The 72,089-nt window shown below is 38.6% G+C and overlaps 3 protein-coding genes across 3 annotated transcripts; 2 read left to right on the top strand and 1 right to left on the bottom strand.

Moving 5' to 3' along the window:
• Positions 1-18,840: 18,840 nt before the first annotated feature.
• LOC148081133 (calpain-5) lies at positions 18,841-31,306 on the bottom strand. The gene is made up of 14 exons (XM_087790279.1): positions 31,206-31,306; positions 27,418-27,609; positions 25,200-25,331; positions 24,915-25,126; positions 23,339-23,531; positions 23,089-23,282; positions 21,889-21,966; positions 21,656-21,814; positions 21,361-21,568; positions 21,176-21,298; positions 20,015-20,211; positions 19,835-19,953; positions 19,399-19,535; positions 18,841-19,069 (listed from the first exon to the last, which is right to left on the bottom strand). The coding sequence occupies exons 2-14, from the start codon at positions 27,580-27,582 to the stop codon at positions 18,893-18,895; spliced, it is 2,094 nt and encodes a 697-aa protein (XP_087646405.1). The 5' UTR covers positions 27,583-27,609; positions 31,206-31,306; the 3' UTR covers positions 18,841-18,892.
• A 2,862-nt stretch (positions 31,307-34,168) lies between these two features.
• On the top strand, positions 34,169-37,214 carry cnpy4 (canopy FGF signaling regulator 4). Its single transcript, XM_087790277.1, has 6 exons — positions 34,169-34,319; positions 34,402-34,528; positions 34,733-34,829; positions 36,576-36,698; positions 36,766-36,883; positions 36,941-37,214. The coding sequence occupies exons 1-6, from the start codon at positions 34,238-34,240 to the stop codon at positions 37,039-37,041; spliced, it is 648 nt and encodes a 215-aa protein (XP_087646403.1). The 5' UTR covers positions 34,169-34,237; the 3' UTR covers positions 37,042-37,214.
• A 6,909-nt stretch (positions 37,215-44,123) lies between these two features.
• Positions 44,124-68,595, top strand: ntn5 (netrin 5). Its single transcript, XM_087790276.1, has 7 exons — positions 44,124-44,146; positions 51,346-52,772; positions 53,669-53,857; positions 56,693-56,842; positions 65,387-65,437; positions 67,811-67,891; positions 67,953-68,595. The coding sequence occupies exons 2-7, from the start codon at positions 51,356-51,358 to the stop codon at positions 68,492-68,494; spliced, it is 2,430 nt and encodes an 809-aa protein (XP_087646402.1). The 5' UTR covers positions 44,124-44,146; positions 51,346-51,355; the 3' UTR covers positions 68,495-68,595.
• The last annotated feature ends 3,494 nt before the right edge of the window (positions 68,596-72,089 follow it).

Genomic DNA, 72,089 nt, shown 5'->3' with positions numbered 1-72,089 from the left:
CTTTTTTTTTTAAACGTGTTCATCTGTAAATCTTCTGCTTGAATTGTGAATTTCCGAAAATTAATAAATAAAATTATCTATCTAATGTGTGTTTTGTCCTAAAATGTACACCGTACCCAAGGCTTTTGTTACCGGTCCGCACTGAAAGTGTGACTGATTTAAGAACTAGGTGACCCCGAAGCGGATGGTAACAAAATACCCACAAGCCAAGCTAGAATAAAATACAAACATAGTATAATAAATGCAATCATTAAACCAAAAACGTCCACTAGAGGGAGATATATAACTATATAAAAGGAGTCCATTTTCTGAAGAACGAATGAACAAAGCATGAGGAGGCAGGAGATTACCAGGGTGAAGGGATGCAACGTGCTTGATTGGCCAAAGAAGGGAACAGGAAGTGACAAAAACAAAGGTCTCAGGAAGGGGACCATGACAGAAAGAACTATTTAATTTTGTTGAAATTTCTGAAAGGTGTTTTAAAAGTACTCTTGACATATTCAAATACATATGGTGAAGTATCCAACAAATTAGGCTGGAAACTAGCAAAAATAAGGAAGTCTATCAGTGAACTCTATATATTACGGTTAGATTATTTTTCTTATGCACTTAACCCCCATAATAACACGGGTTAACCCCATAATAATTCAAATAAAACATTGTCAATCAGCCTTAAATGTTTCACCTTCATAGTCATTAAAAGGTTGACATGATTATGATTATTACGAGAAGCCATGTGACCCTGGACTACTGTGGTTTACAGTAATAGGAGAGGCTGTAAACCTTCTCAGCAGAGTTTGACACTGTGGACCACACCTGGAACGTCTCTGTGAGACTGACTGACCACACACTGATATGGTTGAAGTCCCATCTCACTGATAGGACCGAACATTTATCACTTGGAGTCAAGGAGTCAGCTACCCGTCACCTATGGGTGACTTACATCTTCCTCAAGGGTCAGTCCTCGGCCCCATCCTTTTTACCTTATACATGCTTCCTCTTGGTCACGTCATCAGGAAACACAGACTTTCGTTTCATTTCTACGCAGATGATACACAACTCTTCATCAAAACAGCCACAAAAACCCCTCCACAGCCCTGGCTTCCGACACGTCCTGCCTCGATGAAAACAGGGCATGGATGAACACCAACTCTCTCAAGCTGAACAGAGGAACGAAACAGAAGCACTCCTCATTGGTACCCTTCATCAGGTCCATTCTTCACCCATATCCAAAATCATCTTTGACAAACTGATCATTCCTTTCACCCCCTCTCAGCAACAAACCTTGGAGTTTGGTTCGACTCCCACCTCACCTTCAACGACCACATAAAGCATGTGCAAGACCTCATTTTACCACCTTCGCAATATATCAAGACCCCGTCCCACCCTGTCCCTGCCAGCAGCTGAACAACTGGTCCATGCATTTATATCATCCAGGCTGGATTATGAGCAATAGGCTCTTCATCGGGATACCTGGCCAGACCATCCAGAAGCTGTAGTACATCCAAAACAGCGCAGCCAGAGCCTAGATGACTCTGTAAACCTGAGCACTTTATGATTCTTTCTTTGAAGGTAATAACTGTCTTGTATTCTTTTTTTCTAGCAGGTCTGGGTGTCAAGTGAAAACGTGTATGAGTTTGTGTGTGTAGTAGTTTTATATTATTTAAAAGGTTTATTTTCAGAACATCTAAGTTCTGGTAGATTTAACTTTAAAATTGCCTCTAGGTAATAAAGCGGTTAAAACTGGAGTCCGTTTCCATCGATCGGTCCTCCCCCTATCGCCCTATTGGTTCCTTCAAACTCCCTGTGTCACGATGTCCTGTGGAGATTCCTTCCTAATTTGTTTCCTTTTCTAATTATTCAAATGTCCTTGGGTGGGAGTTCCTGTCTCCTAGCCCCCCCCCCCCACCACAGATGTAAGTAAGTAAGTAATTCTTATTTGTATAGCGCTTTTCTAGACCAGGGTGTCCCTGCTTCGTTCTTTTGATCCACGACCCAAGGTGTGAAAGGGCAGACAAACACATTTAAATAACCGTTGTCATGACTCTACGTCTGATCCAAGCTTGCCTTGAAAACAGTTTGTCAGTCTGAGTGAAATGTTGATTGTGAATGTGTATTCAAACGTTTAAGCTCTTAGATGAAGCTAGTAATTTATACTTTATATTTTGACAATTTTTTAGCATTAATTTAAGTATGACGTATACGTATAGTGTATAATAATTTTAAATCCAACAACACTGAGAACATAAGGAGGTGTGACAGTCCAGGTAAGAGTAGGATTAGATCAGCGATCTGAGCCTTAGGTCATGTGTCGGAGGCTCGTTGGTCCTCATTGATAAACGCTTAAGACTGCTTTTCTTTTAACATATATATAAATAAACAAATAAAATCCAACTTAATAAACTGTTATACGTAAAAGAAAACTGTCACCACCAGCGCCTCCAGGCGTTCTACCCGGTCTTTCTGGGTGCTCCCGGTAAAAGTCTCGGAGGAGGGTGAGGTCCAGGATGAGTGAGCGGGAGATCCAGGAGCGCTCCTCTGGACCGTAGCCCTCCCAGTCCACTAGGTACTGGAAGCCCCGACCTCTGCGGCGAACCTCCAGGATCTTGTGGACCCTGTACGCGGGGTGATTGTCAATGATGAGAGGAGGAGGTGGAGGCTCGGCTGGCGCACTGAGAGGACTGGTGGTGACAGGCTTCAGGAGAGAGACGTGGAAGGTGGGGTGGACCTTGAGCGACGGAGGGAGCTTGAGGCGCATGGCCGTGGGATTTATGATCCTCTCGATCTCGAACGGACCTACGAACCTGGGGGCCAGTTTACGGGATTCCACTGGAAGGGGGACGTCCCGGGTGGAGAGCCAGACCTTCTGGCCAGGTGAGTAAACGGGGGCTGGCACACGGTGCCTGTCATCGAGGCGTTGATTCCGGACGGCGGTGCGGGACAAAGCAGCCCTGGTATGGTGCCAGACAGAACGACAACGTCGTAGGTGGGCCCGGACAGAGGGAACCGCAGCTTCCCTCCTGAGAGGGAAAGAGAGGTGGCTGATATCCGTAGGCAGCCTGGAAGGGCGACATCCCAGTGGCTGAAGAAGTCAGGGAGTTGTGGGCATACTCCACCCAGGGGATCTGTTGACACCAGGAGGCGGGGTGACGCGCCGACACGCAGCGTAGTGCTGCTTCCAGGTCCTGGTTAGCCTGTTCCGTCTGTCCGTTGCTCTGCGGATGGTAGCCTGACGAAAGACTGGCCCTAGCCCCCAGGGACTTGCAGAATGCTCTCCAGACTTGCGAGGAGAACTGGGGTCCACGACCTGAGACGATGTCCACCGGGATGCCATGGAGTCTAAAAACATGTAGGACCAGCAGGTCCGCTGTCTCCAAGGCGGACGGTAGCTTGATCAGGGGGATGAAGTGAACCATCTTGGAGAAGCGGTCCACAACCGTAAGAATTACTGTCCTACCCATGGATGGAGGAAGACCGGTGACGAAGTCCACGGAGATGTGCGACCAGGGGCGACTCGGCACAGGTAAGGGTTGAAGGAGTCCAGCTGGGGGGCGACGAGAGGACTTTCCGCGAGCACAAGTGGCACAGGCAGCTACAAACTCCTTGACGTCGCGTGCCATCTCCGGCCACCAGAATCTCTGTCTGAGAAAAGAGAGTGTCCTCGAAACGCCAGGGTGACACGCTACCCTGTGGTTGTGCCCCCACTGAAGCACTTGGGCACGAGCTGGCTGCGGAACAAAGAGTCTATCAGGCGGTCCAGAACTGGGTCCCGGGTGACTCTCTTGAGCCTCCAGGACTACCCGCTCTATATCCCAGCTAGCCGCCCTGATAAAGCACCGCTTAGGGAGGATGGTCTCATCCGCAAGACCCTCCTGGGAAGGAGCAAACTGTCGGGATAAGGCGTCAGGCTTAATGTTCTTACCTCCTGGGCGGTAAGTCAGGGAAAAGTCAAATCGGCCCAGAAACAGGGCCCAACGAGCCTGGCGGGAGTTCAGACGCCTGGCCTCCTGTAAATAGAGTAAGTTCCTATGATCCGTTAAAACCAGAAAGGGTACCTCTGAGCCCTCCAGCCAATGAGGTGTTCATCCGGAGAACTGGAAAAGATCAAGATGTCGTCAAGATAAACATACACAAAATCATTCAAGAAGTCCCCTAAGACCTCATTAATAAGTCTCTGGAAAACCGCTGGCGCATTGGTCAGGCCAAACGGCATGACCAGATACTCGAAGTGTCCTAGGGGGGTCTTAAAAGCCGTCTTCCACTCATCGCCCTCTCTAACACGAACCAAGACATACGCACTTCTAAGGTCCAGTTTAGTGAAAATCATGGCTTTGTTCAGAGGATCAAAAGACGGGTCTATGAGTGGGAGGGGATAACGATTCTTGACGGTTATGCTGTTTAACCCCCGGTAGTCTATACAAGGTCTCAGGGACTCGTCCTTCTTACTAATAAAAAAGAACCCTGCACCAAGAGGCGAAGAAGAGGGGCGAATTAAACCGGCGGTCAGTGACTCCCCAATATACGTGTCGAGGGCCTGACGCTCCGGACGAGAAACCTTGTATAGTCGACTACAGGGAAGTGGAGAACCAGGAGGTGGTCGATGGCGCAGTCATAGGGACGGTGCGGTGGTAGGGATAGCGCCCTCTCTTTGCTAAAAACCTCACACAAACTGTGATACTCCGGAGGAACGGAGGAAAGATCAGGAGGGGGAGAAATGGGAAGTGGAGGACGAGAGGGCTCCAACCAAGTACCGTGGAGTTCACCCAATCAAAGTGAGGATTATGGATACGAAGCCAGGGGAGACCGAGAACTATAGGAGAAGAGGGAGATGAAATGAGAAGAAAACAAATTACCTCAGAGTGGTTACCCGAAATTGTGAGGGAAAGGGGAGTGGTCTGGTGAGTCACGTCAAGGAGCGGTCGGCCATCTATGGCGCAGACCGGGCGGGGAACGTCTAGTCCAACCAGGGGAATGTTAAGGGACAGGGCGAAGTCTCGGTCAATGAAGTTGTCGTCAGCGCCAGAGTCGATCAGAACAGCTTCAGCAGTCGAAGTCATGTCAACAGTCAAAAGTCCAGGTAGAATGATCCGGTGAGTGGGGTCATGAGAGCGGGTGTGCCCCACCCGAGCACTAACCTTAGGGCGACTAGGGCAGTCACGTAGTAGATGACCAGGCTCGCCACAGTACAAGCACAGTCCCCTCGTGAGCCTGTGGGAGCGCTGTTCGGGAGACAAACGTGTACGACCCAGCTGCATCGGCTCGTCGGGTGGCGGCGTCGGAGTCTCAGGAGTCAACTGGGGAGCTGGTCGGTCAACAAGGGAAAAAGAAGAAGAAAAAACGTCCTTGCCACGTTCCCTGCGGCGTTCCCTCAACCTATTATCGATCCTGATGGCTAGGCTGATAAGAGCCTCTAACCCCTCTGGTTCCTCCCGGGTGGCGAGTTGATCCCTAACGGAGCTACTTAACCCCTGGGTAAACGCGGTTATAAGTGCGGGCTCATTCCAACCACTCTCGGCGGCTAAAATACGGAAATCTACAGAGTAATGCCCCACAGACTCCTCTCCCTGTCTTAACCTAAGTAGCTTGCGAGAGGACACAGCGGGAGAGCGATGTGGTAGGTCAAAAACCCGGCGCATCTCGTCAGTAAAACCGTCATAATTCACTAGAGCCGGAGAGTTAGACTCCCACAGAGAAGTAGCCCAGTCCGCTGCTCTACCCTAGAGGAGATTTATCAGATACGCGATCTGGGAGCGACCCGTGGAAAACGAGGAGGGCTGCTAGCTAAACACTAACTGGATCTGGAGTAAAAAACGTGCACAACCACCCACTTCTCCACTATAATGTCCCGGCGTGGGTATCGTGGGTTCGCGTAGAGCCGGCAGTCTCTCAGGTTGAGCAGGAGCGGAGACAGAGGCTGCAGCAGCTGCAACAGGTGCGGGAGGGGCCAAACGAAGAGTGAGCTCACCCACAGCAGCTGACAACTGGACGAGCGCTGCGTGGCTGTCCCGCGTCACTTCCTCGAGAGAGCAAAGTCTTGTTCCTTGAGAACCGAGGGCTCGGCGGAGCTCCTTAACTTCCGCTGGGTCCATCTGGTGGCCAGAGTATTCTGTCTCGGGTGGAACACGGCAGGAGACCCCGATGCGGAAGTGAATAATCCTCGGAGGAAATGTTCAGAACAAAGTCTTTTAATTATCCACCCGGTCGGAAAGGACCGAAACAAAAAACATAACAGGCGCTCGGGACGGAGGCAGGACGCGGCTGGAGATCGGGGTCTCGAACAGCAACTAAAAACAAAAGAGGGAAAAAGACTCACGTGAGAAACTAAATCGCTGACAACGTCAGGGGTCTTCAAAAGACTGTTCATTTAGAACACGAGCATGGAGAGATCTGAGATGCCAACCTGATCAGGAAACTGAATACTCTGGCGAGTTCTTCCGGTTAGAGATGCTCCTTATCTGTGGGAAGAACCCGCCATTCAATTATCACCAGCCGCGCACCTGCCAGCGTCTGTCAAAACAACACAGAGGAACACGTACAAAAAACGGAAACACACCTTCAAAATAAAACACGAATGACAGAAACATGACAAAAACAATGGTAAACATAGGTAAATAAAACATTTTTTTTCAGTAATGTTTAGTTCTTCTATTTTTACTACTTTAATCTCGTAATAAATGAATTTTATACGCCTTTAATCTGATAATAAAATACAACAATTTTGAGTTGCCCCAATACTCCGTCGTGTTTTTAACATATTTACAAGCAAATAAATAAATAAAATATAACACAATAAACCAATACATAGAGAGGAAAAATGTAAGTAAATCAAATGATTTACATGATTGAGAAACATGTGAGAACCAGACTGAGGAGCAGAAAGAAGGAAAGCAGGAAGAAAAAAGAACAATATGTGACATAAACTCATCGACTTCATCTCTTCACAAAGAAAACTGGAGTCTTTTATTGGAGGTCAAAGGTTAACTTTATTGACACTGAAGAGGAAACAAGAGTCACAATGATTACAGTCAAAGAAAGATTCATCCAAACACTCGTGGATCATGTTGACGCCTCAGAGAGTCTCTGGCTGAACATCTGCTGGAGACACTTCCAACATCTCCACTTCCTCCACAGGTGCTGGGAGCTGCTCTCTACTCCTGCTCCTCTGGACCACAACAACAACAACAACACACATCATGAAGATCACGACATTGAGCATCACAGACCGCACTAGATGGTGATCAACCTCTGGCTCTCCGAACACTACAAGGGTCTTAGATGTGAACACACAACGCCTGTCTTTCATAATCACACACCAGAACTCTCCGCTGTGTTCCAGAGAGATGTTATTGATCACCAGGCTCATGCCGGAGAGATAGATTCTGTCTTCTTGTCCTTCATATACACGTGATGTTCTTCCTTCAGTTCTCTTTGTCTTCATGAACCAGAAGATCTCATCAGGCTGTTTCCAGTCACATCGTAGAGTCACGTTCTCTCCTCCAGTGAAGAACACATCAGCGGGCGGGTCAGACTCAGGACACACATACAGGTAGTAATTATCATACTGACCACTGTGATGACAGGTGTAGCTACCTGTGTGGTTCAAGGTCAGTGATGGAAACATCAGAGTGTAGTTGTGACTCTCTTCATGTTTCATCACTAAATTTAAGATCTTCCACACATGAGGTTTGTTTCCAGTGACGTCAGCGCTGTTCAGCTCCAGACTCTCTCCCACCCACATGTGAATGTAATTAAATTGTATATAAACATCAAGCTGTTCCAGTACTTCACAGCTCTGATGGTTCTTCTTCAGACAGTGATAACTGATCGAACCAGAACTTACACCAAACGTTACCAGAAGAGATGTTTTGTTCTTCACTTGCTGTATTTTGTACACTGAAGATGTTTCATCATCGATTAAAGTGAATTCATAATTTCTTGTTCTGCTGTTATATTGATGTAAAGCCCACTGAACACTCTGGTTTGGTCCCACACCGTCACAGTTCAGCTCCAGTGTCTGTCCAACATAAGGGCTCAAGTACTGAAGTCTCATCTTTCTTCTGCCACAAACCAGGAGAGTGAAGTTCTTCTCGTGCGTCACATTGTTCTGGGTCCAGCACTGTTCTTGGTACTGACCCGAGTCAGAAACCTTCAGAGAGTCTATTGTATAAGAAGCTTTTTTCTGCAGACTGGAGTCCACACTCATGGTGACCTGGAGAACGTTCAACAGGTCAGTTCGGACACGATCGAAGTCACTTGACTTGTACTCACATGCTGTGAAGAGTTCCACAGAAGTTCCTTCTCCTCACCGATCCATCTTGAGATCAAGCAGACGTCATCAGGTGGTTTTTTCAGGATGAAGTGATGATGGTCTACTTCTCTCTTGAGGACCTCAGCGAGGATGTTGTTGGAGAAGAACGTCACCAGCAGCAGGATCAGTGCAGCCATGTCTGCGTCTGTGAGTGAGAGTCGACTCTGCAGCGACTTCATGATGTCAATCTCTTCACCATCAGCAGCTTCTCGCCTACGATTGGTGGAACCAGACGATAACATCAGGAGGATGTTCTATGTCTACTTCCTGTTCGCTTTATCAGATCTGAAGCAACAACTGTGGTGAACTCACATGATTGACACTATTTTAATGCAATAAAAACATAATTATTGCTTCATTCAATTCACTTTTTCACTTTATCAGTTAATTTTCTCAAAACCTGACACTTTTAAATACATTAACATCACATTAACATAGTTTAAGTCATGTATTAGCATAAAAGTCCTGTTTTTTAACTTATTTTAAAAATGACAAGTCGTCTCGAAACAAACCAAAGTGAATCAAGACGAGTGAGAAAAAAAGAAAAGTTAAAAGGTCAATTTGACAAAAGTGACCTCATTATAAGCTGGTGTTTAGCTTAGCAATCTATTTGCTCCGAGCTAAAGTGGAGTCTCGTGGAAACTACATAAAGTTTTCATTATATGTCAGTTTTCACGGCATCACTTTTGCTTCCTCGTCCTCCATCAACGCTTGATGTCGGCGACACTCAGATGGTGAGCTCCACAGCTTCACTCCGATGGTGAGCTCCACAGCTTCACTCCGATGGTGAGCTCCACAGCTCCACTCTGATGGTGAGCTCCACAGCTTCACTCCGATGGTGAGCTCCACAGCTTCACTCCGATGGTGAGCTCCACAGCTTCACTCTGATGGTGAGCTCCACAGCTTCACTCTGAAGGTGAGCTCCACAGCTTCACTCTGATGGTGAGCTCCACAGCTTCTCTGAATTGATTCAATGTTTAGTCAAAGCACAAGTCAATAACCGGACAAAAGACAATTAACCTTGTGACTGTAAACACTGACGTTTCCTCCAACACTACCAATGTGTTCAGGCCCCCCCGACCCTGATGATTAATGGAGACTGTGGAAACAGTTTCAGATTTCTTGGCTCACACATCTCAGAGGATTTCTCCTGAACGACATACATCACTACAATAGTCAAGAAGGTCCAGCAGCGAACTGACTTTCTGAGGATCCTCAGGAACAACAACATGGAGGAGAAGCTGCTGCTGTCCTTCTACTGCTGCTCCGTGTGTTGTCCTACTGTAGAACCATATGTTGCCACGGCGACAGGACAGGACTACGGAGGGTCATCAACACTGACCTCTGCCCACCCTGAGTGACATCTTGACCTCTCGCTGCCTCCAACATCCTGAACCCTTGCTAACCTGTTCCTCACCTGTTCACCTGCCGTGAACCCTCTGACGCTTCAGGTCCCTCGAACACAAACAGACTCAGGATCAGTTTATACTCTCAGCTATACGTGAAGTAAATAAACACAAATAAGGATCAATGAAGACATTTGTTAACATCTCAGAGCATCTTGAAAAAAACATTTAAATAACGAGACAATATTATAAAACCTCTAACCTCTGCTGCTTCTCTATCTTTGTTTCTTCTTTTTTATTCATCTTTTTAACTTAACACACACACACACACTTTATATACCTAAAGATTGATTCATACATGTTCAAATTCAAATTCGGCTTTAACTTGGCAGATCGAGGTTTAACAACTGCATCAGAATAAGAATCCCAGTTACAAACAGTTTTTACATCAGTTAAAAAATATACTTAATCAGTGGAAAGATGTTCAACTATATTAAGTTTTAAGATCCTCTTGAACAACAGTTGACGACAATGATTCCAGTCAATGGTGTGAAAACAACTTGAGGCAACAAAACTATTGGTGTCTGACACTAAAATATGTTTGTGTTGATAAAAACCACAAGTATAAAAAAGATTCATATGTCTGATCAACACAAGGAGGAAACAGTCAAATGCACGTATAAAAACACACACCAGCATGTTTTCGGGTGCGAAGAAGTTGATGAAGAATCACTTTGTCTCTGTTGAGCCGCTGGAAACATATCTGAGGTTGAGCTCATCTAATCTCTCACTGATCTCTCAAAGAAGTAGAAACACACACTCGCGTGTCAACGCATCAGTGATGTGGTCGATGATAAACATCGCGGCAGGAAAAAACTTTTTATCTTTCTTTGAAATGTTCCGCAAACATGTTTTAATATAAACCTGATATTGGTATCAGACAGAACTTCTTATATTGGATTAGTTTGTCATCGTGAAGACTTGTGGAGGAAAAGTTAGTAAGTAATTTATATTCATAGAGCTTTTATAGACCAGGGTCACGAAGAACTTAAACAATCAAAAATAAATACTTAAAGGATCAAGATAACACAGAGACAAACAAAAGAGTCTCAGAGAATCAAGGAAAAGCTCGAATAAAAGTGTCTTGAGATGTTTCTTGAAGGAGTCAGTAGATCATCAAACACAGATGTTTCTTGAAGGAGTCAGTAGATCATTAAACACAGATGTTTCTTGAAGGAGTCAGTAGATCATCAAACACAGATGTTTCTTGAAGGAGTCAGTAGATCATCAAACACAGATGTTTCTTGAAGGAGTCAGTAGATCATCAAACACAGATGTTTCTTGAAGGAGTCAGTAGATCATCAAACACGGATGTTTCTTGAAGGAGTCAGTAGATCATCAAACACAGATGTTTCTTGAAGGAGTCAGTAGATCATCAAACACAGAGATGGTTCCAAAGCTTAGGAGCAACAATATGGAAGGATTTCTCTCCTCTGGTCCTGAAGTTCAGGAACCATCAGTAGATTTTGATCCACAGACCTCAGAGCCCGAGCAGATGTTACACTCGAATGTGCTGTCCTGGTTCACGGCATTGGCGCTGGAGCTGCTGGAGCTGGGGTTGTTATCGGCCGTAGCGCTGGCGGCTGGACGGGGTATGGGGGGCTGGGGGTGGGCGGCGGTGGCCATCTCAACACACGGTCCAGAACCAGAGCTGCCGAGACTCGCTTGACATGAACGTAACACTCAACACTCTCGTGACGTCTGTGGGGATTTTGTGTTCCGGTGAACCGACCCCTCCTCAGTCTCGTACGTGGTGGTGGGAAATGAAGGACAGACACATGGATGAGTTTAATAAAAATGCTCGTTTAGAGAATTATGCAAAAGTCAGAGACAAACTTACGTGAACACAGGCGCTAGCAACAGAGAGATCTATCAACCGAGAGATCTATCAACAGAGAGATCTATCAACCGAGAGATCTATCAACAGAGAGATCTATCAACAGAGAGATCCATCAACAGAGATCTGTCGCAGACGTCTTCGAGCCAGAACGCAAAGATCTCACAAAATGGTGGATCTTTTATAGTATGAATATTCAGGTTAACGCCTCTAGTCAATTGTAAATGTAGGATTGGTCAGTAACTGTAAACACTTGATTCTAAGATGGCCGCCGCACGTGGTCGTCGTGGAAATTTATCAAAGGTTGTTGTCTTCTAGAGAGAATCTGTTCCCAGTGACTCGTGGCCTGTTGTGTCTTTCAGTGGGAGTTCTCAAACAGGTGTCCAGAGACTTGCTGGGAATCTGGGATTGTTTAATCTTTCTGTGTGTGTGAGGCTTTGTGACCTGGGCCTGTGTTACAGTGAGTGAATGCAAAGACAATGATTATTTCATATGAATTAAATTAAAAGATTATTAGTTAATCAAGTGACTATTTGAAATGTCTGTTGAATCTAGATAATTGATTACAGTAAAGTTGTCATTTCCTTACACGTAACAAACAAACTTGTTATGTCTGAGCTGAACGACGCCTTCGAGTTTAAATCACCAGCCGCTGGTAAAGATGTTCTCGAGATCACGCTTCAACATTTCGAGAGTGAGATTGAAATAGAAACGGAGATTTTCGAGTCTTAAAAAAAAAAAGAAGGAATTAAAACAGCAGGAACTGCTCCAGACTCAGGCAGGAAGTTCTACATGTACATAGTAGGGACACGCACATGCGCACTAGCGCAACCGGAAGAAGATATGCCAGGATATTGCGTTGTTTTGTTATCCCTCAGTTTGGCCTGTCAGGTTTGTCGTGGTCAACGATTAAGACACACTAAAGTGAAGTTTAAAGTGTTTGCTAATTCATTAGTTATGATAAAAAAAGAGGAAACATTTAGTTCAACACACTAAAACGGTTGGAACTGGAGTCCGTTTCTCCGATAGCTCCGGGAAAGACGGTCCCGAACGATAGAAATATCGCTATATTTAAGGCAAATTGCCGGGCAGAGAGGTCCTCCCCCTATCGCCCAATTGGTTCCTTCAAACTCCCTGAGTCACGATGTCCTGTGGAGAGTTCTTCCTACTTTGTTTCCTTTTCTAATTATTCAAATATACTTGGGTGGGAGTTCCTGTCTCCTAGCCCCCCCCCCCACAGATGTGTCCCTGCTTCGTTCTTTTGATCCACGACCCAAGGTGTGAAAAGGGCAGACAAACAGACGTCTAAATAACCGTTGTCATGACTCTACGTCTGTTCCAAGCTTTCCTTGAGACAGTGTGTCAGTCTGAGTGAAATGTTGATTGTGAATGTGTATTCAAACATTTAAGCTCTTAGATGAAGCTAGTAATTTATACTTTATATTTTGATTATCTTTTAGCATTAATTTAAGTATGGTGTATACGTATAGTTTATAATAATTTTTAATCTAACAGTAAGATTTTACCTGAAGAAAGGGGGCACCACCCTTGTTTTGTAGTGCAAGGAAAACTATTACATTTACGTGAATAATAATTAATTAATTAACCTCTGAAACACTTGTTTTAATCAAAAGTTTACTACTTTTTGTCGTGATTATCTGTTCTTTACTCAGTAAGAGGCTGTTAAATTAAATCGTTAATTACACCAGAATAGAGATGCGAACAACGACGTGACGTTTTATAAATTTAGTTAAAAAGGAATGAATAATGAATGACAAAATGAGTTTGTTATGGTAAGTTTCGGAACCGAGAATAAAAACGAAAAAGGGAAAAGAATCGTGTACGAAATCTTACTGGACTACCCGCATATTAAACAACCCAGAGACAAATCAATTTGTTCAAGATGAAGTGATCAGCTTCTTACTTGACGGTAGATGGTGAATGAAGGTTTAGGCAGCAGCTGGAGACCAGATGAAGGTGGCAAGCGGGTGGATGTCAACGGAGTTGGAGGTGAGGGTGAGGATGAAGGAGATGACGATGAGGATGAGACCGTCAGGAACGAGGGGATCAAAGTTCTTTCGACGAGGGGACCAAGCGATTTCGTTCGGTCCACCGAACGTTCCAATGAATCACAGTTTTGGATTCCTGGTTGTAGACACCTCACGTGAACAGCACTGAACGCCTGGAATGTTCACTTCGCTGAAGGAAAGTCTTTAAGGTCAGGAACACTTGCTTCTTACGGGAGGTAAGGATGATTCACGGGTTGCTTGCTTCTTGATGGAGATTCGCAGTCTGGGAGACGTGCTGCGAATATTGGAATAATCGGACCGGTCTGGTCAAGATTAAAAATAAACTCACGAAAACGGAGTCTGGAAGGATGCTGGAAGCGGGTCCTTCAGCGCGGTCCTCAGTTTGGGCTTGCAGGAGCTGAAGTCAGGAGGCCGGAGTTTCTTCTTGAAGGCAAAGTTGGTGATGACCCAGTTTATCACACGGGAGGTGATAAACTCTGATGTTACGAGGTACACCCTGATGTTAAGAGGTACGCTCTTTCTTTTGGAGGAAACAACACGATTTTCTCCAAGTTGAACACAGTTCTTATGCTAAACTCAGCGATCGTAAAAAGGGGTAAACCCTTATGATTGGTTGACGTTTCTTCGGCGGGGAAAGGATCCTTCAGACTGACACCCCCTCCTCACCTTCTCACCTCTCCAGTTATCTTTTCTTCTCGTCACACAAGAAAAATCAAATGTACATTAAAAATGCTTTAAATTGATTTGTTCTTTCTAGATTCTTTTCCCACGGAGTGCGGACATTAAAATAACACAAAACATGACAAATTTAGGATAAGGATTGACAAAATGAAGGTTTTGATAATGATTAATTCTATTCATATATTTCATATGTGTTTTCTTTCTTTATTTTGATAACTTCAAACACCTTGCACGTAGCTCCATTCACTTACAAGTATATTTCTTTAACAGGTAATAAACATTTCAATGAATATTATCCAAGACACACACGCACACACATTTTGCCTGTGAAGACATCTGGTAATGGTTTAAGGTAAGGTAAGGTAAGGTAAAACTTTATTGATGAAATTGTTTTTTTTTCCAGTAGCCAGCAATTTTTCATTTCAGTGGTGAATAGCATTTTCACAGACTGGAGGAAGCCAGAAAGTTCTTATCTGATTCTTGTTGGTCAGAATCTCGCATGAAGTGTTGAAATCCTCGGTCACTGAAGGTTTAGCTTGACTGTTCATCAAACTTCTAATCCTCCTTGCTTTGGAAACTCGGGCTAATGGAAGTTATTGCCTTGAATTATTACCCTTCCTACTGTGCTTCCTCAGTCAAAGTTTATGAAATGCCAATCTCAACTGATCTGGTGTTGTCTTAACCAGGAGGAATGTTGACAAAGATCCTGGGGACTGGCTTAGCTCTCAAAGACGGTTTTACACTGAATATAGTTCGTTACATGTGCATGTGTGTGAGTGTGTGTACACCTTTCTGAAAACAAAGACAAGTGTGTCAGATGAGAACACAAACCTTTTTTCAATCAGGTGGTAATTAAACGATCAGCTGGTAGGAAGGGAAACAAATAATCTAGGCTGGAACTACTTACATATCGAAATCATTTCCTCCATCTTCGTCAATTTCAGGTAATACTGGCCTACAAAGGCAAAGGAAGCCACAGAAACAGAACAACAAAACCAGGCCGATCCCCAACACAGCGTACGCCGCTGTCACGGTCCCGAGGGCGAAGCGATAAAGAGCCTTGTGGCAGTACATGGTTCCAGGAACACTGGCGTCGTAGTTTGGCTCGTAGATGGAAAAGATCCAATTACTCCCTGGAAATTGAATGCAAATAATGTGGGTCAAATATTTGCCGGATGAATTCATGTTGAAAATAAAAACTTTAAACGGACAATTCTCAAGGATTATCAATCGACCGCCATCTAAACTAATCCCCATTACTTCCTGCAATCTGTTTCATGGAGTGATTATTAAAAAGTTAATGTCATTATTGAACAATCCGCTGGTTCTGATTCAGGATGAAATGTTGATGATTCTTCTTACCAGTTAATAACCAGATGAAGACGAAGCTGCTCAGCATGTAATAACAGAAACTTAAAATCACACCAGACTTCGTGGTTCGATTAAGTGGAAACCAGGGCAGGTTCCAGAGGATAACGGTGAACGTTCTAAAGAGGCCCATGATGATCAGGTAGATGGGGATGTTGGGGCTAACAGGACATTCATCCTGGTACAGCGCTCCTGATCCAGGAAGAGAATTAATGAGTATGTTGGTGAATATGGAACAAGGCCGACTCACGCACCGAGAGCGATGGAGACCATATCCACGACACAGCTACCGATTGATACCACCGCTACAATCAAAACATAAACACTCAAATGAACATGAACAGAATTTTTTTTTTTTTTTATAATATATTAAACACGTGATCTTACCATTTGATATTTTAACATGTAGGCCATAGTGCTTGGTCATGTACTTTAAGTTTTGCGTCATCTGAAAAAAAAAAAACGAATGAAGAAATGAAAATATAGAGGACACACTTGCATGTGTCGTGTTTATTATGTGGGTTTTATTTTGGCTGTCCAGAATCATAGGATTATAACAAAGTGGTCATAAGAGCAGGGATTCTGGCAGCTTTACTTTTCAAGTCACAACGTTGTTCACACTCTTTTGCTCTTCTTTTATTATTTTTGTTTGAACTGAATATTGTGTACTTTAAGTCTATTTATTGTAAAAAACAAATTTCTTAGTTGTGTCACTGATGGTAAAGTTCTGAGCTTAAGTATTTGTATCAAATTTACATAAACCCCATTTAATATTATTATAATTGTAACACTGTTGGGTTGTTCATCACTGAATGTGTGACAAAGTAATGCAAGGATTCGAGATGTTATCGTTTCAGAAACCGGTCTCTGAGGAAGAAAATGCCTCGTCCAGCCTTGAGGAGAAATCCAAGCTTGTTTTTGGTGGAAAGTTTTAGAATAAGATAATTCAAGGCTTGTGATACTGCAACAGACAAACAAGAGCAAACTAAAAGCATTGACCTTATTAATAATAAATTAATTAAGAATAAATAATTCAGACAGACATGTAAACTCTGTGTTTTTCTCCATTTGACTTGTACACAAGTAGAACACGACTCTAAACCATATCCTATTTCTATTCTTTGTTTAAGTTAAAGTGATGAGTAAAAATCAAACATAGTTAAATCAATCAATTGTGTTTATAAACCATCAATATTTCAAAGACAGTATAAATATTTATCATATTCATAATTTTTTTCAATGGTAAAAAATGTAGAATAAAATAAGGGCTTTGATTTAACCTGAAACATGAGGGTTTTAAATGGATACATTTTAAGAAGACAAAGCAAACAATTGTAAATGAAAAGTCGACACTAACCTTGACTGTGAGTCTGTGTCAAAAGTCTCCAGTGCTGGTTAAAGACTCACTATGTTCAAGTCTGAGTCGCTCACAATAAACATGAGTGCGAGCGAAGTAACGGGAAAAGGGAGGAGATTGATTAGTTTTATCAGGATCTTGAATTAGTTTACAAGTGAAAGATAAGGATCTGAGGGTTGGGAGGGACACTTGTCCATTTGATTAAGTCTAGCTTGTTAATAAAGTGTTGGTGGGGGGGGGGGGTCTCAAATATAATGTAAATAATAAATTTAACATTTTTTAACCATTTGCTGTGAACATACAACAGGCAAAGACCATGATCTTTGGATTGAAAAACAAAAACACTAGTTAGTGTCAAGTCAACATGGCTGTGTCCACACATAACCACAGGAAGTGGACACGTTTTTCAAAGAAAAAAAACTTGAGATCTTCAGTTAGAAGTGTTTAAAACCTTCAAAACTTAAGTCGACTCAATGCAAAAACATCCAACTGAGGCCGTTTTAACAACTGTTAAAAAGATTTTCAATGGCAATATGCAACACTTGAAACGTGTTTCCAACCCTTTAACAAATGATACTTGGTTGGATGGATACAAGTAAGGAAAAGTTTATTTGTTTACTTGGAAGCTTTTTCTGTGTTTTACGAAGTTGGTTTCCAGCCATAGACTAATGGTGTTTGAGGGGCCCTGGAATGAGGACGATTAAAAACCCCTGGTTAAAATGACAGATACAACAAAGCTAACATTTTAATTCAGAAATAGATGGATAAATTATTTTGATATCAATTGAAACAATATGTGTCATAAAAAAAAAAGTCCTGATCAAAGACCGTAAATGTCCGTTGTCTGGGAAGACTGATAATGATATGATAGCGTAGATATACACACTGAACTTCCTTATATCGGAGTATTATTACATACAATTGATATTGCAACTGCTGATACTTAATCACAACCTACAAAGCTTTACGACTCAGTGTGACCCTGTGGTTACCGTAATGCTCCGTCTGACTTCTATAGTCACCTGGTTTCTCTCGGTGTTTTATTACGCCAAGAACCAACATGAACTCTTGTAGCAATGGATTCATGATCTTATAGGCATCTGACAACATTTAAAAAAGCAGTGATTCAAAACCACTGTTCCATAAGTCGTCAGGTGTTCCGAGGAAAATATTTCTTTTAATTTATGCCTTTTTTGTGTTTTGTTGTTCGGTTTTAGTGTTGATGGTCTCGCGGGAATGTTGTTCTCTTGCTATTGTTATATTTTCCTGTTGTTTAATAAAAATAAAAATGTATTTTTGATTGATTCTAGGAGAGCCTATTTAGATGACTGCTGTTCCTAGTGTATTCAATATACTTCCACTGCCAACGGATGTTAGGGCGATAAGAGCGGACAATGTTTATTAACAGTTTGACATTTAATAAAAACAAATGTAAGATGATTTTTTTTGCTGGTTCATTTTTGTGATTACTTGGAAAATATATATCAGTGTCAGTGTGTTTCTTGTATGTCAATTAAAAGTATATTTTCTTTTCATATGTACTTTATGTTTTTTTATATTTTGTGTGGTGGCGTGCTGTGTAATGTTCTAGTTTCAGAAGAACTTTAAAGTAATTGCCTTGTTTTTCAGAAGTCGAATACGTCTGGTACAATAAATAACTTTACAAAGTTGAATTTAAATAACTTTATTCAAATATACGACTTAAATCAAATTATGCCTCTGGGCTCATAGCATGTATATACATTTGATAATAATCAACTTTAACAGTTCATGACAACAAGACTGAACCTGTTCAATCGATCAATCATTTTCCAGGAAGTATTTTATCTGATTTCTGCCTAAAAGGACTTTGTCTGACCAGCAGACCCATCACAGTCAATTGTCCTAGTTGCCATGGTAACCAGGCTAGAGGTCAGTCAGACAGTAGCTGGTCGAAGTCTCAACAAACACACAGCCTCTCAACCCGGAGCGAGATCGTCCTCCTCGTAGATCCATGACGCGACTGCGACTCTTCTCCGGCTCCAGGGTCTTGAGTTGAGCTCTGCCCAGCATGGAGTCCCACAGGAGACCCCGCCTCCAGATCTACACCATGATTGACAGCTGATTTAGTTGGTCTTCTCTCTCACATGGTCAGTGTTTCTCAGTTGAATCAGCTTCTAGGTCCAAATATAGTCTTCAAATCTAGTGATGTGTCAATGAGGCTTCATGAAACAGCTGATTAGGTCTCACCATACAGTGTCTTCATTATGAAAGACCACTAGATGGCACTGATCTTATGATTAAATGAAGCCTGCAATAGTTTTCAAACTGGACTTCCAAAATGAAGACCCTGTATCGTGATACCTCTTCAGTTGTTTCATGAAGCCTCATCGACACATCATCGTCAAAACGTTTCATCAAATGAGTCAAACCTCGACAGAGATGTGTATGTCGGGGTATCTCCTGTAGAAGATGGTCCTGAGATTGAACTCTGGGTTTCCTTCGGCCTTGAAGACCCTGGTCCTGATGGTGTCGCTCTCGCAGCGTATGACGGCGTAAACATCCGCAGCTGTTGAGAGAAGATATTTACCCAAACAAAAGTCTGTACTGACGGGTCGCTGGAGCTTCATGAAGCAGTTTTCATAATTGTCAAGGGTCCGTAGGTGGCGCTCTTGTTGAAAATCACACGAGTTTCCTCAGGACAGTAAAAGGTTGTAGAGCAGAGAGCGCCATCTGGTGGGGTCAGAATATGAGGACAACGCTTCATGAAGCTTCATCAACACATCCTTAGTAATGTTGGTTAAATTCTCCAATAGATGATTGATGGCTGTGTTGCTTCATATCAAGGTCAGGAGTGGGCAAGAGAACCTTTTTGCTTGGGTAGACTGAACCCTGAGGCCCTGCGTAGATGGACCGTGGTCACCAGGGTGGGATGAGGTAGCAAACACTGGAATAACGAAGGCGGCGGCAACTCTTCTCTCAGCTCCCTTCACGTAGAAGAAAATATGAGAACGTATGAACCACCGTCGTCGAGATACCTGAGCACACCTGAGCTGGATGTTGGCGTGAGAGAAGAGACGCAGAAGAAAGCGACCGGTGGGTCCGGGCAGGAAGGTGGTGGGCAGCACGACGTAGCGACCGGTGGCGAAGGTTTCCCTCAGCGTGACGCTGCGGGAGTCGATGTAGATGGAGCTCGCCGCCTGCTTTACCACACACTGAACCCTGCTGCTGCGGTTCACCTCCACCTGGAGACAACACATGTCCAAAGTCTTCTTCTCCAAGATGCAGTAGGTCCCTCATCATGAACATGAACATGTAAAGTTGCTCTGAAATCTGGGCAAACGAGAGGTTACGAGAGTCTATTATGACATAATAATGGCTTCACTCCTCCTCCAGCCAGCTGTAATCACGCCCCGCTTTGTTTATACAACGAGTCCCTGGATTGATGACACAATGTGACAAACCTTATTCTGCCTAACATTATTATCTTTTGTTTCCACTCTTATTTCCACAGTAATCTCACGTTGTTTTAAATGTATTTATTTATATTTTGTAGTAAAACCAGAGGTATAAGTAGTAAAACAGTAGTAGAAAGAGTAGTAGAATAAGTAGTAGTAGAAGTAGTAGTGAGAGTAGAAGAAGAAGTAGAGGAACTAGTAGTAAAAGTATAAGTAGAATTAGTAGTAGAAGAATAATTCTTGGTAAAATTAGAAATAGAAGTAGTAGTAGAAGTAGAAGTAGTAGTATTATTATTAGTAAAGTAGTAGAATTAGTAGTAGTAAGTAGACAAAGTGTTTTTTATGAAGTTTCCAGGTATGAGTACATGAAAGTACATGAAGGTCAAAGTGGAAGGAGTTGAAACATGAGTTGAAGAGTTTTATCATTCAAGTGAATATGAAAAAAAGGGTAGAAACAGAGGAATAGAAAAAAGAGTTGAAGAGATAACAGAAAGATAGAACATAGTCAGCATTTCGGGAAAGAGTTGATTTGATACAAGTTTGAACGGTTCAAATCAGATAAAATTTGTAGGAAGAGAATCGGTACAAAATTTAGGTCAGAAGAGCAAAAGTTCCTTCAGAATTCACACAATAAAGATAGATTTGACTCCATATGAATGTTTTAGAAAAACTGTAGTTATTAAGTCATGTGTATTTTTAAAAAAGCCTCCACGGTAACATATCCGTTTTTTTAATTACAATTAAAACTCACCTTTAGAACCTCGAAACCGATGGCCAGGTTCTCTCCTCCTCCATCCTTCCGTCGCATCCTTCTATCTTCCTGCTGGAGACACATGAGCACCTCCTCCTCCTGACCTTTCACCTCGAACATGTACTGAAGGGAAACAAGGGTGAGATGGAAGAATCTTCACGTATCTCTACAGATCTTCTCTGTACCTGAGGGTTGTGCAGGAACGTCTCCCTGTGGTTGATGCAACCTCCACAGCGACTCCTCCTGTCGGCCTGTGCCGGCCAGCTCTCGACGACCTCCTCCTTCTTACCCTCGTCCTCCTTCTTCTCATCCCTCCGACACCTTCCCTCTCTTCCTGTCTGACTCTCCCCGAGCTGCGCCTCCTCTCGGTGGTCTCTGAGTTGAGTGGCGTCGCTCCTCGCCGAGGGGAGGGAGGTGCTGGGCAGCGAGAGTTGTGGCCCCGGAGAAGACGGCGCCGGAGAAGACGGCGCCGGAGAAGACGGCGCCGGAGAAGACGGCCCCGGAGAAGACGGCGCCGGAGCCCACTCGCCGTAACCACGAGCCTCTCGCCAGTGACGTCGGCGCCAGAACAGCTTCTTTTCCAGGAGGCGACAAACTACCACGTCTGAGAAGTGGACGCAGAAGTCTTGGAAGTCCATCCTGAGGACGAGAGGATACACCAAAGTCACGTTGAGCATTGGGTTCATGTGACTCAGAAGAAAGAAAAAACTGACCAGAATTCTCCGACATCGCGAACAACAAGTCCCATCTTTTCTCTTTCAGCACGACTTCTGCTTTGCCATTGCTTTGACCTGCAGGGGGCGCGTGAGAGCAGTAACGTCAGGAGAAAGAAACCTGACAAAGTCAGAAGATGTTTTAAACTGTGTTGGTTTTTCCATTTATTAATTTACATAAAGACACATTCTGATACGTATTTGTTTTTTATAGTTTCTGCCATAGTTGTTTTTATTGTTATATTTTATTATTTTATTCTTATTTCAGTTCACTTTTATTATTGTATTGTTTTTGGTCTTTTATTTTGACAGAATCCTCTTATTGTTTCTCTTTTGGATATATTTATTTTATTTTGACAGTAGAAAGCAGTTAGAAAGACAGGTGAGTGTTTTTTCTATTTATTTATTTTGATAAAGACACATTATAATGCATTGTATTCGTTTCTACCTTTATTTTAGTTTTTTTTTGCATTATGTTTAGTTGTAAATTTTATTTTAAACTGTTTTATTTTTTTATTCTGGTTGTATCTGGTATCATCACAATGTACTGTTATTATTTTTGTTTTTTTTGTTTTCGCACTTTTATTTTGACAGTTCAAAATAAATTATATTTTGTTTCCTGATATTTTAATTTTTTTTTATTCTGGTAGTATATCACATATTTTATTGTGTTTATTGTTTTTTTTTGTTTGTTTTTCGCTCTTTTATTTTGACAGCAACCTCACATTGTTGCTTTTAAATATATATTTCTTTAATTTGAAAGTATTTCAGGATTAATGTCTTTCATCCTGGCAGTTACTTCACAGGAATTTTGTTTCCTCTTTAGTAATTTAATAATGTTTTTTTTATTATTATTATTTTCCTGAACAAGTCCCATATTTTCTGCACTAACTTGGCCTCGTTTTGCCATTACTTTGACGACCTGCAGGGGGCGTGCGAGAACAGGAGGGTCAGAGGCGAAGCATAGAGCAAGACACCTGACAAAATGATAATAACAATAAGAAGTTTAAACTGACGTATTTCTTCCATTCCTTCAGTTTAATAATATTAAAAACAGATGCTGCCTCAACGTCCGACGTCAAGATCTGGTCAAAGTCTCACTAGAACTTCTATAAAACATCATGAACACGGGGAGCCATCAAGGAATTTCCTAGAGCTGTAAAAACTCAATGTATTTAGCAGTGTCCCAGCCGTCCTCACCCTTGACTCCACGCACCCGTCCAGTCATTGGTCCCCCACGGGTTCCTCATGCGCACCATCAGGAGTCTGGACGTGGCATTGGACGTTAGGATCTTTTCCCCCAACCATAGCTTTTTCACCGCTGTGATCCCATAAGCGTGTCCGCGCACTAGACCACATTCCAGAACCGACTCCACCGTCTCTCCCTCGGCCGGCTGAACCAAATCAAGACGATCATTTCAAAACCTTCATGGTCGAACAAAATCCCTACCCGTATGGAACATGTGATCAAGGAGTTCTGCTCATGGGCCTTGACCAGAGTTTGGAAAAGCGTCCTTCTCTGCTCGCTGTGCAGGCTCAGAGCTCGGCGGTCCAGACTAAGAGGCTCAGAGACGCCTCCTGTGAAGTCCACGAGGGCCTCGGGGGTGTTCCCGCCTTCCAAGGCCTCATAGCAGCCGTTGAGTCTGGATGCACGATGGATGGTTAACAATGGTCACAATCACAATCATAACCATAACCATAACCATAGCCATAGCCATAACATAATCATAATCATAATCATAATCATAATCATAATCATAATCATAATCATAATCACAATCATAATCATAACCATAACCATAGCCATAGCCATAGCCATAACATAATCATAATCATAATCATAATCATAATCATAATCATAATCATAATCATAATCACAATCATAATCATAACCATAACCATAACCATAGCCATAGCCATAACATAATCATAATCATAATCATAATCATAATCATAATCATAATCATAATCATAATCACAATCATAATCATAACCATAACCATAGCCATAGCCATAGCCATAGCCATAACATAACCATAACCATAGGCATAACCATAACCATAACCATAACCATAATCATAATCATAATCATAATCATAATCATAATCATAATCATAATCATAATCATAACCATAACCATAATCATAATCATAACCATAACCATAGCCATAGCCATAGCCATAGCCATAGCCATAACATAACCATAATCATAATCATAATCATAATCATAATCATAATCATAATCATAATCGTAATCATAATCATAATCATAATCATAACCATAACCATAACCATAATCATAATCATAATCATAATCGTAATCGTAACCATAACCATAACCATAACCATATGCATAACCATAATCATAATCATAATCATAATCATAATCATAATCATAATCATAACCATAGCCATAGCCATAGCCATAACATAACCATAACCATAGGCATAACCATAACCATAACCATAACCATAACCATAACCATAACCATAATCATAATCATAATCATAATCATAATCGTAACCATAACCATAACCATAACCATATGCATAACCATAATCATAATCATAATCATAATCATAATCATAATCATAATCATAATCATAATCATAATCACAATCACAATCATAATCATAACCATAACCATAGTCATAGCCATAACATAACCATAACCATAGCTATAGTTACAGCTACAGCTACAGCTACAGCTACAGCTACAGCTACAGCTATACCTATACCTATAGCCATAACCCTTACCCTTACCCTTACCCTTTACCTAATCCTAATCCTAATCCTAATCCTAATCCTAATCCTAATCCTAATCCTAATTCTAATCCTAATCCTAATCCTAATCCTAATCCTAATCCAACCCATACCCTAATCATAACAGTATCCCTAACCATAGCTCTTAGCCTTATTCTAATCCTGCTCCATGATTTTGCTCATGCTCTGTATCGTCCTATATGTTCTATCAAATCATGATCATTTGAAAAACATTTCATCTTTAAATCCAATCGTCGCTCACTTGGCGTAAGCCTTTTCCAATAAAGCGCTCCAAAACTCTCTTGGAGTAGCAGAGCGACAGAATAGCAGCCTTCCATCCTTATTGACCGGCAGCCGGTCGTCCACGACGACATCCACCCAGCGTCCGAAACGCCAGAATCGAAAATGGAAGATTCCCGCGTACAGATCAGGGCGCTTGGGATTCCACTCCTGGTCCGTGTGGTCGGGGATGACCTGGGAAGATCTTTGACTTGAAAAAAGTGTGGCAAAGATTGACGACGCAACAAAAAAGCAGGAGGACGGATACCTTTTTCCAAAGAGACGGCTCTGAAGCTAAACAGGAAATAGCTGCAACCATCCAACAGTTCCCAAGACTACCTTGGTGAAGGTCCCGCGTGCTGATGCCGTCGACGAAGAGACGAGGGTCCTTACAAATCTCCTTAAGGAAAGAAGTGAATAAAAGAGAAAATGGTAAATAAATGGGCAACTATCGTTACAAAGACATAAAACATGACCACAACCAACTCAGTAGTTTTTATCCTCGTCATTTTCGGATTATTTATGTGTTTTGAGAGTCGATCCAGCAAGAAGGTTCTCGAGCGGTTGATCTGCTCTTGTCAGGTAACACTATAAGTTCCTCTGGATACACATGCCGGGGTCATGACCTCTTCAGGTGTAATTCAAGACCAGATATGAGTGCAAGAGAGACCAGATCTAGTCAGTGTATCTTCCACCAACACTCAGGCCAGGGAACAAAATACATCCCCATATAAAACCTTTTAAATTCAAGACTCATTTCAAGATTTGTTTTTTCCAAAGTATTATAGATGTACATTGTTTATTACTATAATAAAAACTATAATAATATATCTTTTTGCAGTGTATACATGTTCTATCGTAGAATTTTGTAATATTTTCAACTGTAATCCAACAATTACCAACAATAATAAAAATACATTATAATCAAACAATTACCAACAATAATAAAAAGAAATCATAGTCAAACCATTTTCAACTATAATCAAACAATTTTCAACTATAATCAAACAATTTAAAACTATAATCAAACAATTTTCAACTATAATCAAACAATTTTCAACTATAATCAAACAATTTTCAACTATAATCAAACAATTTAAAACTATAATCAAACAATTTTCAACTATAATCAAACAATTTAAAACTATAATCAAACAATTTTCAACTATAATCAAACAATTTTCAACTATAATCAAACAATTTTCAACTATAATCAAACAATTTAAAACTATAATCAAACAATTTTCAACTATAATCAAACAATTTAAAACTATAATCAAACAATTTAAAACTATAATCAAACAATTTTCCACTATAATCAAACTATTTTTAGTTTATGTAAATATGTAGATGTATCTTTGATTTATAAAAAATATTTATTTATCTCTATCTATTATTATATTATATCTATTATGTCAGACGTTTAAAAAAAAGTTATTTCTACATGTGTTTATTTTTCACTTTCAAATGGTTAAACTCTTGGTAAAAACTTCATGTTAACCGAGAAGAAGATTCTAAGATTAAACTTGGGACACATTATCCTGATGTTGTCCTAGACTATTGTCTCTTGTCCTCTCATGACTTTTCTATTTCAGGAATAGCCGCAGTTCTACTTCATGATGCGAGGCCCCCCAGCCGGGCCTCACGTTCATTCGTAGAACCGTGGTTACGTTAGGTAACCTGGGTTTCTATTCCCAGACAATTATTTCAAGAGTTCCTCTCCATGTCTTTGGAAGACTAACAAGAAAAAGAAATATACGTTAGACGTATATTGGTACGTTTTTTTGGCCTGCACATGTAGAATACGAACAAAAGCTTCAGTTTATATAAAATCAAATGATCGATGAAATTAAAATACATTTAAAAATAATTTTGAATTCAATTATATGTAAAAACCAACCTACCTTACACAAGCAACTCTCACCAGATCTTTATTTTAAATATATTTAATTCATTGAGATTAAAAATAGATTCTGACTAAAACAATAATGTTAATATAAAATATATATTTAAAAGAAATGTACCTCACATAAGCATCTTTCCGTTGATCTTCAATTTAAAATAACATTTAATTATTTCCAATAAAAAAGTTAAAAATAGATAATAAATATATTGAATAATAATCATTTTAGAAGTATATATAACATTTCTACCTTACACTAGCGACTTTCAGGTGATTTTTATTTTAAATCATATTTATTTATTGAAATAAAAAAAAAATCTTTTAAAATAGATTCTAAATAAACAATCAAACGCTTGTTTGCATCACAACCGTGGACTAAAAACAACCTCGAGTCAACCAGCATCTATTAACGGAGGGATACTGTGTCATACATACATCCCATAATAGAAGCAGTTTTAATAAACATGGGATTGAAACATGACGTGCCGATTCAGCAATTCCGTCGACAGGTGAAGACGTTTATTATAGAAGTGAAGATATGATAGAAATGTTATTCTCCACGTATTAATATACAAACGCTGACCCTCGGCCTCTTCCAGGTCAGTCCCGCAGGGGGCGCACTTTTGTAGAAGAGCGACTGGGCCGCGGCGGGGAAGAGCGGGTCCTTGAACAGGGCCCCGCGACGCAGACACGACCTTCGTAACCTGTGGAACCTTTGACCCTGGAAGTGGTTCACTCGCTCCGGCATCGTTTTTTCTTTTGTGACGAGAAGAACCTGAAGACACGCGAGCAGAAACCAAAGATGTCACAAACAACTTTAACATTTTTTAGAACTCCCATGATGCATTTCTACACACTGCTCGTGATTGGTCACTACAATACGGTACTTAAGTTGTATTGCTGTTTCAAAAGAGACTGACAGCTGTGATTGGTTAGCTGGGCGGCCAAGCCTAAGGAGAGCTGAAGCATCTCATGCAGAATCTTTTATTCATAAGAAATAAACTTTTATAATTAAAAAAAAACAACACTAAAAGTGTTATTAAACAGAAGTGGAGACACTCTTGAGGTCACTGGCTCTTGGGCAAGACATCAGCCCTCCGAGCGCTGCTGGCATTCACCCGGCGCTACCTAATCTCGCACCAGATACTCCTGCAGCGTCACAGCTCGACTCTTACTTTGTAAAAGCTTTAATTTCACGAGCAAAACTCTGGACATAAATCAGCGATCACAGGCTCTTTTTTCAGAAGGTTGTCGGTTCAATCCTAAAGGGCTTTTATCGTGCTTGGACATGGACTGTGTCCAAAGTCTTGTTGGTTTGTGCGTCTGTTGTGTTTGTTTTTTTAACGGTACTGTTTAAGTCATCAGTGATTTGAACTGCGAGTTCACTGAGTGTGTGTGTGAGGATCAACTAGTGTGTGTGTGTGTGTGTGTGTGTGTGTGTGTGTGTGTGTGTGTGTCTGTGTGTCACAGCAGGGTCAAGTGTTTCCTGCTGTTAGGATGAGGTTTCACATTTTAAAATCTTTTTGATTCACACAAACGTGCAGCAACAAAAAACAATATATTAATATAGGAGGATTAATGTTTACATTTATAACTAGATTATAATAATATAATCATTTTTTGTTCAACATGATAAAAGCTCATCTACACACCAGAACCCACAGGTTTATTTGAGTTAATAAATAGAAATAGAAGCTCCATATTCATGCACAATAGTACATTCAAATTGCACTCTATGATAGGATATATATTACATCTGTTCTTTCACAAAGATATTTTAAATTAGAAAATAAAAACGTTGAAATTATTAGATTATACAGAATATATTTTTCAAAAGGTTATATAAATTATGAATGAAACTACAATGAAAAGATACACAATAGTAACAGAAATAAACACACTTAATAGAATATGAATTCAAAATAAGTAGATTGTAAAAATTAAAATTAATAAATCATATAGAATTTTGTTGGCGTCAGGCAAAGAATTATTTTTTTTTTAAAGCAAGTTATGCAAGTTATTAACGACCTGCTAGTGGCTTCTGATCAGAGCCATGTTTCAGTTCTTGTTCTTCTAGATCTCAGTGCTGCATTTCACACTGTTGACACCAGGTTCTTCTACAGAGATTGGAAAACCATAAAGACATACGTGGAACTGCAATAAACTGGTTTGAATCCTACCTGTCGGATAGAAAGCACTATGTACATGTCAACCACCTCTCATCGACACACTCTAAGGTCAGCTATGGTGTCCCACAAGGTTCTGTTCTTGGTCCAATCCTATTCACAATCTATATGTTTCCACTAGACTTGATCAGAAGACACTCTATAAACCTGTTATGCTGATGACACTCAACTCTACTTGTCAATGAAGCAGATGAAAGAAATCAGCTACACAACTACACTCCTGTATCACACATATCAACAGCTACACAACTACACTCCTGTATCACACATATCAACAGCTACACAACTACAGTCCTGTATCACACATATCAACAGCTACACAACTACAGTCCTGTATCACACATATCAACAGCTAAAAAACTACAGTCCTGTATCACACATAACAACAGCTACACAACTGCACTCCTGTATCACACATAACAACAGCTACACAACTACACTCCTGTATCACACATACTGTATCAACAGCTACACAACTACACTCCTGTATCACACATATCAACAGCTACACAACTACAGTCCTGTATCACACAAATCAACAGCTACACAACTACAGTCCTGTATCACACATATCAACAGCTGCACAACTACAGTCCTGTATCACACATATCAACAGCTACACAACTACAGTCCTGTATCACACATATCAACAGCTACACAACTACAGTCCTGTATCACACAAATTAACAGCTACACAACTACAGTCCTGTATCACACAAATCAACAGCTACACAACTACACTCCTCTATCACACATATCAACAGCTACACAACTACACTCCTGTATCACACATATCAAGTCATGGATGACCAAAAACGTCCTTTTACTGAACTCGGACAAAACTGAGGTTCTTCTAGTTGGTCCACAACATCTCAGACAATCCTTAACTAATGATCTTTTCAAAATGGCCTCCTGCTACAAGCACCACTGTAAATAATCTGGGTGTTTGCTTTGAGGAGGACTTAACATTTAACTCACACATAAAACAAATATCACAGACTGTCTACTTCCACCTTCGTAACATTTCAAAAATCAGTCACTTCCTTCCTTTAGATGCTCCTGAGAAGCTCATCCATGCTTTTGTAACCTTCAGACTATTGTAACTCTCTTCTGTCAGGCTGTTCTAAAAAGTCTCTCAGAATCTTCAGCTCATTCAGAATCTGCAGCTTGTGTTCAGACTAAGACTAAGACGAACACATTTCTCCTGTGCTCTCCTCTTTACATTGGCTTCCAGTAGAATTTATAAACAATTTAAAATCCTTCTCTTAACCTATAAAGTTTCACATGGTCTAGCACCAACATACATTAAAGATCTAATCCAAACGTATCAACTCTCTGGGACGTTACGTTCCTTAAACTCAGATTTATTAGCTCAACCACAAATCTCTAAATGTAGATTTGGAGCCAGGGCCTTCACTGTTGAGTTGCTGGATCTGTTTTTTCTTTTCTCCACTCTAGTCTTACTTAAACTATAGTGTCTTGAGATAACTTTGTTATTATGAGACACTTTAAATCAGATCGAATTGAATTGAATTGAAGTTCTTGTTGACAATAATAGAAAAAAATATCTTTGTTATTTTCAAACCAGTCACAGCAGAAGGTCATTTACACTGAGTCTGGTTTAACTATAGGTTTATGTTGCGCTTGCAGCTGTTTCTCTTCTTATTTAGTTGTAGTCAAACTGTGAAATGTCTTGAGGTAAATTCTAATTTGAAGTAAATTCATTCAGATATTTATCTACTTATCTACTTTCTATACTATAATCTAGCACCTCTGGTACTTACACTCAGTTATTACATTCCTGCATTAAAACAAGTTCTTTAATTCAAAGAAATTATGTTAAATATTCAAGTTATTTTATAGATAAGCGTCTGTTTCATGTCTCAAGAGCTGCAGAAGGTGATTGAGCTGTTTTTCAGTCAAAGAATAAACCTGTAAACTCCTGGAAATAAATCATCTTGTTGCTGAAACACTAGGTTTTGAGTTTTTTTGTTTGTTGATAATGATATTTTATTTTTACTGTTTTAATCTGAAGGTCAGTTCCTGAACATGAAGCCGACTTTAAAGGTGCGAAAAGGTTTGAGGATCCTTTTAAAAAACAGTCTGACATGAATGAAAATATCATTGTTGTTCATCCAGTGAAGCGTCACAAACATATAGAACCTCTTCTTCTTGTAATGGTTACCTGAGTGTCAGAGCTCGATCTCCTGCCGCTCGTCGTCCATGAGATCAAAACATCCTTTTCTCCTACACAAAAATAAATAAAATCCTGGTTCCACCAACATCTACATCTGACGGAAAGAGAATTAAAAAAAACTAATTATTTTGATGCTTCATTTCAAGAAATTGTTTCGACAAACAAGCTACTGAGATGCTGATCACAGGAGTGGCTGAAACAAGAGTGTGTGTGTGTGTGTGTGTGTGTGTGTGTGTGTGTGTGTGTGTGTGTGTGTGTGTGTGTGTGTGTGTGTGTGTGTGTGTGTGTGTGTGTGTGTGTGTGCCATACCATACGGTGACACAGCAGGAGTGTGTAACTCTATCTCACTCCTCACAGACAATAGACAGTTACCAAGTGACGAGACACGCGAGTGAGACCATGACATAACAAAGTGTTGTTAAGAGGATGAATTATGGACAAACACGTGTGTTGTTGTGTGTATCACTCACCGTTGTTGTGTATCACTCACTCCTCTCTGGTCTCAACGCTCCTCAGCTCCAGACGTCCCCGGACATGTGATGTTTCTCTTCTTCTTCTTGAGTATCAGAGTGTTTCCCCTCGCCTGACACCCAATCCCCTGTTAGCGTCGTCTATTTTAACTGCTTCCTCACCAACACATCGGCCTGAATACCCTTCATTTAGCGTGTGGCCCCGAGCCAGACTTTGAATTATGGCCTGTGAGTGTTTCAATATGAAACATGTCGTTGCCATGGTTCACACCGGACTAAGAATTTTAAATATTAAATATTAAAAAAGGGTATTTTTAAATAAGAATCTCTATAACAGGAGGGTTCGAGTTTCTCAAGGGGCCACAAGACAAGGCCTCACTGTAAGTAGGGGTCGTAAAGCAAATTTTAAAAAAAATTGACAAAGAAAAAAGAACTTTAATGTCATGGAAAAAAGTTAAGAAAAAGAGAAAAATCAGAAAGAACTGTTTTACATTATAATATGATACAGTTGAATTGTTACTTGACTTGGAAAAAATAAAAGGTTGTCATTTTTAAATGTAGAGTCTTTTTTGTGTTACTTCTTTAGAAATATACTTTTTACTTAAAAAGAGAAGAAACAAGGATTAAACCTTAAAGCATTAAATACAAATAACAAAATAACCTAAATAATAGTTGTGACCCTGGTCTAGAAAGGCGCTATATAGATAGAGGTTATTATTATTATTATTATTATTATTATATTTTAGGTGAAACAAGTCATGAATTACTAAACAAGTTTCATAGTTTCATAGCTTTCCTTTCATCTTATGAGGGCCACATACAAACAATCAAAGGGCCACAGTTCTGGTCTAACATTGAGAAAAGTAGAAATAGTCATTTAAATAACCTTTCGGTATAAAGAAAATGATCTTAAGCTCCGCCCACTGAAAACACTTTGTTTTTATTGAGATTAAATCTTGTTGACCATAACCACGCCCACCCCTTATGATTGGTCAATCATGGAGGTTTGTCACCGCACGCAATTAATCCCGGAAGTCTCCACCTCCAAAGGACTCGTTGTATAAACAAAGTGGGGCGTGATTACCGCTGGCTGGAGGAGGAGTGAAGCCATTATTACGTCATAATAGACTCTCGTAACATCTCGTTCACCCAGATTTCAGAGCAACTTTATAAAGTAATAACATGGTCATGATGAGGAACTCAATGCATCTTGGAGAGGAAGACTTTAAGAAGGTTAAACCTGGACCTGGTTTTTGCAAACTACAGATAATAATCATCACGTGACTCAATGTTACGAGGGTGCGTGTTGTGTTCAGGTACCTTCAGGAGAAACTGCTGCTTCTTGAGGCTGCTCGGGTATTTCATGGGAGTTTTACTGGGAAGACTCGTGTGAGGCAGGACCTGGACGTGTTGGAAAGAGCCTGGTCTGAGAACAGCTGAGTGTTCTCCCAGGAGAGCAGGAAGAGGTTTCAGAGGAGATGATGGATGTAAATTATTCAACAGAAGGACGTTTCAGATTCTATATGGTCACCAGTGAGTTACTACTACTGCTTAAAATTATTAAAGTAGTTTCCTCATTTTTTTACCCAGTTTTTTTGATTGTGTGAACAAATACTATTTTCTAAACAACAGCATGTTTTTCTTTTGTAAACATGATTTTTTTCTGGTCTTGCGTGTTCTTTAAATACTAAGTCGTGAGAGACCATCAGTTCATAAAATGTAAAAAAAATCATTTATAGTAATAATACAATAATAAAACTAATAAGAACATACTAGGGGATAATATAGAATATAATAAATATACAGTAATAAATGCAAATGTAAATAAAAACGATATATGAGAGTATAAAAGTAGAATTTTTTTTATCTAACCCACAAACAATCCTGGTTGTTGTTCTTACACAATAAATGTTTTCTTATTCTAATAATAGAATAGAATAGAATAGAATAGAAAATCTTTATTCATCCCCAGGGGGGAAACACACTTTTACAACAACAGCACAGTATAACGAAAACAACAACAATAAAAATATAATGTATAATTGTTGTTGTTATACTAAATATTTAAACCGTAGATTATGTCAAAGAAAGGGATAAATTAAGTATTAATGCAAAGAAAAATATCATAGTATAGTTAACAGTGAATTAAAACAAATAAAAATATAAGTAATTAACTATTTAAATTAAAATAAACGTTATATTAGATAAAGGGATTCAAAGCTTTACTCTGTTATTTTGATCAAATATAAATTAAGAAAAAAAACCGTAATAAATTACTTTTCATTCAATCCTCACATCGACATTATTCATAAAAATGATTAATAAATAAATAAACATGGAAAGATAAATTACAACAACCGTGATAAACTTACATTAAAGATGAAAATTGTCGTTTTCTTTTTTTCAAACTGATCGCGTGATCTGGGATCGTTTAGTCGAGTCTGCCGGCGTTGTTGACGTGTGCGCATGCGCAGAAGAAGAAGTCCAACCGAGTGTTTGTTTTAGTAAAGAATGAAAGTTTATTAAAGTTTATCACTTTCATCACTGAAGATGAAGGTTTTTATTCTAGTTTTCTTGTGTATGTCTGGTTTATCAAAGGCGGAAGAAGAACGTTTACCGAACAAGTGCGAAGGTGAGAAATAACATTAACTTTAACTGGAGTTTACGTGATTTTTATTAAACGTATATTTTCTCAAAACAAACTTTGGCTTCAGTTTGTAAGTTCCTGACATCCGAGCTGCAGGAAGCTCTGGAGAAAAGCGCTCGATCCAAAGAAGTCCTGGAGTTGGGACAAGTTCTTGGTTCTGGCAGAAGGAAGAAGAAAATCAAATACAACACGTCGTGAGGATTGATGCACATTATTCACACATAATGAGTGTAAAACTGTATTTAAAACATTGTTTATCTTTTAAAATACTGAAAATACATGTATTTATTTATTTATATATTTTGCTACTGAATTCACCTGGATGGATGTATTATTTATAACATTAACTATTCACTTTTGCAACTGAATCATTCTAAATGATAAGGATTCTCCCTCAGAGAGACTCGTCTGACGGAGGCGGTGGACGGTATATGTGAGCGGATCCTGCAGTACAGCGTTCATGCAGAGAGACCAGGAAGTCTCCGCTACGCCAAGGTGAGTTCTTCTATCTTCATCGTGACCTCTGACCAGGAGGTTATCGTCTAAACCTGCTGAGATACTTCGATGAAGATGAAAAAATAATAATAAACTTGAAAAATAAATACGTTTGTGTTGTCGTTCTGTGTCGTTTGGGTGTAAGAGTGTTCTACCTCATTTGGTGCTCCGCCCTCTAACCGCTTCGCTACTGGTTTGCCCTGCCTCGTCTCTGAGAAAGCTTAATGAACTCGCCACCCAGCAGGGTGCGGTCTACTTCCTATAAAGGAGGGAAACACCCGCCGCAGTTCCTCCTTTTGAACTCGGCAGAAAGCTCCTGTCAGGGGCGGCGTCCAGCTGGGGGGACATTGATCCCGTCGGGCTTCGTCTTGGGTTTAAACCAATAGCTAAGCGGTTAGAGGGCGAGCACCAAATGAACTAGAACCCCTGGGTTATCGTCTAAACCTGCTGAGATACTTAAATTAAGATCGTACAATCAAATAAATACACTTTCAGGTGGTTTTGTTGACAAGATGTTTTGTTATTTATTCATTTAAAAAAATGTTTTTGATGTCAAAGCAGTTCTTCTGTCCTGGAAGTTGTGTTGTTGTTTTTAGTGGTATTGTTATTCATCAGAATGTTATCATTATTATAGTGGATGATTATTATTGTTACATTTTATTTGATACATTATAATATTTATTATTTAATATCATTATTGTTGTTACTATAATTGTTTATATTGTTATTTTTATGCTACATTATTATAATTTCTTGAATAGTTATTTGTACTTTTATTATCATTATTATTTTGTAATTGTTATATTTTATTCATAATCATTTTTATTTTTACCATTAAATAATGTTATTACTTTTTTTGTTATTATTATATATGGTGTGCATTTTTTTCATTATTTTAGTTTATGTTATTATTATCCTTATCATTATTATGGTTATTATTTTTTACATGTTATTTATTTATAAATATTATTATTTTTGTTGTCGTAATTTAAAATATTAAATCCTCTTAATATTTAATGTGGTTTCCTTTTTTGTTTTTATTGTTGTTGTTTATATTATTATATCCTTATTATTATTATTATGGTTATTTTACTAGAATTAATTTTGTCATTATTTATTATAATTAGTGTTATTGTTAACTTTTTATTTATTTATAAATATTGTTTTTGTTATCATCATAACTGTTATTATTGTTATTATTATTATTCTTGTTTTTAAAATTTTAAATAATCTTTTTATTATTGTTGTTATTATTATTTGTGGTTTACATTTTATGTTTGAATTGTTTTTGCTTAGATAACTATTATCAATGTCATTTTTGTTATTTTCCACAAGTATTATCATTTTTATCATTATGGTTATTATTGTTATTCATTTTTACATGTTATTTATTTATAAATATAATGGTTTTGTTATCATTGTGATTTTTAATACTATATCGTTTTTTTATGCTTGTTGTTATTATTATTATGTGGATAAAATTGTTTTTTATTTATTGTTGTTTATATAATTATATCCTTATCATTATTATAGTTATTTTACTATAAATGTTTTTGTCATAATTATGGTGTTATTATTTTTTATGTTTTATTTATTTATAATTTATGATGGTTTTTGTTATCATAATTTATATTATTATTATTTTTGTCACTGTAATTATTACTATAAAATATTGTTAGTATTATTATAATTATTGTTTTTACTGTTATTACTATTATCATTGTTGTTGTTGTCATTCTTCTGCAGGGTTCCAGTCAAACCATGACAACTCTGAGGAACCTGGTCCAGAAAGGAGTCAAGGTGGATCTGGGAGTCCCCATGGAGATGTGGGACGAGCCGTCCGTGGAAGTGTCGGACATGAAGAAACAGGTGGACATGGATGGACAGTCGAGGAACAAGTTTCATGACTTGACCTTGTTGCCCTGTTGTTGCTCAGTGCGAGAGGATGCTGGAGGAGTACGAGGAGATAGTGGAGGACTGGTACTTCCATAACCAGGAGCAGAGACTGGAGAGGTTCCTCTGTGAGGAGCACGTCCTCGCTTCTTCAGATCGAGGTAGAAACTTCCTTCATTGACGGTCATGAATGAATGAAGTGACACGACTGTCCTCAGAGTGTCTGCAGGAGGTCTGGAAGGGAGACCCGGGCACTGAAGGAGGATCTGAGGAGAGGGTCTCGAAGGAGGACCAGACTCACGACGCTGGAGAGTTGTGACACAAAACATGTACTTTTCAGTGAATCTCTCATGAAGTGAATCATGTTTTCTTGTTGTATTTGGAGGGAATGTTACATCTTCAGTGGAACTACATTTAAGATCATTATCTTTGTGTTTGTATAAACGACTCTTGAATGTTCAGGGTTTTATGAATAAATGTTTTTTTCTATTATTTCTACAGTTTTCTTCTCCTGTTTGTCACGTAGAGGATAACAAAAGTGATCAGACTCCTGTTATGAGCTCAACGTTCTTATGTTTGACCCTGATGTGTTTGAGGTCAACACACCGCTCTTGGACCTCACGATGAAGAACTGCAGGTGAGCTTTATTTATGAAGTAGTTTCTGACGGAGCAGCCAGAGTGAAATACCGCCCTCTTGTGGTCAGTTACGGATTGTGCCGTTGATAGAGACATTTTTTCTTTGACCTCTTCCTAGCGATTGATTTATCCTCAGCCCTGGAGGATTGTGGGAAAATTGAAGCCCACTCTATATATTTTGCAATATTCAATTAAATATTAATAACGACTATCTTATATTAGTTATGCTACACATTTTTAATGCTTTATTTATATTTATGTTTTACACTTTCAGGTCCACAACTCTGCTTGTTGTTTTATTTGTTATCTTTTTTTCTGAAACCGCAAAATAATTTTAATTTTAAAAAAGGAAAAAGGGAAAGTTTTAAAGACGTTTGTCACTTTCCTGTTCAAACATTGCTTTAAAAAGTACTTAATTTAAAGAGTGAAATAAAAACCATGTTTGCAAACAGTCAAGTATATTTTGCAGTAGATGTATCAAAATCCAAAAGTTTGCCAATCATTTTCGGATTTTACCAATTCTTAATGATCAATATAATCTCTATAAAAAAAAAATCAAATTAAGAAAAGTTCCACAATGTTAAATTGAATGATGGTTTCAAGTAGGAAACATCTATCGCTATCTGTAGAGCAGCTGGTGTTGACGGGGGGCGGTCACCAGGGGGCGCTGATGTAGCGCGTGTGAAGGCTGAAAGGCAACAGAAAGGATGTAATACACGTATCTAGACACGTGAGGTCGCTCAAGTTAATATCGTAACATGATTTAACTAAAAATATAACTGACGATCAAATTGAAAACTAACGAGAAACACTAAACTTTAAAGTAGAAAAACATTAAATATTGCAGTTTTCTTGTATGTTTGATTTAAAAAACAACAACATTGAAAGGAAAGATGTATTAAAAATCTATGTTTTCAGATTAATTTTCAGTTGAAATACGAGTTTTTAGAAAAAATAAGGCAATGTTGTTTTAAAATAGTATTGCATTATTGCAATTTATCACAAATGTTAGAGAATGATTTAAGTTCATGGTCCGTCTCTGATGCTTCTTTATTTAACTTTATTTATTACATGATTTATGTCTTTTTATATGTTTTGTATTTATTTGTTGTACTTATGTATTTTTTTATTTGATTGTTTTTACATGTATTTATTTATGGATGGATGGAGGAATGTGTTTTTCTATCCATCCATCCATCCATCATCTATTCATCCACTCATCCACTCATCCATTCATCCATTCATTCATTCATTCATCCATTCATCCATTCATCCATTCATCCATCCATTCATCCATTCATCGATTCATCGATTCATCCATCTATCCATCCATCCATCCATCCATCCATCCATCCATCCATCCATCCATCCATCCATCCATCCATCCATCCATCCATCCATCCATCCATCCATCCATCCATCCATCCTATCATCCATTCATCTATCCATCCATCATCCATTCATCCATGCATCCATTCATCGATTCATCCATCTATCCACCCATTCATTCATCCATCCATCCATCCTATCATCCATCCTATCATCCATCCATCCATCCATCCATCCATCATCCATCCATCCATCCATCCATCCATCCATCCATCCATCTATCCAATCCTCCACCCATCCAATCATCCCTTCATCCAATCATCCATTCATCCATCCATCCATCCTATCATCCATCCATTCATCTATCCATCCATCATCCATTCATCTATTCATCCATTCATCCATATATCCACCCATTCATTCATCCATCCATCCAATCACCCATCCATCCTATCATCCATCCATCCATTCATCCATCCTATCATCCATCCTATCATCCATCCATCCATCCATCCATCCATCCATCCATCCATCCATCCATCCATCCATCCATCCATCCATCCATCCATCCATCCATCCATCCATCCATCCATCCATCCATCCATCCATCCATCCATCCATCCATCCATCCATCCATCCATCCATCCATCCATCCATCCAATCCTCCATCCATCCAACCATCCAATAATCGACCCATCCCTCCCTTCATCCATCACTCCCACTTCCCTCCATCCATCCATCATAATTATTTAAGATTGTAGTTAAAGTTGCTAAAAATATCAATTTAATTTAGTTTCTATAGTGACTTGAGGTTAAAAAACTTGAACATTTAAAAATAAATTAAAAAAATGCACAGTTTATACTTCACTTGTCATCGTTTTCCTATTAAAGTGTTAAATTAACAGTAAATAACCATTTTACTCTGAAGGGTTATGTTGTTGACATATGCAATTTGTTTGTTCTTCTGGCAACAGCACTGATCTTATTTACTTTCAAGATCATTACAGCGCCACATACAGGCCTGACGTGTGTACTACATCCTAGAAACTATTTTGTTATAAACAATAAACCTGATTTCTTCACTTTTTCTTCAGAACTTAGTTTGTATTTTACTGTGCCGTTGTTCAACTGAAACATTTGTTAAAAACAAAAGCCGCTCTAACGCCCGTCGATGTTATCACTTCAGAAACTAGTAAGATCTTGCTCTTCATCTCCACCCGTCGCTGAAACATGGCGACCAGGAGCGTCTCGTTCTGAGCCACCCACCACGTCTGAAGCCTCTTAAAACATGTTCTTACTTCACAACTCGTCGCACCAACACTGATCCTCACTTCACCGTGTGAACGAGGAGCAGGTTTTTGATTCAACTCTGGGTCTGAAGAGGCTCAGAAGGAAGAGACCCTCGTCTCAGAACAGGATCACGTCGGACCAGACCGGGACACACGAGAAGATTCTCTTAAGTTCGTAGACGATCCGGTTACGATCTCTAAACCTCCATGTCTTCTTGTAAAACACGGTGAACAGCCGCCTGCGGTTTCCTTTCCACGCCGTGAGGTTTTGAAATGTGGTCGGGTCGTTACGCGGTCCAGTTCTCGCCTCCTTCACGGTCCAGAGACCTCCTCGGCAAACGGCGCGCCTCGTTCGATCACCTTCAGTGTGGCGGACGTTAAACACGCGTGTTGGCGAGTCGTTAAGTCGTAACTGGTCACATGATTGAACGCAGGATAGATTCATTCGGACTGAATCTCAGATCCTCGAGTCAGTCCGAGTCGGTACAAGAACCAGGAACGACATAGACTTCATTGTCTTTTCATTGTCAAGTTTAACTGCAAAAGTAATGTATCTTGTAACTGATTTAAAATATTTTTGATGTCATTAAAATCGTTGTATATCATAAAATAATTTAAAAACTTTTTTAATGTAAGCTGCAAAACGGTGACTTAAATCAGGAATTTTAGTTTTATTACAATATTTTTCTTTAAACTTTTGTCATGTTTAATTCAGCATCTATTATTAAAATATTGTGATATGAGTTGGTTTGAGCTATTAAAAACAATTAATAATAATATTATGTACATATTTATATATATATATATATTATAGGAGTGTAAGAAACTAATGATACACTTAAATATTGCAATAAAAAAATAACATATTACATCGTATTATATTTTCATGATTGTTATTTTATGGTTTATATTTAGATATTTATACTTTTTTTTTTACAATAAACATAAACAAATTCACAGCCTTTATTCATTTTTGTGTCACTAGACGACGGTCATTACTTCCTCCACAGGCGATGACTGAGGACGAGAGGATACAGTAAGTCCAGCAGCTTTTAAAGCTGATGTTTTGACATATTTTGGTTTGAAAACAAATGAAAGTAGTTACGACTTCGTCAAGAGTCATGTGGTCTGTAAATACTACAACAACAGAGTCAAGTACTCGACAATACTACACATATATACTTGTTACTACGGTAGCACTATATATACACAGCCCTAAAACCCACAGTTTGACAATCATAACCTACAGTATGTTTTGTTGGATAATTTTCAGTCACGTGGCACAAACACGAAGAACAAATAAGGCATCGGTATCTGGACTTGATTCAAATACCATTGGCCCAAGTATTGATCCCTGAGGTTCACCTTTCACTTTTTTGAAACCACTCTTCTAATAATCCGATCCAAGACTTGTTCTCGCTTCAACTTTGTGTCAGATGGTGGCAGATTAACGTTGCTCTGGCTCCGATCTGAACCCATTCTTTGAATGCTTGAGCACGATCACTCCATCATCCGAGACGAGCGTGGATCGCTGGCCCGGCGCCAGGCCTGTCATCCCGATATCACGTCGGCTTTTATAATAACACATCGGAGTGTTATCGTTTCAATCTCTCGACTCGGATCGTCCGCCGCGGGGGGAACAAACGTTGGCATCGGCCACGGACCACCAGCTAAACACACACTCTCGGCGATGGTTTCTGTTATCCATTAGGATTTGTGTTTTTTACGATCATTCATTAAATGGCCTCAATTACCTCCACTTCATCTCGGCACCGAACCCTCTGGAGACGACGTTGTTTGTGCTGCCAAGGTGCAATATTGACGAATAAACCTGCTATTTGGCCCCTCAATTTACTTTATTGCACTTGTCCCGGCTCCAAGGATAGCATTGCTTTTCTGCACCGCAACTTGTGGCGGCGCGCACACACACACGTGGACACGCACACACACACACACACGTGGACACGCACACACACGCGCACAAAGCGAAGGCACACCTGGGGAAACATTCCTCGAGGGAAGTCATCAATCAGTTTTATGGTTTTCTCTGGGAAAGTTTCCTCCTCTCCAATCAACTCTCCCGCCTCCTCCCTCACCAGCTAAAATTCTCTTATATTTCCATCTGTATCGGTTTTGCTTCACATCTGAGAACCATCCGCTCCCAATTATCTCCACTATTTTTTTTTTTCTATTCCACTGAGGGATAATTGCAGCAAAGTGGACAGATATTTGTTCCTCACTTCAACCGTGAGAGACGGGTCTGCTGGTGGCGCTGGTGTGTCTTCAACCTGCTAGAATGATGAGGAGTGACAAAGGTGGTCTTGACCAAATGTATTTTCACTTCCACACGTTTATAGTGAAGAAAAAAAAGGGATATTGTTGCAGCTAAACATTGCAGATCATGTTTCTATTTGTGTTTTTATTTCCTCCTTTGGATCTACCTATAATGCACTTACTATGAGATATATATGTGTGTGTGTGTGTGTGTATAATACAAATAGAAATGTGATCTGTGTTGTTTAAAAATGTCTAATTTGTTGGTATAGTACTAGGTTTACAGATGATCTATGTTGTAATTTAATTCATTTAAATCATGACAAAAAATAACATCACAAATTTCTCCACTGCAGGTTTTCAAAAAATTGTATCTCAACAATTGTTGAACTTTATAAGCTTAAAAACTTTAAATAAATAAATACATTTTGTAAAGTCAAGCTTGAGGTTGAAGATTTTGCTTTCAGTAATTGGATTATAAGTTAATTGTATTTGCTTATAATAATTTCAGGGCAAGAGTGACAAAGAGTGTCGAAGAAATTAATGCTATGAATCAAATAATTTAAATTTAATTTATAAATAATAATTTACTTTTTAAGATAGATTGTGTATGTCATTTTTGTGATAGATTAGAGACTATCGTCCAATATAACACAAGAGATATTGTTTATACTTGAGAAAAAGGTCACCATGTAAATACATTATATATAAAAAAAACATTGTAGCACAGCATTATTAAACAATAACGAACTTTTTTTTAAATATACTGTATATGTTACACAAGAAACGAGCAAAAGCAATGAAAGACTTGTTTTGGTCTCAGTTTCACCCAATAAAAAACATTTGCTCTCCTTTTATCCACATTTCAATATATTATTTGTTCTTTTTTATATAACATTTTATTTCATAATCATTCAGAAAGACTGACTTGATCTGGTTCACATCTTAAACAATCCATCTCTCTTCGAAAAGCACACGAAAAATGTGTGTGTTTCTGAGCGTATTTAATAATAATAATGATAATTATAAGCTGCTTGAAACCACAACAATGGTCTTAATAAATCTCCGCTGGGTTTTAAAAACATTTGTGTTGCTGTATGTTGAAAGTATTTGTTAAATCAACTACAATTTAAAACTTGCAGAGAGTTTTTCAACTACAGACAAGTTTTCCGTGCGCGAGATTTTCTCTTTAAAGAGTCAATAATTACGTTGAATGAGTGTAATTACGTTTTAAACAGGCGCTGAGTTCTATGTGACTTTAATTTGAAATAAGAGTTTTACAGTAGAAATGACAACTTAATCGACGACCTATTTAATTCAACAGCGCGTATTTCACTTCACGCTGCGATTATATTTAATTGTCATCAATAAATATCGGGAACAAAATAATTTAAACCGCCGGGATCACATGTTCTCCCGCTTTTGCTAATAAAGTTTCACGATTCGAATAATAAAATCCAGCTACAAGCAACAAAACTTTATATAAAACTTTAACAACTTCTCTGCATGAAAAAAACTCTTTCTCTCGTTAAACCTTATGTTCAGAGTTATTTACGCTTTTTAATCTCAAAGTGTTTAAACTGACGCATGTCAATAAAGTTTTTTCAAACTAAAAACTTTATTGCGCGGTTCAAACAAAACTTTATTGACACTTTCAGGTGAACTGGGATTAAACCCTAATGGCGCGAGATGAGCTGACGTTAATATTTACGGGACTTTAAAGGAGGGACTTCGTCCTGATACAAACCCCGTTAATAACGGGGACTCCCTCCTCCGTGCTCACCCCCCTCCCCACCTGTATCTCCCCGGTCTCTCGGCCTGTCCGTGAACGCACCACGGATCCTCACACACTTGCTGAGGCGCGAGGAGGAGACCAGACCCGCTGGACGCACATGGTGAGAAACTTCCCTTTATCCTCCAAACTTTAACACTTTTACACTTTAACGGGAACAAAAGTCATTTTTCTTTCACTTGATCACATTTTTAAGATTCGCGAATCACGAGATTTCACTTCAAAATGGCGCGAAAGCGTCTCCCGCGAAACTCCACAACAATGTTGCATTAAAAAAGTTTTAAATTAAAATCATAATGTATTTTACTAAATCTTTGTTTGTATGTGACTGAGACTTAAAATATTCTAATTTAAAATTGTGATGTATTTATTTTACTTTTAGTGGAAATATCCGCTTTTCTTTTTGCGTGTTTAAAAAACAATGAAAAAAAACTTATTAACAAGTATTGATACATTTAATTTGAATCCGTACTACGTATAAACTCAAATAAATATTTTTAAATAAATAAAAATAATAATAAAATAATAAATACGTTTTTTAAATAATTTCAAGCATGTGTCATATCTAACTTCTTTCTTTAGTTTCTTTAGTTCGTTGTTGTTTATTTGTGTTTTCACCGCTGACTCCATGATATCGTGCACTGCGATGTAAATATTGTCCAACAGTCGTTATTGTCTCGGAACTGACGCACTTTTTATCCGCGGCCAAAAATAATCAGAGAGAATAAAGCAAAAACATTTAACTTCTAATGAACCATGAGAGTCATTATTCTCTAATTCTCTCCAGGCTGTTTATTCAAAGCTCTTGTGTTTCCCTTTTCTTTGAGACAACATTTTGGAGGAGAAAAAAGAAAACACCGTAAATGATATAATAGACCTGTTCACCTTTTACATTGAGGATTAATTCAGAACAGATATTGAAAGAAAACCATCTGGCGGGACTTATTGCTTGTAATTCACGTTTATTAATCAGCTGCGTGGCAACATGTGGATCTCGTTGTTTTTTAGGTGGAATTTCAGATTTTATCACATCAGTTCGTGCCATTTTAATAAAACTGATGATTGCCAGGCGGGCATCAAACAGCCAGTGTTTTACTTACTTTTGAAATGACATCTTTTTAATCATCCGACTCGTTCCACGCGCTTTAACGTGAGGAATTTCCACATTAGTTCATGTTAATTCAACACTTTGTTATTATTATGTTTTATTATCAGGGTTTTTTTCACTGTCAAAAATATTAAAATGTCAATAAATTCTCAAGCGCTTCATATTTGTAACTTTAAGTGTCTTTTGATCATAATTAATAAATCATGTATTTTGAGAATAAAACTAGTTAAAGAAGAAGAAAAACAAGTCACACATTTTGCAGTTATGAGAACTTTATATACTTCTAATCTCGTCCTGTGCCGAAGTAAACATATATATATATGTACTTTTCAAACTTTCTGTTATGATGTGACAATATATAAGATGTATCCAGTTTAATGTGATTTCCTATCATTATTATTGAACATTAGAGAGTCACGCTTTGTGTTTTCTCCTCCATCATGCCCGGAGGATGTCTTTTTTGGCACAAACGCAGCATGGAATTGATGATTTCATCCCCATCTGTTTTTCGATATCAACATGTGAAGCTGGATTCTCTATAGGAAGTCTCCTGCCAGCGTATAAAAGAGAGGGAGAATGGGGGGGATTGACAGGAAACCAGAGGGTGACATGTGTTTTCTTATTCAGAAATGAGGCAATAATGGGTCAGTGCGGAGGCAGAGGCGTTCACAGGACGTTCTGCGGGGCGCAGTTCACCCTCGTAACCCCCCCAACACACACACACACACACTCTGGCTGGAGGTGCAAACGTGAAGGACAGAGGCCTTTAGCTAAAGATACAAGCAGTGATATAATCCGGTCTGTGATCCACCCGCTGGGCTGCTCCACTAAAATTAGATTATTACACCAAAAACAGAACCAGCGCCGTGTGCACTGACACACTTGTGAGGCTAGAATGAAGTTCAGCGTCTGTCCGAGCAGCCGGGGTTGTGTTACCCAGAGAGCTGAGGACAATTGGAATTGAACAAAGGTGTCAGTGTGTAACACGCTGCAACAGGTGCACAGAGACTCCTGGGTCGCCCTGTTTTCATTGATTATGGGTATTTCAGGGGCGGGGCGGTCCAGATATGGAGCAGGCTATTGAGAAGAGACTTATTTACGTCGGGATATGGATGGATATTTGCGGACAGGGATCTCCTCAGCGTAACGTGAGATACGGTCTGTTTTCCCTTTTTTTCATCCATTTTAAAAGATCAAATTGAATTTTGTTTTCATTCTCAGGAGTGTGTGACTCTCCTTCAAGATTTATCTTCCTTTTTATACTTGTTTTTGGAACCCCTGTGGCTTTTTCTTTTTGTACATGAAAGTTATTTTATAGACAATATTTCCTATTTGGACTAGGAGTATGTATTGGCAAGAATCTGTTGATCCATTACCTATCACGATATAAGGGCACTGATACAATATACAGTGATACTGTAATGATATATATGTAGTATTGTCCAGTACTTGACTCTGGTGTTGTAGTATTTACAGACCACATGACTCTTGACAAAGTCGTAACTGATTCCATTTGTTTTTAAACCGAAATATGTCCAAACATCAGCTTTAAAAGCTGCTGGAGTCACTGTATCCTCTCGTCCTCAGTCATGGCCGAGATCTCGCAGGTTTTCATTTTCCATTTGCCGCGAAGGACGTAATGACTGCTGCCATCTAGCGGCAGGAAGTTTAAATGCAACACAAAATTTAACAAACATTTATATTTGTCTTGCATGTCAAGTCAAATGATTGTATTTAATTCAAACTATTCTTATACATAAACCATGAAATAAAGTAAGTCAGTAATTTTTATTTGTATAGCGATTTTCTAGACCAGGGTCACAAAGCGCTTAAACAATCAAAACAATATTCAATAGATAAGAATAATCAAGATAAAACTGAAATAAACACACCAAAAAAATAAAAACAATGAGTAAAAATCGATGCATTTTAGTTTTTATTGTTTGTTCATGTCTGTGCTGATAGTTACTCATTCAGTAAACCTCCCTAACAATAAAATTGTTTTTCACGAACGTTTCCTGGACGACATGTGACAACCAAATGTCTTCAGAGACTTCTTTTACCAGGAAGATTAAACAAGACACAAGAAACTTTTTCGTACACAGCTGTAGACACAAAAAACTGACAATTGTACAATAAAGAACTTTAAACGTCGCAGTTACGACTTTCCCTGAATAGATCAATCCAGAAAAACATTTTCAAAAACCACAGATGTGATCTTTAAGACAGATCTCTTTTGTAAAGTGCCAATATTAAATGAGTTTGTTTCTAGTATATGTTGCTTGATTTCATAGTTTTTCTTACATGTATATTTATCATAATTTGCTGATTCAAAAGTCAAAGTGTAGCATTAACATGTAGAATACTGAAAATAAGTGTCATTAGATTTTCTTTTTAAAGGTTTTATATTCTGAGCTCTCGGCCGTCTGGCCGTCCAGGGCTGCGGTCCATGACGAGGAATGTTAAAACGTGTGTGACGAGCCAAATCCAGCTCATCTGCTCCACAGCGCAGACACACAAGTGTGAGCAAGTTAACAGGTAGCAGGAGAGAGAAAACCCCCAAAAACCTCCAGACGGTCCTTTCGTTTCTGCAAAGCCTTTAAGTCCACATGTGTCTCAAGTTCATGAGTAAATCTACAGAATCCCTTGTTTAAGTCATTTGCTTTCTTTCAGAGCGAAGTCAACGACGGTCGTAGCATTTTTAGAATTAATAATTTAAAGCGTTTAGTGGTAAATATGTCATAAAGAGGTCGTTTTGTGACCAGTATACCTCGTCGGACAAGAGTATTACATCTGAAATCGACTGTGAATTGAGCAGTATAATGGCTCATGTAAGATCTATTGGGCATATTTGGTGATTCTTTGCATCAACACGTTTTATCTTAAGCGCTAATGTGAAAGTGTGTCTCGACTCAACTTCATCGTCGTCTCTTCTCTGATCAACTACATGTTGTATTATTCCAGCTTCGTACCAGCTGTATCTAGACTTCATCTCATCGCTACTTGGCCCGAGTTTTTTTTGTGAGAAAGTGTTTCTGCCAAGTCAAGTCGGGACCGTCCCGGTGGTCCGAAATCTCCCCTTTTTTTTATTGTTTCATTTGAAGCCGAGATGAACGCACCGACGGATCGTTAACGGTGTTGCGTCGATTCAAGTTCCTCGGACGCGCCACCTGTGTGGATTTATGTGGTTCGGCGGAGGAAACTCGCTGAAACCGTATCCAGTTGGTTGTGTTGGCAGTGGTGGACAGATGATCTGGGTTTGGAAGCCCTAGAGGGACACATTAAAACATCTCAAGAGTGCTGCTGAGATGAAGCCACTTTTATGAAAGGGGCTGCTGCGGTGTTTCATTTGTCATGTGAGGTGACGAAGACAAGAAACCAGTGCTTGTACAGCAGTTGTTTAACCACGACTGGACTGGTGTGTATCACTTGTCAGAACCTCCTACGCTCATTTTTCACTTCCTCATGTCGATGACTTCTCTCAACACCTTTAAATCCACGTACCCTCTTCGTAGCACACTTGGTATCGACACGAACATTGAATCAAATGTCCTCGGAAACCTTTTAATATGTTGTAAATAGATGTTTTTGATGATGTTTAACAAACTTGTAAATGATTATTATTCAGTCAAAATTGCTTGAACTAAACAAGCAGTGAAGTACAGAAACTTGTTGATCTTAAAATGTGTTTGATAATATATTTGTGTGTATTGTGTGTTTTGGGTGAACACAAACGTTTTTCTTTATGTACATTTTAAGGATTTGAATTCGTTTTTTCCAAGTACAGAAGGGTTGAAACAAAAAGTATAGTTGACACTAGGGCTGCACGATATTGGAAATATGTTCGATTTTGGTGTCTTGAATTGTGATATTGATATTAATGCGAAAACAACTGAGACGAGATGAAAATATAAGTTAGTATTACTTCTGTGTATATACTGAGCTAAGTCAGCGCGCCGACAATACGCGTCGCCATAGCAACCGAGTTTATCCAGCTGCGCTGCACAGTTCACAGTCGGACGGAGACGTAAACAACAACGAGACATAGAAGTACAAATTGACAACTTTACAGAACGTGACACTGATTGGTCAAAGTGCGCATTTAAGAAATACTTGATTTATACAATAAAAAATATAAATTATCGCACATGTTTTCGATTTGCATATGGCACGTGCCAATATCGCGATATCAATATTTTTTAAATATATCGTGCAGCCCTAGTTAACAGGCTTTTTCTCAACAGAACCTTACAACTGGAAAATTAAAATACCATTTCATTGTTGAATTATATTTATTTTATTACGTTTTCAATCAGCTGAAATATTGCTTTGATGTGTGTTTTACCGCACTAGCTCCGACATAGTGTGACAATATATTATCTACTTAATGCAATACTTAATAAAGTAGTCAGGCTACCCTCAAGCATCACTAGAACATGCATCATTAACCCAGAGACGAGTCATAGCCTCAGGTTCACACACAGATTTACAGTCATTCAGATCCTCCACCTGTACTGTGTACGACCGGTACTGTGTCGGTAAATGAACATTTGGAAGTTGGAAAAACATTTCCTTTCATTGATGGTAGTCTCCCCAAATATATTAAATAAATCTCACACTTATTTTAAAAAATAACCTTTTTGTCCATGGTATATAAATTGCACTTTCATCTCCCGAGATTAACCGGAGAATACTCAGTATTTTTGTGTCTCTCTGATCGAACATTCTCTCGTGATGAATATCGTGAACTCGCAAACTTTTAGATAAAGGCATTACTTTGATTTTTCTTTTAGTAAGCAGTAAAACATAACATGTAATATATAGTTGGATGAATGTCTGGATGCATTTGTCTTGAAGTGTCAGTAACTGGATATTAGAGTGACTGAACTCCGCCGTGGGACACGGGAGGACGACAGAAAGACATCTGTCTACAAAGCATTTAAGCACAGATACACCTGATCTCACACGTCCTAGAAGGGCTTCCAGACGTTGCGCTCGTCCTACTTTAGGAGATCAGAGGAGAGGGTCGCGTCTTCCTCTCCGGCCCCTCTCGGACCAACGGGTTTCCAAAAAGACCAGAGTCGTGTTTCAGACCGGAGGCTAATTGAGCAGCATGACGAGGCCAGAGAAGCTCTCTGGCCAAAGTCGTCTCCTCCGGGTTCAGTTATTGCAGCCCTGCTGACTCGGCTGTCAGTGTCCAACGCTTGTTAGGACGTCATCAATCTTGGGAGCAGTCAGAAATGTTCCCGGAGCAGAACGAAGGGGTCAGTTGATAGATGAGCACCGGGACGGCGGAGCGAAGAGCTGGTTGTTTGAAAAGGTTGAACGAAGGATGGTAATAAATGGGAAACGGTGGAAAGGGAGTGAAAGGAGGAATCGTGGCTGAAGAAGAGGGAATGCGCTCCTGGGCTTTGTGTGAGAGTAAGAAACAATAAATCACAGATTCCAAGGATGGGAGATTGGATGCTTATTTTGTTCACATGCCAGAATTAAAGCTCCCGGGTATCAAAGTTTGACAGAAGGATAAACGACTCTCATCACCGGGAGACAGGAAGTGATTTGTTCACGCCGCAGAGGTACACAATACCGTGTTTGTTTTACCGAGGAAGTATCCTAGTTAGGTCTCAAGCAGCGCGGACGCCTTTCGTTTCATAAATCATTTCCTTCTCCACCCCGAGGTAATCTCTCTGCCGACCCCCCCTCGCTGTCCTCGGTCCCACGTTTTTGCGCCATAACCTCGCCTCGCTCGCACCTCCGCCTGCTCAGGCTCAAGCATCTCGCTCGCCTGCAGCTCTGACCCACGTAAAATGATTTGAAAGGGAGAGGCCATAAACGTGATGGATGTGGTCCAGCTCTCGGGGTTCGGTCTCAGCTGTCGGGCATGTTTTTTGTCATTCCAGACAAACACGCCGACCGCGGGTCCTTCGCTCGGCGTCTTCCCTTCACTTCTCACCGGATCCTCTACAGGGACAACTTCTTAAAAGTTGAGAAAGTGGCTTCTCAGATTATTTATTTTTTACGAGATGAGATCTTGCGGTTACTCCTGAGTGCCCGGGAGGTGCTGTAAAATGATCGTTGGATTTTTAATAGAGGGACAAGTTCGAACATTTCCTTCCTCAGATGAGTGTAAATCAGTCAAGCTTCTCTAAGTAAGCAGAGTTTTCTCTTAAAACTGTCTCTCTTTGTCTCCACAGGCTGGATGACATGATGTCCCGACCCTCTTCCCCTTCCCTCTCCACCTCATTTCTTCCTATATTCCCTTTCCTCCTGCTTTTCTTTCCCTCTTCCTTTGTTTTTTCCACCTTTTCACATGTCCCTCTGAGCTGGACGTCGCCCCACGATCCCTGCTACCACCTTGATGGCCGTCCGCGACACTGCCTGTCGGAGTTCATCAACGCCGCCTACGGCGTCTCGGTGGACGCCACGCACTCGCGTCATCTCTCGGACACGAATGGAAACATTACCACCTTGACGGATCTTCACAATCCTCACAATCTGACCTGCTGGACGGCCCCTCGAGGCTCCGACAGCGGGGACTGGATTATCACTCTGCCTCTGGGTCGCCGCTTTGAAATCACTTACATCAGTCTGCAGTTTTGCCAAGAGGGAGAACTCTCAGACGTGGTCTCCATCTCGATCCTGAAGTCGATGGACTATGGGCGGACGTGGAGGCCGATGCAGCATTACTCCAGCAACTGTCTGGAGGACTTCAAGCTTCCTTCACAGACACTAGCTCTGACCAGGCACCAGGAGACAGAAGCTCTCTGCTCAAACCCTTGGCCTCTGCAAAGGCAGCGGGGCGCGATGGTGCTGGCCTTCTCCACCCTCGACGGTCGCTTGTCGTCCTCGGACTTCGATTACAGCCCCACCCTCCAGGACTGGGTGACGGCCACTGACATCCGACTTGTGTTTCAGGTGTCCCAGAAGGCAAAGGTAGGAAGTTCGAGTAACGGAGACCCTCAAAATGGATATAATACAGAAGACAGGGGGCTTGTCTGGTGGGGATACGGCCACACAGGAGATCAGATCTTTAAAACCAACCCTGATAACACCCTGTTTCACAGTAAAGAGACTCAAAAAACTGAAGTTTGGAACAAGGGAGACAAACCTGGCAGGAAAGGTCAGTACAAAGGATCAGCTCAAGAAGAAGATGGTCATAATGTCACAAGCAAAGAAGGCGGCGACATCTTTACCTCCAACGCACCTTCAAAAAAGGGAGGCCGAAGCCGCGGGCGGAAGAAGGACAGCGATCGTCTGCTGCCTTGCCCGAGCTCAGGCTGCAGGTGGACGGTGGAGGGACGACAGAGAGGCAACAGAGGACGTGAACTACGAAAGAGAAGAAACAATCCCAACACGAGGAAAACCTCCAGGAATCTCCAGGCGGCCCCGTTGTTGGTCTCGACTCCCCCTACGCAGCCTCCTCTCGCTATCTCGGACCTGCAGGTGGGAGGCAGGTGCAAATGTAACGGACACGCCTCCAGGTGTCGCCGCGAAGACTCGGGCCGAGCCGTGTGCATGTGCGAGCATCACACGTCAGGGCCGGACTGTGACGTGTGCGAGGACTTTTACTTCGACAGACCCTGGCATCGAGCGACGCCGGCGCACCCCAACCCCTGCGTGGGTGAGTCGTCTCTTTTATTAGGTGTATTGGCAAGAAACTGGCGATACGTTATTTATTACGATATAGGGTCAACAATACAATATACAGTGATACTGTAGTAACACGTATATATTTGTAGTATTGTCCAGTACTTTACTCTGGTGTTGTAGTATTTACAGACCACATGACTCTTGACAAAGTCGCAACTGCTTTGAAACCAAAATATGTCCAAAAATCAGATTGAAACGCTGCTGAAGTCAACTGTATCCTCTCGTCCTCAGTCATCGCCGGGATCTCACGGGAATTCATTTTTCCTAAGACTGCGAAGGACGTAATGCTGTAATGTAATACTGCTGCCAGTTTAATAATGAGTAGAGGGAAAGAATATTTTATTATTTTATCTAATACACACTTACCGCGACCCAAACCCGGATAAGAAGAAGACAACGAAACAAAACCTTTTTGATGTATAAACCATAAGGTAATAAAGATTTAAATGAAAGTGAAATAAAATAAAATAAGTTAAATAAAAGAGTGAAGCAAATAAACAAAAAAAATGTATGAAAAAAAAGGAAAAGAAAAATCAATGATTTTATTGAATATTCAATTATTGTTCCTATAGTTGCGGAATATGTAATAACTGCTGCCCCCTAGCTGCCGGAAGTTTAATTACAACTAACAAATTAACAAACGCTGTGAATATTGTCATATTAATTCTATATTTTAATAAATTGGTTTTATTTAATACAAACTTTATTGAAATGTAAACATAATAAGAACTATTACATGAAATATAACATGCAAATTTAAAAAAAATGAAAGATTAAAATGTAATTCAAAACTTTTTTTTAACACCCCTAGTTCTTATGACCAGCTCCAACTGTTCACAAGTGGTTTTTCTCGCATCTCTCCTCCAGCCTGCGAGTGTAACGGACACTCCAACAAGTGTCGCTTCAGCATGGAGGTCTTTCAACAATCTGGACGCCGGAGCGGGGGTGTGTGTCAAAAGTGTCGTCACCACACGGCCGGGCGCCACTGCCAGTACTGTCAGAACGGATACACCCGGGACCACGACAAGCCCCTGCACCATCGCCAGGCCTGCCAACGTTAGTGTGTGAGAGGGTTTCAGGTTCAAGGGGAAGCAGGAGAATCTGTGTCGTTACAGGAAGTTATGCGAGCGCCAGAGACATTGTTTGTGTCTCTGACGTGTTTATTGGCTGCTTACTGTTATAAGAAGGAGGCTATTCCTGGTGGCAGTCGACACACCGAGCGCACACCTGTATCTGCGTCGTTACCACTGCTCGGCATGTGCCTTGACCCATGACCTTTGACATGTCACCGGTCCTAAGTTATTGTGACACTCCGGCATGTTTGTGGCTACTTTGCTGTGACCGATGGGTTTGGGTTCAACTGGTTTTTTGATTTCTTCATAATCATTTGATCTGATTTCAATATATTTTCATAAACACAAAGTATCTAATGGCTTCTTAGTTGTTTACCTGGGGTGGACCTTCACTAGTGCGGGTCAAGACAGCTTTAGGTTCTTTTATTTGTTTTGGTTTGTCATATATATTGGAAATAAGTGTGATATTTGATATAAGTGTCTTGAATTGCGATATCGATATTAATGCGAGATATTTTTTCTTTCACCTAAAAATGTAGGCGCAGGAGTGAGTACTGGAGTGGAGGTCCGGGGGTTTAAAGAAGGAAAACGATGCGATATTTCCCTCTCGCTTATTTCCGCGCTTTGGTGCAGAGAGAAAAATATCACTTATAATGCTGAGTCTCGTGGGACTTGCATCGAAACAAAGCGACATCAGAGAGGAGCCACCGGCGCGTCGTGATATCACCAAATCAATAATAAATCCACCTCCTTGTACACGCACACATAACACTTTATGAATGACGCTAACAACTTAGCCCGTTAGCATACGGTGAAGACGGACAGGTTTACACTTGTTTGGAAGTTCACGATCTTCTAAGAAACTGAGACGAGATGAAAAGTTCTTACAATATGTTACAAAGGAGGTTGAAAGAGACGAGTGACTGGATCACTAGTGTTTGACTAGATCATAAGTTAGTATTACTTCACTGGATCACTAGTGTTTGACTAGATCATAAGTTAGTATTACTTCATTGGATCACTAGTGTTTGACTAGATCATAAGTTAGTTTTACTTCCGTGTATATACTGAGCCGAGCTTAGCAGGCGACGGCAAGACGCGTCACCATAGCAACTGAGCCTAGCAACCACAGTTCACAGACAGACGGAGACGTAAACAACAACGAGACATAGAAGTACAAATTGCAACTTTACAGAACGTGACACTGATTGGTCAAAGTGGGCATTTAAGAAATGTTTGATTTATACAATAAAACATTATAGATTATCACACGTTTTCAATGTTTTGCCAATATTGCAATATCGATATTTTTTCGATATATCGTGCAGCCCTAGTTTGTGAGTAAAACCTAAATATTATCTGGGACAAAACTTTAAACTATCTTTTTAATGATAACAAAAGTCAAAAAAGTTCTCTTAAACAGTGCATAAGTCATCATGATGAAGGAGTCACTGATGTTGTGTTTTGATTGAAGCAGCCAGATTTTTTGGGGGTCTGTGGTTGACCACAGGAAATTGACCTTGACCTGTATCACTAAGTATTTTGGAACTTGGCAAACAGTAACTCGTGTGTTATGTTCTGTGGCTCATTACAAGGATCTGCTCAACTTAATTCTCATGGCTGTGTTCGTGGTCATCGAGTCGTTGGACGCCCTTAGACAAGTGGCCGGTCCTTGTAGGACACGCCAACTTAAACACACACAACATTCCAACTCCTTTCTTCCCGGTGGATGTTTTGAACATCAGTTGTTTCGGGGGCGACGCTGTTGTTGTTTTTCCATCAACTCATCAACAGAATATCTTCAGTGATGTCAGTCCAGGTCGTGTTTCTCTCTGGACAGATGTGTCTGTCAAGAAGGATTAACACTCCGGCTGATGGATGTTTGTTTTTTCTCTTCTCTTTGTTGTCGTGTGAACACGAGTGTGTATTTTACACATTTTTGTACAAAAGGTAACTTTATACATCAAGCTTAAGTTTAAATGTTTTGACAGTCAAGATAAAGTTAGGTTTATTCTCCGACTTTGAATTGAAAACAACTGTGAAATGCAAGTTAATGTTTTGTTTACATTTTTAAAAGTGAAAATGAACATGAACAATTTTATTGGTATCAAAGTTAACCAAAGTCTTATCTTATACATTACAACAGTAACATTTATTCCTTTATTGCGGTTTTCGGTATGACGCAGGCTAGTGAACGTTCTAGTTGTTGACCTGGCTCGTATATACAATTAAAGTAGAATGAGGTTAGTTAAATATTTAGTTGCTAAAGCAGGAATATGTAAGATTGAAGTATTGTTTTTGGCTCCCCCTCGTGTCAGAACCGTTACTGCAGTGTCGTGGCTACTCTGTTGTGCCATTGCCGGATGTTGCTTGTATTTAATGTGTTGTTTTTTGTTTTTTTGAAACGGAGACAAGCTATTGATATTTTATACTTCTGGTAACGTTGAGCATCGTTAAAATAAGTAATGACTTCAAAATAAAACCAATCATCACAGAAAATATGAACAAAACACGTAGCGTTGCTTTAATTTTCAGTCAAATTGAGTAATAAAATTGCAAAAGGTTGATCCATCCAGATATTTGGTGACAAAAGAAAAAGTGTCACCAAAGTCCGGAATAAAACCCGAGGGTCAAATACCATTAAAGTGTGTTTAATTCATACAAAAGTTGCAACAAAGATCATTTCCATTCATTTTTTTAATTCCACGGTAAGATCGGCTGAAGTGGAACTTCTGTGTCTAATAATCAAGATGTGAATCTCTGTTTGAAAGACGTTTTTGTTCTCGTGTTTGTAACATGTTTCCCTTGAACCCTCCAGCCTGCCAGTGCCACCCGTTGGGAGCGGTCGGGCGTTGGTGTAACCAGACCTCGGGTCAGTGTCTCTGCCGGGACGGAGTGACCGGACCCAGATGTAACCGCTGTGCTCCGGGGTTCAAGCAGGGCCGCTCGCCTCTGAGGCCCTGCGTCCGTAAGTCTCTTTACTGCTTTACAAAAGTCACTCGCAAAAACTTTAGCCAAAATGAACAGAATAGAGCTTCTATAAGTGAAGACATCTGAAGGAAGATCCAGCGTGACTCAGACCAGAGAAGGTTCTAGGAGCTGCTTCATCGTCTCAACGTTAAGAAGAATCAGACGAGATTAAAGCTGTGATCATAACGGAAAATATCTTTGATTTGACATCCATGATATCAGAGGCTATGATTTAGTCAGTTTTTAATCTGTGTTAAATTAAGGGTGAAAGACGACATTTATACACCTTATTTTTGTGTTGTAATTAAACTTCTGGACGCCAGCAGTCATGACATCCTTCGCAGCTGAAGGAAAACTCAAATCCTCTAGATCCCGGCGATGACTGAGGACGAGGGGATACTGTCGACACCAGCAGCCTTTAAAGCTGATGTTTGGACGTATTTTGGTTTCAAAGCAAACAAAAATGTTATTTTTGTTATTTATGATGTCACATGGTTTTATGACATCATTTTATAGTCACATTATTTTATGATGTTATCATGTTGTTATATATTTTCACATTATTTTATCATATTATAATGTTATTAGATGATATTATCACATTGTTTTATGATATAATCACATTATCTTACGATATTATCACATTATTTTATGATTTTATGATGTTATTTTATGATTTGATCACGTTATTTTATGATATTATCACATTATTATATGATATTATAATGTTATTATACGATATTATCATATTGTTTTATGATATTATCGGACTATTTTGAGATATTATCACATTATTTTATGATATTATCATGTTATTTTATGATGCTATAATTTTATTTTATATTATCACATTATTTTATCATTTTATCATGTTATTTTATGATATTATCATTTTATAATGTTATTTTTTGATGTTATCATGTTATTTTATGATATTATCACATTATTTTATCATTTTATTTTATGATATTATCATGTTATTTTATGATAATATCATGTTATTTTATGATATTATGACTTTATTTTATCATTTTATTTTATGATATTATCATGTTATTATATGATAATATCATGTTATTTTCTGATATTATCATGTTATTTTCTGATATTATCACGTTATTTTATGATATTAACAGTTACGAATTGGTCAAGAGTCATGTGGTCTGTAAATTACGCAACACCAGAGTCAAGTACTGGACAATAATACACATATATACTTGTTACTACACTATCACAACACCAGAGTCAAGTACTGGACAATAATACACATATATACTTGTTACTACACTATCACAACACCAGAGTCAAGTACTGAACAATACTACACATATATACTTGTTACTACAGTATCACAACACAAGAGTCAAGTACTGAACAATACTACACATATATACTTGTTACTACACTTTCACAACACCAGAGTCAAGTACTGAACAATACTACACATATATACTTGTTACTACACTATCACAACACCAGAGTCAAGTACTGGACAATACTACACATATATACCTGTTACTACACTATCACAACACCAGAGTCAAGTACTGGACAATACTACACATATATACTTGTTACTACAGTATCACAACACAAGAGTCAAGTACTGGACAATACTACACATATATACTTGTTACTACAGTATCACAACACAAGAGTCAAGTACTGGACAATACTACAAATGTATACTTGTTACTACACTATCACAACACCAGAGTCAAGTACTGGACAATAATACACATTTATACTTGTTACTACACTATCACAACACCAGAGTCAAGTACTGGACAATACTACACATATATACTTGTTACTACACTATCACAACACCAGAGTCAAGTACTGGACAATACTACACATATATACTTGTTACTACAGTATCACAACACTAGAGTCAAGTACTGGACAATACTACACATATATACTTGTTACTACAGTATCACTATATACCCATATATCATATCGTGATATGTATCGTATCAGCAGATTTTGTCTATAAAAAACCCCTGGTGTTGGGAAAGGGTGACACATGTTAGCATCTCCACGACCTCCTGGTCTGTAGGTTCTGATTCTTCACAACACATCTGACCCGATCTCACAGGTTCTGTTCATGTAGTCCTTGAGACTCACGAGTCGACGGCACAAGAAGGAAACATCCTCCGATACGGGATCAGTTCAATTGGTCCGTGCCCCGACTGACACCTAACCTCGGCCACCGGCGTTAATCCGGGCGAACTTCCCTGGATAATCTTACGAGTGCCGACAACTACACAGACTCGACCGCAGCTCGAGCCCCAATCAGGTGACACAGGAAGCCCACGTCTGCGAAATTCACACCTGTCGGCTGCTCTCGCCTCGCTCGTAACTCTGCCGCTGAGAGGACGGCGTGAAAGAAAACCTTGTTTGTTTTTACTGCCGTCCATCTCAGGCTATCTATAGCCACGACCCCCACCTCCGCCACTACGTCCTCTCTCATATCAAACACAGCTCCGTCGGTGTAAACTTACCACTGCACCCCGACTGACCTTCCACCGACACCAGCGGCAGCACTGGAGGTTCACACGGACCATTGTTCCGATCTCACTTTTCAAGTTCATCGTCCAAATTAAAATAATAGTAATAATAATAATAATCTCTATTTATATAGCGCCTTTCTAGACCAGGGTCTCAAAGCGCTTTGACAGCCATTCCTCAGACTAGAGAACATGGATGAGTTTTTTTATATAGAGCTGAAAATAATATTATTTCATGATATTATCAAATTTTTATTTTGTATTTTATGATATTATAATGTTATTCTATGGTTTATCACAATATTTCTTCATATTATCCCATTTTTTTTACGATATTATCAATTTTTATGATATTATCACATTTTTATATGATGTTATTCCATTATTTCATCATATTATCTCATTGTTATTATGTTGTTTTATGACATTAAAAACGTTTTTATATTATCACGTTATCTCATTATATTATTCATTTATTTTATGATATTGTCAATTTATATCTTAATATTATCGTGTTATTTTATGATGTTATCATGTTATTCTATGATGTTGTCACATTATTCATGATATTATCAGATTGTTATCACATTATTTTATGATATAACATGTTATTCTATGATTTCATCACAATATTTCTTGATATAACATTATTTGATTAGTATATGATATTATCAGGTCATTTCATTATATTATTCAGTTAATAGATTATATTATCAATTAATTTCTTAATATTTCTGCTTTATTTGATGATATTATCATGTTTTCTATGATTCATCACAATATTTCTTCGTATTATCACATTATTTTACGATATTATCACATTATTTAATCAAATTATAACTTTAATTCATTATATTATCAATTCATTTCTTGATGTTCTCACTTTATTTTATGATATCATCACGGTTTTATGATAGTATCACAATATTTCATGAAATTATACCATTAATTCATGATATTATCAATTAATTTCTTGATATTATCACTTTATTTCATGATATTATCAGATTGTTATCACATTATATTATAATATATCATGTTATTCTATGATTTATCACAATATTTCTTCATATTATCACATTATTTAACGATATTATCACATTATTTAATCAAATAATAACTTTAATTCATTATATTATCAATTCATTTCTTGATGTTCTCACTTTATTTTATGATTTTATCATGTTATTCTATGATGTTGTCACATAATTCATGATATTATCAGATTGTTATCACATTATTTTATGATATAACATGTTATTCTATGATTTCATCACAATATTTCTTGATATAACATTATTTGATTAGTATATGATATTATCAGGTCATTTCATTATATTATTCAGTTAATATATTATATTATCAATTAATTTCTTAATATTTCTGCTTTATTTGATGATATTATCATGTTTTCTATGATTCATCACAATATTTCTTGATATTCTCACATTATTTTATGATATTATCAGGTTATCATCACGGTTTTATGATATTATCACAATATTTCATGAAATTATACCGTTAATTCATGATATTATCAATTCATTTCTTGATATTATCACTTTATTTCATGATATTATCAGATTGTTATCACATTATATTATAATATATCATGTTATTCTATGATTTATCACAATATTTCTTCATATTATCACATTATTTTACGATATTATCAGATTATTTCATCAAATTATAACTTTAATTCATTATATTATCAATTAATTTCTAGATGTTATCACTTTATTTTATGATTTTATCATGTTATTCTATGATATTGTCACATTAATTCATTATATTATCACGTTAATTCATGCAGTTCTTGGGTTTTAACTCAGTGACTTCAGACTTCACAGCAGGTTTGTCTCTGGTATCTTGCGCTTCATTGGGTTCAGGTCCGGGCGGCAGTAGCTTCAACAGGTCCAGATAATACTCTCCCAGTTACATCCGTCCAGTTCTTCCCAGGGGACCCGGTGTTCCCAGGCTAGTTAAGAGAAAAGTGAATTCCACCGTGTCCTTTGTCACTTCTGTGGTCTTCTTTCGTCACGGCATGTGAACACCTGACCAGCGAGGCGTCCAGGAGACTTCCTTATCAGAGGAAACCTTCACCAACTCCTCTTATCACAGAGTAGCAGCAGTTCTACTCCGAGCCTCTCCTTCAAGAACATGCTTTTCACCCTGTTTCTAAGGAAGAGCCCAGTCACCCTCAAGAGAAAACTTCTTTTGGTTGATTGTACCTGCAATCTTATACCATTAGACTATCAGGCACCATAGGTTCTTACCTCGACATTAATGCTGGGACGTTCCAAAGTAAATAATGGGATTTCTTGGAATTCAGTTTGATTCATTTTCTTGAATAAAAAACATATTATTAACGTGGTTTGTACTAGGTGTGTTGTGCCGATACAATACTTGTATATGATATATCGTGATAGTGTAGTAACAAGGATATACTTCTAGTATTGTCGAGCACTTGACTCTGGTGTTGCAGTATTTACAGACCACATGACTCTTGACGAAGTCGTAACTGATAATATCATAAAACAATGTGATAATATCATAAAATAACATGATTATATCATAAAACAATGTGATAATATCATACAATTACATGATAATATCATAAAATAACGTGGTAATATCATAAAATAATGTGATCAAATCATAAAATAACGTGATAATATAATATAATAATGTGATAAAATCATAAAATAATGTGATAATATCATAAAACAATGTGATGATATCATAAAATATCATGATAATATTATAAAATAACTTGAGAATATCATAAAACAATGTGATAATAAAGTGATAACCATGTGATATCATAAATAACAAAATAATAGTAATAAGCAGTAATAATATCACAATTTACAGACCACATGACAAAGTCATAACAATTTTCATTTGTTTTGAAACCAAAATACGTGGCGATACGATAGTTGCTCCTAAGCTTTGGAACGATCTTCTCTCTCTTTGCACTTGATGATCTACTGACTCCTTTAAGAAACATCTTAAGACGTTTCTATTTGTTCAGGCTTTTCCTTGATTTTCTGGAACTCCTGTTGTGTTCTCAGTATTATCTTGATCTTTAAAGTGTATATACTTTTTTGAGTATTGCTTTGTTTGTTTAAGCGCTTTGTGACCCTGGTCTGGAAAAGCTCTATATAAATAAATATTACTTACTTACTTACTTACGTATCACGATACATGATCAACGATACGATATATCATACTGTAGTAACAAGTATATATGTGTAATATTGTCCAGTACTTGACTCTGGTGTTGTGATAGTGTAGTAACAAGTATATATGTGTAGTATTGTCCAGTACTTGACTCTGGTGTTGTGATAGTGTAGTAACAAGCATATATGTGTATTATTGTCCAGTACTTGACTCTGGTGTTGTGATAGTGTAGTAACAAGTATATATGTGTATTATTGTCCAGTACTTGACTCTGGTGTTGTGATAGTGTAGTAACAAGTATATATGTGTAGTATTGTCCAGTACTTGACTCTGGTGTTGTGATAGTGTAGTAACAAGTATATATGTGTAGTATTGTCCAGTACTTGACTCTGGTGTTGTGATAGTGTAGTAACAAGTATATATGTGTAGTATTGTCCAGTACTTGACTCTGGTGTTGTGATAGTGTAGTAACAAGTATATATGTGTAGTATTGTCGAGTACTTGACTCTGGTGTTGTGATAGTGTAGTAACAAGTATAAATGTGTATTATTGTCGAGTACTTGACTCTGGTGTTGTAGTATTTACAGACCACATGACTCTTGACGAAGTCGTAATTTCTTTCAATTGTTTTCAATCAAAAATATGTCCAAACATCAGCTTTAAAAGCTGCTGCAGTCAACTGTATCCTCTCGTCCTCAGTCATCTGTTGCAAATAAACTGATTGGAATCCATGCGACTGTCTGTTAACTGAAGAACTATCTTACAATAAAATATAATCTACAACGCTAAATAATCATTTGTCAAATATTTAATATCGCAGTATAGAGTGGGAGGCCTCACGAGACCCCTCTTGACTTACTGGCCTGGTCCAGGAATTAAAGGAGTCTTAAAGCCAGAGTCTCTGCTCTTCTCTAAATCCCGGTCGGACTCCTCCAGAGGACGAGACGCTCCCCAGACGAGCGTTCTACTTTTCTTTGTCTCATCAGCTATAACTCATCGGTGGGAGTCGAACCAGGAGGAATCTCTGGGTTTCTCTAAATGTCCGACGAGGCTCAGAGAAACAAATAAGAGACTCAAGACTTGATCCCTTAGGAAATCCCTCCGGTTAAGAAAAGTACAAGTGAACACCACAGTTTACTTATGGGTTCAAGGGAAAGAAAATAGATTCAGGTTTCGAAATTTAAGACTTTTTAAGGTCGAGGCAAGTGTTGCCTTAAAGAAGAGAATATATTTTAGGAAACCAAAGCAAATATGTGTAGAAAGATGTAGATAGATAGATGGATGGATGGATGGATGGATGGATGGATGGATGGATGGATGGATGGATGGATGGATGGATGGATGGATGGATGGATGGATGGATGGATGGATGGATGATGGATGGATGGATGGATGGATGGATGGATGGATGGATGGATGGATGGATGGATGGATGGATGGATGGATGGATGGATGGATGGATGGATGGATGGATGGATGGATATAGCTATATATAGATGTATATATATAGACATCAGAGAGGAGCCGCCGGCACGTCGCGATATTACCAAATCAATAATAAATCCAACATCCTTGCACACGCACACATAACACTTTATAAATGACGCTAACAACTTAGCTTGTTAGCATACGGCGAAGGCGGACAGGTTTACACTTGTTTGGAAGTTCACGATCGTATAAAAACGCTAAAAATTACGACGAGACATAGAAGTACAAAACTTTATAGAACGTGACACTGATTCCTCAAATTCACATTTAAGAAATGCTTGATTTAATCAATAAAAAAAACTATAAATTATCGCACATGTTTTCGATATGCATATCGCACGTGCCAATATCCCGATATCGTTATTTTTTCGATATTTATCGTGCAGCCCTATCCTTTAACTTTTAGCGCTTGATATTGAACAGTTAAAAATGTAAAATAACAGTCAAGTCGGGACGATTTTATTATGTTTTCTCGACGAAACAATTACGATACCAGTATTTATTTACAATTATTTATTATCAAATTAAAAGCCAAGGGCGGTCACGGCGAGTCGTTGCCGTAAAAACGGGTATATTTTTCGGGAAAATGACGGCAAGTGTGAAAGGACGGTCACGGCAGGTTGCCGCGGTGAAATTCGAACCCTGTAGATGATCTTAACTGAAACACTCTAAAATGATTGATGTGAAAATGTCTTCCAGACGAGAGAAAGGTAATTCTGTTTGCCAAAAACTACATTTTTGTACATAAATGATTCACACAACTTTTAAAAATAGTCAAACTTTGTGACCTATAAGTCAAGTTGATTTTGTCTTTCCCAAAACAAACAAAAAATTTAGATTTTTAAAAAAAAGTCTATTTTGTATCTTTTGTTAGTTTAGGATGAAGTATCTTATGAAGGACTTGTTTCTTTTATCTATATAAATAAAAAGAATATAATGTGGTTCTTAGTGTGTCGTCACTGCTGTACACACTCTTTTTACAAGATATGTGGGATACACAGATGGACTGCCAGCTTTCCACTCACATACATGCGCACACACACACACACACACACACACACACACACACACACACACACACAACCACGGAGTGTGTGGAACGTTTATTGGACTCTGTTTATAGAACAGAATCTAAACTCAGCCGTGACGGGTTGACCTTATTAAATTAGCGGCAGCAAAAATGTGTAGCTCTGCTTTTTAACGCCATACAAGGACCACACACACTCGTTTTGACACTTGCTGCTGGTGTGTGTGGGAATGCCTGGCTCACCGGGGGGGCACCACACACACACACACACACACACACTCACACACAAGCGGTCAAGCGTTCCCATCACCTGGTGTTTGTGTTGCAGGAATCCAGGAAGTGTCTCCGACCCCGATGTTCCAGTCTCAGTACAGCATCGGTGAGTTAAATCATGTCTCCACAACTTTTGTGTTGATGTAACACAAGCAGCTTCTTCACAAGCGTCCTTCGCTCGTCTGCCTGTCAGCGGATCATGTTTCCAACATCTGCAGAGTCACAGTCACAGTTGGACTTCCTCCCCTGGAGCAGAGAACGAACCTGCTGACAAGTGTGAATAGTTATAGACACAAAACCCTCTTTTCAAAAATATATCATTCATTTATAAATAAATACTTATTTACAAAAATATATCATTAATATATCAAAAACATATCATTAGTTTAGTTTAAATATTTAATTAATTGAGAATCAAATCCTTATATCAAAAAATATTTAATTAATTTAGAGTCAAATCCTTATATCCAAAAATATTTAATTAATTGAGAGTCAAATCCTTATATCCAAAAATATTTAATTAATTGAGAATCAAATCCTTATATCAAAAAATATTTAATTAATTTAGAGTCAAATCCTTATATCCAAAAATATTTAATTAATTAAGAGTCAAATCCTTATATCCAAAAATATTTAATTAATTGAGAATCAAATCCTTATATCAAAAAATATTTAACTAATTTAGTATCAAATCCATATATAAAAAAATATTTCATTAATTTAGAATCAAATCCTTATATCCAAAAATATTTAGTTAATTTAGAATCAAATCCTTATATACAAATAATATTTAGTTAATTTAGGATCAAATCCTTATATCAAAAAATATTTAATTAATTTAAAAACAAATCCTTATATACAAATAATATTTTATTAATTTAGAAAAAAATCCTAATATACAAATAATATTTTATTAATTTACAAACAAATACTAATATAGAAATAATATTTCATTCATTTAGAAATAAAAACTATTATACAAATAATATTTAATTAATTAAGAATCAAATACTCATATACATAATTATTTAATTAATTTAGAATAAAATACTAATATACAGAAATATTTAATTTATTTAGAAACAAAGCCTTATATACAAATAATATTTATTTAATTTAGAATCAAATACTAATATACAGAAATATTTAATTAATCAAGAAACAAATGCTAATATACAAATAATATTTAATTAATTAAGAAAATAATCCTCATATACAAAAATGTTTAATTAATTTGGAAACAAATACTTATATACAAAAAATATTTAATTAATTTACAAACAAATGCTAATATACAAATAATGTTTTATTAATTTAAAAACAAATCCTATTATACACATAATATTTAATTCATTTAAAAACAAATCTTATTATCAAAAAATATTTAATTTATTATAAACAAATCCTAATATCAAAAATATTTAATGAATTTAAAAACAAATCCTAATATCCCAAAAATATTTAATTAATTTATAAACAAAGCATAATATACAATAATGTTTAATTAATTTAGAATCAAATATTAATATACAAAAATGATGTAATTCATTTAGAATCAAATACTAATATACAAAAAATATGTAATTCATTTAGAATCAAATCCTAATATCTATTACTTTTTATCTTTAATTATTATTTACTTATGAAAGTGTGATTAGAGCGAAGAATAATAAAATCTGTTTAAAAAAAGAATAATTTCAAGAAGTAGATATTTTAGAATAGTTGCTAAATAACCTTTACTTACTTAAAATCAAGACATTTAGGTAAAAATAAATATCAAGTCATTCAACTAAGAGAAGAAGACTCTCTGCTTTAAGAAATGACATGAGTGAAAAGAAGTGAAGCAGGTCAAAAGGGAATATCAAGAATATAAAAGAATGTTGGGTTAAGACAAAGAAGAATAAAATCAGGTAAACAAAGAACAGTTTCAGCTTCAAGAAATAATGTATAAAAAAATTCATCTTTAAAAGGTAATTCAAGCGCAAAAGAAGTAATGAAGGTCACAAGAACATTATTATACTATATACATGTATTATAAAACTACATGCTAAACATGTATGTTATTCATATGTGAATTGATATGAACTCGACATGAAAGTGACTCTTTAAAGTATTTTCTTTTTCTGCTCTTTTTAAACTTTGCACTTTTAACTTCCGGGGCAAAATAAAATAAAAAACATTATAGACAATGAAACGTTCTTTGAAAAATAAAAACCTATACATTCCTGAGATACTGAGGTCATTGTTCAAGGATTTCTTCTTCACGCTTTGCTCCATAAATCCATCAAACTAACTTGGCAAGCGGACGCTCGTCAGCACCCCCTAGTGTTGGTGACGCGGCGTGTCGCTCATCTGTTGGTCACCAGATACGGTGATGACACATAGAAGCGGCCATATTGTAATTAGCGGCTGCGACATGTGCTGGAGCTGCTGTTAGAAACCAGAGCTCGGCGTCTGTGACATTCTCTGTCCGTCACAGCCCAGGAGTGCGTGTCCTACTGCCAGCCGACGCAGGTGAAGGTGCGCATGAACCTGGAGACCTACTGCCTCAAAGACTACGGTGGGTCCTCGTGGGTCGACGGTTCAAACGCGCTGCTGACCGTTTTGTTTTCCTCCTCCAGTGCTCAAGGTGCAGGTCCGGGCGATGGAGCGTTCCGGTCCATGGTGGCAGTTTTCCATCTCGGTCCAGACCATCTTCCGTTCCGGGTCGTCCTCCCGGGTGCGCCGGGGCGTCCAGTCGCTCTGGGTCCCGGACCGAGACCTGTCGTGCGGCTGCCCGGGTCTGCACGTGGGCCGGACCTTCCTGCTGATCGGGGCGGAGGAAGGCGAGCGGAGCTGGGCCCCCGAGGAGAGCCGGCTCGTCGCCGACCGCTCCACGCTGGCCCTCCAGTGGCGGGAACACTGGAGCCCCAAGTTGAGAGGGTTTAGGGGTCAAGATAAAAAGGGGCGCTGCCCCCCCAAGTCCTCCCTCCACCACCGCCACAGGACACACCCCAGACCCCAGCAGGGCTACATCCCGCCTCACCTGCGGACACAAACTCGCTCGGAAGACGGCGGTTCGACGCCGGCGCCGGAGCTGACGACGCTCGGCGAGGTCGTATCCATGGTGACGACCCCCAGCGCCAGCGCCGCACCCCTGTGTTCGACTCCAGGTTCGATGTGACGCTCGGTGAGGTCAGAGGTACAAACACTCGACATCCATCATCTGTGACTTTTATGCATGAGAACCTCCCATAATGCAACAGTGTGCACACGCCGACACAACACATGATGACGGATGATTTATTTAAAGTCACATTTTAAATCACATTTTAACCATTAATGAAGTCTTTAGCAAATCACACTTTAAGACACAGATTTTATAAAATAAATATTGTTTATATTGTACGAATCATATTTATTTGTTGTTTGTATTGTGAATGTAACAAACTATACCTTGAGAAAGAAAACAGGTAAATATTCTACCTCACTGTTAATAAATGTGTCGTTTTAAAGAGTATTGTGAGTTTTTTATAGTGTTGTGACTTTTTTAAATACTTGTGACTTTTTTAAAGACTGTTGAGACTTTTTTTTAAAGACTGTTGAGACTTTTTTTTAAAGACTGTTGAGACTTTTTTAAAGACTGTTGAGACTTTTTTAAAGACTGTTGAGACTTTTCTTAAAGACTGTTGAGACTTTTTTTAAAGACTGTTGAGACTTTTTTAAAGACTGTTGAGACTTTTTTTAAAGACTGTTGAGACTTTTTTAAAGACTGTTGAGACTTAAAAGACTGATTTGACTTTTTGAAAGACTGTTAAGACTTTTTAAAAGACTAGTGAGACTTTTTTAAAGACTGTTAAGACTTTTTAAAAGACTATTGAGACTTTTTGAAAGACTGCTGTGACTTTTTTAGAGACTGTTGTGAGGAGCCCTCAAACCAGAAGAAGGGCAAGTAAGGGTCAAAGGTCAAAAAAGGGTCATAATATGATGAGAAAATAACTGTATATTTAATTATGTTTAAACCTTTGTCTGAAAAATATATTCACTGGTCTTGGATTGTATTTATTTTTTGGTTTTGTATTCATTTTTAAAAGAATGATCATTAAAGAAAGATGGTCGGACCAAAGTAAATTAGAAATATATTTTATTTAAAAGCTTTGTCATCTGCTAGAGACCCAGTGTAGAGCGATGGTCTAAGCATGTAACCATGGCAACTACCCATGTGATCTAGCAATGAAGGGTTAAACAAAAGACACTAAAGCACCTGACTATACTGATGGTTTCTGACTGAGCAGTCTCTGAACGTTCTGGTAGATGTGTTGATGAAGCTTCATGAAACCTCACGAAACTGTGTCATGGGTTGATGTCCATGTTCTGAGATCATGACCTTTTTTTTAATTCATTGTATTTCAAGATCTTATCCTGTTTAGTTTAATCCATTTTCTTTGCTTTGTGAAACAGTGTCATGAGTTAAGGTCCACCGATGGTCTTAGTTCCCGTCACAAAAACATGAATATTTATTTTAAAAGAACATTTATTTAATGATCTAATCCAGTTCTCAACGGAAGTGATGTGTCGATGAAGCTTCATGAAGCTTCATGAAGCTTTATGAAACAGTGTCATGAGTTAAGATCCACCGATGGTCTTAGTTCCCATCCCAAAAACATGAATGTCTTTTAAAAGAACATATATTTAAAGATCTTATCCAGTTCTCGATTGCAGTGATGTGTCGATGAAGCTTCACGAAACAGTGTCATTATTTTCAGAGTCCACCAGATGTCACTCTCTGCTCTATTGTTCAAACAACTATTCTATTGAAACCTCACGATATATTAAACTGACGGCGCCACCTACTGATCTCTGAAAATATGACACTGCTTCACGAAGCTTCATGGACACATCACTGGTCAGATCTGGTGTTTGACGCTCATGTCACAGAAAGAGTCATGAAGGGTCATCGTGGACACGTCTCTGGTGACGACGGAGCTCTTCCTCCATCACCGGGGTCCAGGAATGAGGTGTGGGGAGCCCCTCGTGGGTCTCGCTTACACCCCGGTCGCCCTCCTCAGGCACCTTCACCGTCGCTGCGCCAACACCAGTCCTGAGAGAGGAGCGGGAGTCGAGCCAACGCTCCCCTCGGGTCAGCCAGAGGCTCCTCCACCCTGGGTTCTGGTCCGGTCTTGAAATAGAGTTCTGTGAGTTCTGGGGTCCATTGTTGGGGGTGAACCTGGTCGTCAGAATATTTGCAGAAACCTGACTCGGCGAGACAGCTGAGCCGCAGACCAAACTAACCTCCTTCTCTAATCACCGAGGAATCCCAGGACAGGAGCTCGGATTTGGATCTAAAAAGCTTCGGCTCCGACCTCCGCTCATAACTCCTGCTTCCATTGGAGATGAAGTCCGGGGGGGGACGGGGTCTGGGGGGTCATATTAAGACAGATGGAGGAGCTGCAATTTGTTGAGGGGCCATGTTTTGGTAGCTGCCGACGCCACCATTGGCCGAGAGCGACGCTGCATAATCCTCGTGAGCGAAGACAGGGAGAGAAAAATAGACTCGCTGAGTGACACGGGTCTCGACGGGACCCTCGGACTTCAGGGGCCACAGGAGCCGCTGGACCAGACGTTACAAAGTCCTTTGTTGAGTTCGGCCTCGACCACAAAAAACGTGGAGAAGTCGATGCACAAATATATTTATTTGTATCATTTTTTATTTATTTATCTCTTTATTTGCTTCTGTTCTCCTGTTTTTTTTGTTTTGTCTGTATTAAAAATAATTATATCCATTACAGAAATGTATGTATTCATATTATTTTTATTTTATTTATTTATCTTATCTTTTTCTTTTATCTTTTGCTGTTGTCTTTATTAAAAATAATTAAATCGATAATAACAGTGTTTTTCCCCGTACAAATGTATTTATTTATAATATTTTCATTTATTTATTATTCTTATCTTCCCACTAGTTACGTGGGTTATTTTAGATTTTTTATTATTTTATGTATTAGATTTAAAATGAAAGAAATAAAGGTTTGAACAATGTTATGTTGTTCTGTTTATTGTCCTGTACAAATGTATTTCTTTATAATATTTTTATTTATCCATTTATTTTTTATTTTTCTAATCTTCCAACTAGTTGTTTGGGTTTTTATTTTATTTTATGTTTTTCTGCTCTTTTTATTAAAAATAAATATATGGATTAAAATGTTTTTGCTTTTTTTCGTTTCCTCTACAAATGTATTTATTTCCATTATTTTAATTCTATTTATGAATATATTCATTGATTTTCTAGTTAAATGGTTCTTTTTTTTTCTTTTAAGTTTTGCTGTTTTCTAAATTAAAATTATATTTTTCTTTTTATCAATAAATCGACTACAGAAATGTTGTTTTGTTTTTAAACCTTTACAAATATATTCATTTATTAATTCATATACTTTTTATTTTATTTATTGACCTAGTTATTGTTTTAAAATCTCCTGACTAGTTATGTGGGTTTTTTTTCTTTCAAGTTTTTAAATAAATATTTATATTTTAAATTTAAATATATCAATATGTTGAGGTTTTTCTTAATTAATTTTATAATATTTTAAAATGTTTGTTTTTCTAACGTATTCTTTTATCTTTTTTTTATCTCCTTACTAGTCATTTTGGTTTTTCTTTTTATGTTTGTCTTGTATTGTAAATAAAATGGAGATATTTCTCCCTGTTTAAATTCAATTCAAAGTGTGTGTGTGTGGTGTGTGTGTGTGTGTGTCTGTGTGTGTGTGTGTGTGTGTGTGTGT

Source organism: Callionymus lyra, chromosome 4 (genome assembly GCF_982586985.1).
Source record: "Callionymus lyra chromosome 4, fCalLyr1.hap1.1, whole genome shotgun sequence".
In the NCBI taxonomy this organism is placed as follows: Eukaryota; Metazoa; Chordata; class Actinopteri; order Syngnathiformes; family Callionymidae; genus Callionymus; species Callionymus lyra.
Note: the sequence above shows the minus strand (reverse complement) of the source record. Positions and strands in the feature narration are given on the sequence as shown.

Bases quoted from the DNA above. Each gene is read 5' to 3' on its own strand.
- LOC148081133 (XM_087790279.1), bottom strand. From the start codon at position 27,582: ATGCCGGAGCGAGTGAACCACTTCCAGGGTCAAAGGTTCCACAGGTTA. The intron at 25,332-27,417 runs GTCAGCGTTTGT...TCTTTCCTTAAG, and splicing joins TGACCTGGAAGAGGCCGAGG to GAGATTTGTAAGGACCCTCG. The intron at 21,569-21,655 runs GTCTTCTCCGGC...CTCGGCGAGGAG, and splicing joins GGGCCGTCTTCTCCGGCGCC to CGACGCCACTCAACTCAGAG.
- cnpy4 (XM_087790277.1), top strand. From the start codon at position 34,238: ATGAAGGTTTTTATTCTAGTTTTCTTGTGTATGTCTGGTTTATCAAAG. The intron at 34,529-34,732 runs GTGAGGATTGAT...ATTCTCCCTCAG, and splicing joins AAAATCAAATACAACACGTC to AGAGACTCGTCTGACGGAGG. The intron at 36,884-36,940 runs GTAGAAACTTCC...GACTGTCCTCAG, and splicing joins CCTCGCTTCTTCAGATCGAG to AGTGTCTGCAGGAGGTCTGG.
- ntn5 (XM_087790276.1), top strand. From the start codon at position 51,356: ATGATGTCCCGACCCTCTTCCCCTTCCCTCTCCACCTCATTTCTTCCT. The intron at 52,773-53,668 runs GTGAGTCGTCTC...TCTCTCCTCCAG, and splicing joins GCACCCCAACCCCTGCGTGG to CCTGCGAGTGTAACGGACAC. The intron at 65,438-67,810 runs GTGAGTTAAATC...TGTCCGTCACAG, and splicing joins CCAGTCTCAGTACAGCATCG to CCCAGGAGTGCGTGTCCTAC.